Source organism: Hemibagrus wyckioides, unplaced genomic scaffold (genome assembly GCF_019097595.1).
Source record: "Hemibagrus wyckioides isolate EC202008001 unplaced genomic scaffold, SWU_Hwy_1.0 Contig1, whole genome shotgun sequence".
Taxonomy (NCBI): domain Eukaryota; kingdom Metazoa; phylum Chordata; class Actinopteri; order Siluriformes; family Bagridae; genus Hemibagrus; species Hemibagrus wyckioides.
The window spans coordinates 658,658-719,605 of record NW_026690769.1 but is presented as its reverse complement, the minus strand read 5'-3'; the positions used below and the strand labels follow the sequence as shown (position 1 = coordinate 719,605).

At 35.8% G+C, this 60,948-nt stretch overlaps 2 non-coding genes and 2 gene segments (V, D, J or C); all 4 read right to left on the bottom strand.

The window, feature by feature from the left end:
• Positions 1-11,099: 11,099 nt before the first annotated feature.
• On the bottom strand, positions 11,100-11,171 carry trnap-ugg (transfer RNA proline (anticodon UGG)). Its single transcript has one exon. It is a non-coding gene; the product is annotated as a tRNA-Pro (tRNA).
• Positions 11,172-21,005: 9,834 nt separating this feature from the next.
• On the bottom strand, positions 21,006-21,473 carry LOC131349636 (T cell receptor alpha variable 19-like; the record flags this gene model as incomplete). The annotated part of the segment is given in 2 exon segments: positions 21,006-21,301; positions 21,434-21,473. Coding segments are annotated over 2 exon segments (336 nt in total), but the record flags the coding sequence as incomplete, so codon positions are not given.
• A 17,583-nt stretch (positions 21,474-39,056) lies between these two features.
• LOC131349620 (T cell receptor alpha variable 12-2-like) lies at positions 39,057-39,644 on the bottom strand. The segment is given in 2 exon segments: positions 39,057-39,355; positions 39,605-39,644. Coding segments are annotated over 2 exon segments (339 nt in total).
• A 3,683-nt stretch (positions 39,645-43,327) lies between these two features.
• trnap-agg (transfer RNA proline (anticodon AGG)) lies at positions 43,328-43,399 on the bottom strand. The gene has a single exon. It is a non-coding gene; the product is annotated as a tRNA-Pro (tRNA).
• Positions 43,400-60,948: the final 17,549 nt, after the last annotated feature.

Sequence of the window (60,948 nt, the reverse complement as noted above, 5' to 3'; positions counted from 1 at the left end):
GTATCTTTGATATTTAACGTTGAACTTCAAATGAATTATTTCATAGGTTTTTGTACAGTCTCTCAGTGACTCTGTATCACTGTGCTGCTACTAGAAGAGCACAGTGATAGAGTGCAGAATCTGAGATCTGCAGATCTTTGATAGTAAGTTCAGTAGAGTCTGGGGATGTTACTGAATTGAATCGAGAGCCAGAGGGGTTGTAATCATCATCATCTCTTGACCTCGCGCCTTTATACAGTAAAAACTGTGGTGCGCTGTTGGGATATTGTCTGTACCAGTAAAGCCAAATGTCATCACTGCTTGATTGATATGAACAGTTCAGAGTAACAGTGTCTGTTTCCTTCATGACAATGTTGGCATCTTCATCTTTCGGCCAAATTTTATCTGCAAAACTGCCTGTTATACAGGAGAATATTGATAAAGATATAATACAGATATCAAAACATTCTAAAAATATTTTTGTGTAATACCCAACATACCCCAAAAATAATGTAAAACATTAAATTACATTAATTCTATAGATCATGAATTTAGTTAATTCCAATAGTAAATTGATGAAAATTACCTGTAACTAGAGTGAGAATCAGTGGTATGTATCTCACTATGTACAGTAAGTTGTATAGTTGATCCATTTCTGAACACAGCTCTGTGAGGATTCTGTATAATAGTGCTGTATGTGCTGAACTTTACACGTCTCTAGAAGGACACACCCAGGAAGTGATGCAGTTGGAGCATAACTTTATACAGATCATCACAACACTGGTGAACTGAGTCACCAACACAATACAACATTATTCCACTATAGCTGAATAATCACAGTTATTTTTGTTCTTTTCTCACTCATTTGCCGTCAGATAATACAATGTGAATGTACACAACAGCCATGACTGAATACATTTTCTCTATTACACACAATTCCTTGTGCTCATATATTCTGTAGTATGCTTCCTCAGAGCTTCTCTTATTAAACTGTTTAAACACATAAATACATTTCAGATGTATTGGTCTGTATCTTGTTTACATATGAATATACACATACGATATGAATCACTTAAAAACATTCAAATGGAAATTAGTATGTCATGTTAATATGGACTTATTGATATTAATAACAGCTGTTATAACAGGGTGGATAAGTAGCATTGTTTTGTCAGTTCAGAGCTCTCTTATATAAATGACAGATTTATATCTACATTCACTGTTGCAAAGAAACATTTTATTTAATATGAAAATAAAGTAATGAATAATATAAATGACCTACTAACATCAGTTATAGCTATGTATGTATAATCATGTATAAGTACATACAAACCCTCTCTACCCCATAAACAATATAAGAAGCTGCTTAGTGTCCTCCAACTGCAGCCTAAAAAATGTTGGCTGATGAAAATATGTTGTCAATAAAGCACGAGTACTAGTATTATAATCAGGTCAAATATGATCATAAAACAAACGGAAAGCAAATTCCACTGAGAGTTTTCTTTTTCATCCATTTCATCTATTTATACAATCATACTCAATCATGACTCAGTGTTTTGTAAAAGGACATTGTCTTAGCTCACATGCAGCAAAGTAACATGCAGTTGTGTTTACATGCATAATGACTGTCTAAATAGATAAATAAACATTTGTTACAATAAATCATATAAACTGTAAAGAAATTACATCCCTTTATATATTCATATGTATAAATGTATATACACTTGACATGGTTCATTATTTTCTAGACATCCACACAGATGTTCTGTATTAATTGTTTTATATTAGATCTAATATTTACAGTAGTGTGTGATGGATTTATAATTCCCAATGTATTTCTATCTGAAATGCTGCACAGTTGTTTTTGTATTTTTTATATAAAAACAATAACATTTCTAAATGAAAAGCAATAATTTATTCAATAGTAACTGTAAAAAAAGTAAAACCAAACAGGAAACAATTGTTGAAAACAGCCATAAATCTCAACATTTAAACTGTATTGGATTTAAAAAATCTATCAATTCACATGATATACTTTCTGTCATATCTGGGGATTAAATAAAGAAAACTGAATTGAATTGAACTTTCTCCCACTGAACACTGTGCACAAGAGCAGAAAACAAATGATGCACTGATAAATAAGGCAGTTCTAGTGACTGGTCTGTAGTGGTTATACCATCTGTAGAGATAATGTTATGTGGAGAGCAGGTTTCCTGTGTAAAGCTTTAATACAAACAAATGAAAGTGTACATGGCATATAAAATGAAGCGACAAAACAATGCAGTGTTAAATTACACAGATATACTCCATCACAACAGAAGTGACAAAGCATGTGAGTCTAATTCTTATATACTGCAAAGCCTAAAAGTCAATCCTTAGTTCTGGAGATTTCCTCATTGTTACTGAGCCCTCAGTAGTCTTTTTATTGCAATATACACTGAAGATGGCATGTACCAACATGACATTGAAATTCAGCCTGGTTCGCCTGTGAAACAGCAACTGCGTCGAATGGCATTTGAAAAACAGCAAAGTGAAGATGAGCAGATCCAACAGAGTCTAGATGCTGGTTTAGCCTCCCAAAGTAATAGCTGCTGGGCTTCACCCATTGTAATGGTACGAAAGAAAGATCAAACATACCAACTATGTGTAGACTACAGGGCACTAAACGAGCGCACTGTAAAAGACGCCTATCCGCTCCCAAGAATCCAAGACACACTAGGCACACTGTCCATGGCAAAATGGTTTAGCACATTGGACCTTGCTTCCGGGTACTGGCAAGTGGAGTTGACCCCACAGGTGAGACAGGCAGCTGCGTTCTACAGCAGGGAGGAGCTGTTTGAGTGAAACATCATGCCGTTTGGCCTTTGCAATGCTCCGGCGACGTTCCAGCGATTAATGGACCGTGTCTTTGCCAGAAGGCAGTGGGAAATCTGCCTGGTATACCTAGACGACATCATCGTCCTGGGCAGGATTGTAAAGGAAATGCTCTAGCGGCTGGCACAGGTGTTCAAAAGGCTGTGCCAAGCGAACCTGAAGCTGAAACCCGCCAAATGTTGTCTCTTCTGCTGCCAGGTAGTCTACCTTGGCCACGTCATCTCAGAGCATGGTATAGCCGCCGACCCAGAGAAGGTGCAGAAAATTTGAGAATGGCCACAGCCCGTGAGTGTTCCCGAAGTTCGACAATTTGTGGGTCTCGCATCCTCCTACAGGCGGTTTGTCAAAGATTTTGCTGCAGTTGCAAAGCCCCTTCACAACCTGTTGAGGAAACATGCCCGATTTCACTGGACCCCTGAGAGCCAACAGGCATTTGATGAGTTAAAGAAGCTGCTCACTACCACCCCAATCCTTGGCTACCCTATGGACAGTGGTGATCTTGTTCTGGACACAGATGCTAGCAATTTCGGAATCAGAGCTGTGCTTTCTCAATTACAGCAAGGGGAAGAACGTGTACTAGCATATGGGAGTTGGAGTCTGACGCCAACTGAGCAGAATTACTACACCACATGTAGAGAACTTTTAGCTGTGGTGGAGTTCACAGCACATTTTCATCAGTACATGCTGGGCAGATCCTTCACTGTACACACAGACCATAGTAGCTTACACTGGCTCCTGAGGATGAGAGAACCAGAGGGACAATTGGCCAGATGGCTCGAGAAGCTTGGGTAGTATGACTTCAAAGTTGTTCATCGCCCGGGGCACTGTCACGAAAATGCTGATGTGCTTTCTCTGAGGGCATGCCGTTCAACTTGCCCATGTAACCTTAAGAATCCCACCTTGAGTAGCCCTCAGCTCTGTCACCAAGCGGTCCAGTGTGACCTTGATGGCAAACCTATACATGATGAACCTGCAGCCGTTACCCCAGAGTCTTGTCCAGTGGGGGTAGTACAACCTGCCATTACTGCCAGTACCCTTCCATTCTCTGGGTGGACTACCGACGAACTGCGTTCTGCTCAGACAGCCGATCCGGAAATTGCTCCCATCAAGAGGTGGATGGAGGAAGGCAATGAATGACCTTCCTGGGAGAATGTGTCCCCCTATGGCCCAGCAACAAAAGCCTACTGAAGCCAATGGCAAAGACTGTACCTGAATGAGGGCCCTGAGTTTTGTCCCCAGATAATCCTGCCACGAGTTTTCTGGGAAGATGTAATGCGCCAGATGCACGAGGAGCCAGTGGGTGGACATTTCGGTGTGGAGCGAACACCGTCTTGGTTGCGGACCAGATATTGTTGGTACCAAATGCGAGATAGATGTTTCACTTTGGTGTCGCACATGCACATAGGTCTGCCGTTATGGGGCACCACTTACACTCCATAGTGACCAAGGCACCAATTTTGAATCGGAGGTCTTCCAGAGCATGTTTGAGTTGCTAGACATTGACAAAACCCGCACAACACCTTTCTGACCTCAGTCAGATGGACAGGTTGAGCGATTTAACCCTCTGGGGTCGACAGCATTGTCAACGATGCCAATCACTTTTTTTCTCTTTGAAAGTGTTTTTGTAAATGAAATTATATTGTAGCAACCCAGAAAAAAACATGCACACAAACGGTAGACGGTTGTCTTTCCAAAAAGGTTATTGCCAAATGTTTGTTATTAAATTAATGTTAAAAATAAAAAGCAAAGGTATGTCAAATTCTCGTCTCCACACTCACCGGAGCCCCGCCCCCGCACTTAGCGCTCCATTCACATGCAGGATTTATGTAAACGACTCTATTCAGATGGAAGTAAATGCTAATTGCTGTGTTATTTGTGGGGAGTGATGTGCTAATGCATGCCCGTGTCTAACAGAAAAAAAGGGCTTGAATGAAGAAACAAACCAAAAAAAAATCTTCCACTCTTTGTGATCTGAGAATATAATGACTGAAATAAAACTGTCAGAAAGTCAGAAAGCGTGCACCGATGTGAACAGCTTTATTTCAGTCATAAACAGTGGAAACTTTTGCTAAGCAGACAAAATTTAAAACAAATAATATAATAGTATCCCAGAAAAACAACATAGTTACCTGTGAATGGCTTCAATGTGGTTGTGAATATGGCTTTTAGCAAACGTTCTAAAAGCATTGCATTTCAATGAAAATTTCAGAAACCATGCTTTATTTTTTGTTTCTCTCAACAAAACCTGGCCTCAGTGTGCCCTGTTTTTGTAGGAGGAATCTGAATGTATAGGTGCAAACAGCTGAGACATCAATAGGAGTCCTGGGGAAACCTGGTGTCACCTGAGCCAGGTATCAATAGGTGTTACATATTCATAAATAGTCATTGATTATTCAGGGAAACAGAGGCTCTGTTGAAAAAAGTTAGGCACATCAGTCACTTTACCCCAAATAAAAGGTCTTTCTGAGTGTTATAATTTAGCTGTTTTTCTATGGGCCCACACCCAAGACTTTCATGAACTCAGTCCTGTGTTCAAAACAATCTGCAAGGTTTGTTTATTCTCCATTTTCACTGTTTTTTTCTGCTAGAGTTCAAAATTCTATTTTTGTGTATGTGTACTTTGACATATGCTTAAAAGTCACACATGAATCTAACATACTTACATCAGCCATATTATGAAAGCCCAGTTTGTGCTCTATGTAAAGTTGAAATGTATTAGGTACTACATTGGTAAAGCTTTGAAATTTACAAAAATTTAAGAAGAGCCCCGATTCACTGCAGGTTAAAGGTACTGCAAAGCAAGCCCAGCAGGGGGCACCCCCACAGGTAAATGCTAGCAACTGACAACAGGTGTGTTCTAAATGGATGTCATTTTAATATTGGTCCAAGGATTCATAGATTAAAAGTTTCCTACTGCCATGGGATTATCTACACATGACATCATTTGTAGGCTTGGTCATTTCCAGACGACTTTTAATGTTGTAAACTGTTAACCAGTTAAGGATACCTGAATCAGTGGAGTCAGGCTGGGGTATGCGGATTTGTCCAGGGGACCTTCTGATCCGTAACACAAATCAATCGCCCCTTGAAAGCCAAAGCCTATTTGATCATCTTTGCTATCCAAGAGCATCCCTTCAAGGCCACAATTTACCCATCTTTGTAACCTCACCACGTTGTGTAATCTATTCCACGGATAAATTAGGGTGTCGGAGGACGAAGGTAGGTCTTACCCTGGATTACATTGTTGTCGTTGTTAATACTTTTATTTAGTGAGTCCCTGCAAGTAGAGCTGGTATAATGATCAAGGGAATTTTTTAAATGTGGAGACAGTCCATGTAGATGGTGGAGGTGTTTGGAATATGTTCTTGGCCATCAATGGCACAAATCAATCGTCTCTTGAAAACCAAACCCTATTTGAGCATATTTGCTGACCATCAGCATCCCTTCATGGTCACAATTTACCCATCTTCGTGAATTCCCCATTTTTTAATCCATTCTAAGAATAAGTGAGTTTGTCGGAGAGCGATGGAAAGGCTTACCCTGGATTACGATGGTGTTGGAAAGAACACCTTCATTGAGTAGTGCGGAACAATGTGCTCAGAAGTGTGTGCGCGATCGCGGTTCATCTAGTTTGGAAAGCAGAGAAATAAAAGCTTATTTGCTATTTATTTTAGAGTTCATGTAAGTTATTCCATCCGGGAGTAAATTCTGAGGGAAGTTAAATGGCATGCATCGGCTAACTTTGTCCGTCTCATCCGTTTTTTCGAACACTGAACTAACGAACTGCTACCCTGCCACTGTGAGTTATCAGAGCAGAGGAAGTAACACAGGGTTCTTAAAAGTGTCCTACTACTGGGGTAAATATTACATTGTATTGTATATTATGTTATATTATATTGTATATTTATTGTTTATTGTATATTTATTGTAAAATCAGTGTGACATTAACGGATAAAGATCGTCCTACCGTGAGGGGCTGAGTGTTGTCAGAAGGAGCTCTTTCTCCCCGCAGGACGCGGTAACCATAGTAACCAGTGATTTCCGGATTGGACCTAAGATTTCCAGCCCAGCTACAGCTTAAAACCCGTCCATTTAAAAATGAAATAAAATAAAATAGCAGCCCCAAATGCATACTGTGATAACTAATACATTAACAAACAGAAAACCCAAAACAAATGGGTAAGTGCAAAGGGCACTATTTAGACACACACACACACACACTGACAGACCCGCAGCACAGGCGATCTCACCCAGTGTCCAGCTCTTCAAGTCCTGCAGAAATCCGCGGAAGTTTTGATATTTTTATGATCATTCCTAAATATCATACAACATTACATTAGTAATATTGACTGTCAGATACTGAGTCAGGAAGTGGTTATGCCCAAGGCATAAGCGAACTAAGCGGCTGCTTAGGGCCCCGTAGCCACCAGGGGGCCCCCAAGAGTACATGAAATGACATCGTCTTTTTTTTGATATCTGTCAATGGACAATGGTTATTATACAAAATGACAATAATTAGTTATAATTAGTGATATTGGTGGCACAGAGGGGCCCCCGAAATAAAATGTTAGGATATTGTTTGTACAATTAAAGCCAAACATAATGACTGCTTCACTCATAAGAAAGTGTCTGTTTCCTTACTGACAATGTTATCATCTTCATCCTACGGACCGATTTTATCAGATTAACATCATCACCTTCATCTACAACTTTATGAGGGAAAAGTGGCTTTATTGAATCTGCCATGGAGAAGAAAATGTAATGTATTTAAATTATTCTATTATTGTATTTATTCAATTTTATACAAATTTACTAACAATTAAAATGAGTAAATATTTTAGTTTTTATATTTTATAAGTAGTATCTTGACTTGTGGCATTTATTTGTTTGTTGTGATAAAGCATGTTTATTAGAGTTCATATTATTCTGCAAAGAAGTATTTATAACAGAGTCTACATCTTTGGAGGATGTGAGCAGAGTCCTAGCACCTGACCCACAATAAGATAACTCACTACACCATCTTGTGGAGAAATAAGAAAGACTTGGTTTTTAAGGTAATTGAAAGTAATTTATTTATTAATGACATTAATAAATAAACTTCTGAACTATAATTAATATTATATAATGTATATATTTAGCATTTTTTGCATTTCTTTGTATAGACTTCCCAAACAGAGTTCCATAGAGTTCCTGGACTAAATCGCTGTTCCAGTTCACTTCAAATATTTTTCCATCTGATTTTATTCAGTAGGGTTAATTAAGTGTAGTGACCAAAGAACAAAACTGGAGCTATGATTGCACTGGTGTTAATTACAATCATACAGGTCTCACAAACAGAATATTGTCTATAGAGAAAAAGAGCTGCAGAGGAACAGAAACTTTTCCTCCAACAATTTTCTTCATCTATTGATCAAGAGGAGAATAAACTGTGCACCTGAGCCTTTCCTCATTAATGTTCAAGAACACGTCTGTTATAAACAATCAGCTAAAAGAACATTCTCACTCTAACTACATTTCACTGGCAATCAGAAACTGATATGTATTTATTTTATAGTTATGTTTGGTTACTTAAAGATGATTGTGATTACATTAAACAGTGTATTCTGGGTGGATGAATTGTTGTCAACAGCCTTTAATATAAATACACCAATTTATTAGAATTTATTGACAACAATTTATTATTAAGCAACTTAATTAAAATACTTGTTCTTTTGGTTTGTAACTTGCGAACTAAAGGACTTAGCAATATCAGCAATAGTGAAGAAAACCAAGTGGGCATAATAACATTGTTTTCCTGAGTGTTTAGTTAGTTTGTGTTTATCTTTTGAAATAAACATCATATTTATTCATATTCATGATAACTCTGCTTTACCTCACACAGCAACTCTTTCTCATCTACTAGACAATTAGCAAATCTTAGTATGCTAAAACTACAGTAAAACCAAGCCCCAGATCCATAAGCTGCAGCTGCAACCTAATGAATGGTCATTCAATCAGAGTTTATTTTTAGTAACTACTTTATCCTGGTCACACTTCCACAACTGTCTATATACATTATATATACACACCTTCATTCATTCATTCATGCTTTGTCCTGGGCAGGTGAATCTGGAGCTTCTCCCAGCAACACTAGGGATGATGCAGGAATACACCCTGGATGATACAGCAGTCTAATGCAGGACAAAATGCACAGACACATTCACACACTCATTCAGACTTAGGGGAAATTTAGTGTCAGCAGTCCACCTTAAGTTGGAACGTTTACATCACAGTACAAATAAGAAAACAGAGGACAAGCTCAAAAGGCTAGAGTCATCATCCCTCCATCAAATAATTATTTTTAAGATTATAGACATTTCCCTTATGTGCAATCAAATATTGTCACTAATTTTTTATTTATTTATTTTTTTTATCTGTATGATCAAACTCACATCTGTTCAAATGAACATGCAGAATAAACATTTAATAAATGAATGTAGATGTAGATTTTTTTATTTATAGTTGTGTTAATCCCTCATTTTCTTTTTAGGCTATTAGCTCCAGCTGCAAATGTTTTCACAAATGTTGTTTGTATCTGTGGTTAACTGATAAGTTGGTAAAGTGAGTCTCTTTCATCTTCTGTGGTTTTAGAAACTTAATATACCATGTTGATGTTTTTGTAAAGCCTTTCAGTGACTCTGTATCACTGTGTTCCAACTCTTAGAGCACAATGATAGAGTGCAGAATCTGAGAGCTTTAGACCTCTGATAGTAAGTTCAGTAGAGTCTCTGCTTGTTTTCGGCTCTAGTCGACGATCATCAGGAGTGCTCCCAGCACCTGCAATTGACCTTGCACCTTTATACAGTAAAAACTGTGGTGCACTGTTAGGATATTGTTTGTACCAGTAAAGATAAATACGATCACTGCTTGCCTCATATGAACATTTCAGAATAACAGTCTCTGTTTCTTTCCTGACAATGTTTGCATCTGTTGGCCAAATTTTATCTGCAAAGCTACCTGGTGTGACAAAAATATAAAGAAACATGTCAGTGAAGTATTTTTTGTAATTCCAATATTGACTTAAGGAATCAAGAAATTACTAGATTAATACAAACATGCTTATTAATTAATGCAATTATTTAACTGATTAAATATCACTGTAATAATTAATAACTGATTCAAAATGACCTGTAACTACAGTGAGAATCAGTGGTATGTATCTCACTATGTACGGTAAGTTGTATAGTTGATCCATTTCTGAACACAGCTCTGTGAGGATTCTGTATAAAAGTGCTGTATGTGCTGAACTTTACACGTCTCTAGAAGGACACACCCAGGAAGTGATGCTGTTGTAGTGCAGAGTCATTAATATGTCTGTGTTGTATTTTAAGATTCATCATCTATACCATACTATAAGCCTTTATCTGTTTGTGTGTTTTTTTAATTATTTGTACATTTATAAATAATTATGATAATTTGCTGTGGAAAATCATAGGAAACTGGATCCAATCTCTCATAAGTAAATTTGCTGTGTCTGTTCCCAAAAGGTAATTAAATTCAGTTCACTTCATTTTCATTCATATCACTTTTAACAATAGACACTGTCTCAATGCAGCTTTACAGAAATACAGAAATTCAGAATAGAAATTACAAAGTTGAAAATTAACTTTACCCCTAATGAGCAACTCTGAGGCAACAGCGGCAAGAAAAAACTCCCTGAGACGATATGAGGAAAACTCAAATGTGAACCCATCCTCATCTGGGTGATACCAGAGAGTGTGATTATGAATTAATTACCTTCTAATTGTATATTATCAAACATTAAAAGCAGAAGAGGAGATGATCAGATCCACTTGTTTAGTTTTATCATCAACTTTAGCAGACAGACGTGGTGGCATAGGGATTTACCTTTTACCCTCCTTTCTGAAAAGGTCAATGTTAACTTACCTAATGAAAGCCACAGACACATGAATATAACAGTGAACATGATGAATGGTGTTAGTAAAATGACAATATTCTGAGGTCTTTCTGTACTCTATTATATTAATATTTCAGAGGTTCATGTCTCCACAAAGTGTGACATTCTCCATCCCGCTCCCTGTATTCCAGAGATAGGCTCCAGGTTGGAGCTTTAATTTTCAGAGGTAATTACAGTGGGATTTGAACCTTCTTGGACCTCTGGAGAAACAAACTTCCAAGCGAGAACCAAGCCGGCAGTGCAAGTTTCCATTAGTTTTATCCCAACCACTCTATTCCATTTAAAACCAGGGCTCGTCCGGGATTTGAACCCGGGACCTCTCGCACCCAAAGCGAGAATCATGCCCCTGGACCAACGAGCCAGGTCCTCCCAGTCAGCTTGATGTGCGCCAATGAAGGTTCACTGTACTCTGTAACTGTATGACCTTCTTGTTCATATGGACTGGGGTCCGAGTAAAAGGAACTCGGTTACACAAAGTCAAGTTAACAATAAAGCGAGGCTCCTGTGGGATTCAAACCTTTTTGGAATCCAGACGCTAAGTGTGAACCAAGTAAGCAGCTCTTGCCATTGGGCCAAATTATGTCATTTACAGGGTTGTTACTGTAGTCTTAGATTTCTGTTCTTGGTGAACAGGAATGAAACCCGATGTGGTCTTTAGCTGTTGTAGCTCATCTACCTCAAGAATTGATTATGGGGCACTATTTCAGTAGAGCTTATTTATTTCCTGATTGTGTGATGGAAACTGTGTTTTTATTTTCCACAATTCTTATTCTTAGTTATACATACTTTCAGGTATCCTGTAATTCTCAAAAATATATTAAAGACCCTGCAAAGACACACATGATGAACACATTAAATCTCATTCTCAGTAAAATAAACAAACAAACAAACATAAAATAAAAATAAATCAGATCAGCTGCTTGTCAAAAGAGTTGTACAATATGCACATTTTTATTCCTAGAACAGAATCAAATTCCAGCATGTGATCTTTACACTGTCTTTAAGTAAATAAACCATCAAACCTGCCACTATTGTTTATGAGAACTGCACTTAATACTGCAGAGGGAGTGAACATGTGGCTTCTTCAAACACATACCTAACTTTTCTATCTGTATTTGGATTCACTTAGAATGTTTTGTCTATTCACTTCAAATAAAGTATTCATATATGGTTATATACATACATTTCTATTGGATCAATAATCAGAATGCTGATGTTATGCAGAGCTTCCAGTCTTTTCTTCTTATTGTGATTCTTTAACACTTTCATGTTTGAGGTCTCTGTAGGTTTTTGGACAGTGAAGTTGACTTTCCTGTCACTGTGGGCTGCAAGGCGCAGTAGTACAGTGCAGAGTCTGATACTGAAGCAGGCGAGATCTCCAAATCCACACGCTTCAGACTCTTATGAACTTTAGCAGACAAATGAGGATGAGGAGTATCACCTGTCTGATTCCCTCCCGATTCCGTCAATAGAACGAGGAATTCTGGTGCTGCATTGGAATATTGTCGATACCACTGTAGATTGTTCATAGAAACAGTGTATTTATAATCACAGGAGAGTGTAACTGCTTGCTCCTCTTTACCATAGACAGCAGAAGATGTTGGAGTAATGCTGTCCTGTGTGCTCTCACCTGAAGAGGACATTTATTTCAGAATATTATAATTCTATATTATACAGTATACATACAGTACATGCTTACAATCTAAAACACTCACACATGGAAACATTTCTTTACTAGTTATAAAACATTTAAACATGATATATGGGGATAAATAAAATATAAGCTTACCTATGAACATGGTAAAAAACAGAAACATACAGAAAACCATCATGTTTTAATTTCCTCTGTTCTTCTGAAAGTTTCCTTTTTATGTTATTGTAAATGTCAAGTTTCCTTCTACTCTGTCTTCAGTGAAGCATCTAAGCATTTCTTGTGTACAAAGCCTCAACTGTAGCTTCCCTCTGTTTTAACCAATCAGAGTGCAGGATTTGCCACTTTATGTAAAATACACACACATGTTCTAAAAGAATTTAATGAGCAAAAGATTCATATATTTAGTTCCTGTATTTCCTATTTCTATGAACTTAAACCTTTTCTAATCTACAAAATATATTGTTGCAATTACAAACAATTCTTATTGTGAAATTAAATTCTTCAGCAGATTTATAGTACACCCTTAAAGTCTAAACAAAACACCAGAGGTACTGTAGTGATTGATAGGATTTTAAAAAATTCCCCATAAAATTATAACAATATAAAACCCCTAACAAGGTGGTGTTTGAGAGCATGTGCACAAATACATATGCATCTTGTATTAAGCTCAAGATTCTGCAGTAATTCAAGTGTTTCAGTCGGACTGCACACCACACACCATGTATCTGTGCTGAAGCTTTGTTCAGGTTTAATGTTCATGGCTACTTTAACACTCCACGTGGTTCTGTTGTGTCCAGGTCCTGTTTCATTTGGAATCATTACAGCATTTCAGCATATCAGAACACAAGAATAACCCGTCTTTTTCTTTTTTATCTGTATTTCTGACATTAACCTAGACAAAAACAAGTCCTCAGATTCAGCATCCTTAAAGAGACAAATTTGCTGGTCTGCTTGTGATTATTGTCCTTTAATATGACCCAGTTTCAGCACAACATAAGCTCATGGACAAATAGTCTTACATTTGTCTCAAGAATATTCTAATATAAAGTGGAGATCATCAATGTCCAAATGATTAAAAGTTTTCTAGAGCCTGTGGCTGCAAAACAACCGAATCCTCACCCCTCCACCAACATGACACTTGGTATGAGGTGTTTGTTGTGATAAACTCTGTTTGACCTTCACCAAACATGAAACTATGAATAATGATTAACCATCAGTCCAAAAAAATATTGTTCCCGAATTTGTTAAGATGCTGCCATTTTTTTTGGAGAGAAAGGGCTTCTTCCTCTCACCTCCTCCATGAAAGCCATATGTGGAGGCAGGACTGAGGTGGAGCACAGGTTTGTGAATGGAAGGTGGTGCAGGGAAGAGTAAGTGCTGTTTCCACAGGTCAGGGTCGTAACACTTAAGACCTGGGAAATGCAACTGTGAATGGATTTTTGCTGATCCATTTAAAATTTGGCAGACATTGTACATCCATTTAACTCAAAATACAAATGTTAATACACAATTTCCATTTTCATTTCATTTTCACTCAATCTTGATGAATTTCATTATGATCAATAAAAGGAAAGCAAATTTGACTAACACTTTCCTTATTCATCCATTTTAACTTCTTGTAACTATACAATGGAATTATGGTCTGGAGTGCTCACATTTTGTTCTGGATCTTAGTTCACATTTGGTAAAGTAACATACATTTATACACACAGGAATAATAAACACATGAAAGAATAAATAAATGTATGAATGGAAAATAAATTACAGGATATATAATTATAGGATATTGTTTGTACCAATAAAGCAGAATGTTATCTCTGCTTCACTTATATGAATATTTCAGAGTAACAGTGTACTGAATAAACAAAAAGTAACCATGTGCCTATATCATGAATTAAAGTTTAAACCTAATGTCATGTATTGGAGTTGAGTTGAAAATCAACATTTTATATATATACACATATCTTGATGTATAGAAATGATCTGACCGAGGCTGTAATAGATGCAAATGAAATACTTTATTAGAGTTAGGATAGGAGGATGATGAGAGGAGGGTTAATATTGGTTGAAATGACAAACACAGAAAATTCATTAACACTAAACCTGGAAATGTAACGAGAAAGCAATTATTTCTAGTGAGAATGATAAAATGCTACACAGGCTACAACTGACAGTGCAATTCTGGTCCTAAAGTCCTGGGATCGTTGTGCAGACCTGTCAAGGGGAAAAAGAAGAGAGATATTTTAAAACGTGACAATTGAAATGTTACAAAATCAATTAATACTCATCTGTGGAGCGCTTGAGCAATGTAGGGACAAAATATGAACTGTAACAAAGTATGGAATGGGAACTTGTGCAATAAATTGTGTGTTTGTGTGTGTGTGTTGTGTTGGTGGGTACTGGGAAGGTGTAGAAGTAAGGGAAGGACATTGCCAAGAGCCTCTCCAAAGTCTTCACCATCTTCTTCTCGACATGCTGCCCGAGGAGATGCCTAACCGTGCTGGCTAAAGCTGGCGGGTCGGTGTAGAGCTCCAGGGGCTGAGAGAACAGTACCACAAAAAGGCCTGTAAGCTGATCCTATCAACAAATTACACAAACACAAATCCAGTGTAATGTCACTGTCTTAGAGATACAATGCTGACCATTTGTGTAACGTGGCATCAGAAGATATTTGAACACTTACAATAAGCACTGTGAAGTAGATCTTTGCTCCAGGCTCCCAAACGTCTACAACCCACTTGATGAGCGCAAGCAGGCGCTCCGAGAGTCCTCCCTGAAGCTTTAGGAAAGGGAGACGACAAGCTCCGTTAATGTCAGGGTTTAAAATATGGGAAAACAAAATGAAATAAAATAGATCCTGTTCTCAAACTACATTCAAGCATCGCTTTTAAATCTCCCGATAAGACGCTTACTGGCTGAGGCGTTAAGCCCTTCATGAAGTATCCGCAGAGAAGCAGCTCGTAAAACACGTCCACGAGGTTGTAGTGGTAGGCCTGCAGAGAGCAGAAAAGTTACAAAAAGAAATTAACTTTACATAATGGAGTCCTAATGGAGTTCTCTATTATCAAAGTCTTTCAGATTTAAACAGCTGTCATGTTACACAGGCATTCATAAGCTTACACAGGACCCGGAGAGCTCTGCTTTGATGGAGTCCCGATGAGAAGGAGTCCTCAGGAACCGAATCGGAGCCACGGAGGCCAGCTGTACGCCAACTGCATCCTGTTAAAACGTAAAAAACAAAAACATCTCTGTAATTCACTTATGGTGTTCTAGATGTCTACTTAATTTACATCTTAACACGAAGCAGGATGTAAGCCTAAACATGTCCTGTTCTCCAAAAAAGATGATGTACTGTACATTTCCTCCCGCCGCCCCATCATAAGTGCTTCTTCTCATCACAGTTTCATAATAACACATCTAACATTCTGTCACGTTCCTTACAGTAAAAATAGCTTGTGTAAAATAAAGGAAAGGTTTGTTGACCGGTTAAAAGGTTTGCATTACTCATTACGATATTTATCTTAATGATGCTACCAAGTTAATTATCCAGGCTTGCTAACAGTGTAGATAAACCAGTGTTTTTTTCACCCACACCCAGAAATAGAGGATTTTGATATTTAAAAAAAAGGGAGACGGAAAAATGCAAAAATTTCTTTTTTAACGCCGAAACGTTAATGAACTTGTGAGTTTGTAAACTAGTTAAGCTGAGAATAAACAGACAAATATTAGCATTAGTTAGCAGTATCTAGCATTAGCATTAGCTTGTGTAAATTCACCGTACACGGTGACTGATTAAAGTCTCAAAAACCTCCTGTCCCAGTCCATCATCCGAAATCTATCTAAATATTATACGGAATAATTATTAAAACCTTCACCCGAGTTCAGCAAGCTTTACACTCTATATGATATTGTGTAAATGAAATGATTAGCTAGGTTCGCTAGCTAGATAACATACATCTGTAACCAAGTCCTGTAATTCGCAGCAAACCTTTTACATTTCCCTGGACAAGCACACTCTACAACTCCTGACACTTTTCCGAGCTAAGGCATCGAAGGATGGTACCATTGGCAACCAGATGGCTAAAATATTAAAAGACTATCATGAACAAGTAAGTGGAATTCCCATTGAACATACTCAAGGGCTGTACAGGTTAAAAACATTATCAATAAATAAAATCAGTTAAATATAATAATGATGAATGTTTTCAGTTGCCAGAAAAGACAAAAACATGAAGGCATTCTAAAACAGTAGTCTATACAAACAAATTAAATAAATTACACAATGTAGTGTAGAATAACATGCAAGTAAGTGAATGATGACAATTTTTGTGTGTGGATGAACTAATCCTTAAAATGTGCTTGTGCTGTTATTAAACTGCCTAAAGGAATTTGCCTGTTATGTGGATTAGTAAGAAAGTGCCAGGTAATAACTAGTGCTGTTACATGTTGTAGCTAGGTTTGCAGTGTTAGAATGTTGTCTCATCATTAATCATGTTAATAAATTCAAAATGTTGCTTAGTTGGGAATTAAAAGTATGGTCATTTTTTGTTTTGTCTTTAAGGATCAGGATGACATCAGTGTCATTGGAACTCTTGTCCTGGCTGGACTGCCGCTTTACTTGAAGGAAGACTCGTCAGATGTTTTCAAGACACACACGGTAAGGCTCATCAGGACTACTTTCTGAAACATTTTGATCTTTTTGTTCACATCGAAAAAAATACAGCTAGAGTAGCTGTACAGTTGATCATTTCAGTAATCTTAAAGGAAAGGTTTACTCAAATGATGATTATATAATTCATTTACTCACCCTCGTGTAATTCCATTAGATTTTTGTTAAAGGTACGTTTAAATCTTTTTCTCTCCTTTTGTCTGTCCAATTAAAGGCAATCTGTATTTTCAAGCTTCAAAAATTACTTTGATTTAGACTTTACTAAAATATTAACATGGTTCAACACACACATTAAACACATTATCTAAATATAATATCTAAATTTGATGTGCATTGTTTTCTGTATGTTTATATCATTGTCATATGTAAAGCTCATACTCCAAAGTCATGAACATGATCTGCACTATTTGCAGAGGCTCGTTATGTTGTAATTATAAGGTTTAGTTCATTCTAATGGGAACCACTGGTATTAATTTTGTTTTGCCTCTTTATTTTTTTGTTTGTATGTCTTGATTGTCCTTGAAGATGACGTGGTGATGTCTTCAAAATCCTGGGTCAGTGCTCTGATGCTGCTTTTTGGGCTGCTTTTTTTTGGTTTGAGGAAACCGATTGCCTTAAATGGTTTGAGTTGACTGAACTCAAATTAATCAAGACTAACTTTATCAGTTTGTGTTCTGTCAACTCAAACTATTTAAGGCCATCGATTTCCTCAAACCATTTAAGTAACTATATATATATATATACTTTACTACTTTTTTATTTATTGATTTATACCACAGAATTACCACAAACATTGTTTGTGTCTGTGGTTTTCTGATAACAGGTTGGTAAAGGAAGGATCTTTGATGTGGTTTTAGAATCTTCATTTATACTGGTTTATACGTTTTATTAATATTGACTTAAGAAATAAAGAAATGACTGGATGAATAATAAAAAACATGGTTATTAATTAATGCAACTAATTAACTCATTAAATATGATTGTAAGAATTAAAACTTTTGGTAAACTGATTAAAATGAATTACCTGTAACTAGAGTGAGAATCAGTGCATCTGACTTCACCTCTTAAACATATCTTTTGGAGTTAGAGGTCAGGGCTGTGTCTCAAAAGACACAATAACTTACAATACTTTAACCTTTCATACTAACTTTTTAAACTTTTTAACTGTGAAGTTATGACATTGAAAACTCACAGCTGAAAATGTTAAATATGAATTCCACACGTTTACTTTCTTTGTTGCTTGTTTTAATCTGCTTCTGAGAGAAATTCCGTTTCCAAGCACGTCATTTAATGTGTTTGACTTCATGCAACAGTATTAAACTCATGCAATATACTGTAGGGATTAAGTTGTAATGTTTTATTTATAAGGCCATATACATCAACGTGTTTGGAGTAATGTTCAAAGCAGATAAGTTATACCTACCTTATTATTAAAACAGATGGATGTGCATGCAATGAGTCACGTTTCATTTTTATGCACTTTTATGCATATGTATAAGTCGTTTTATTAATACCTTAATTTCACTATACACAAATAGGCCTAATATATTATTCATCACTCTAAACATGTTAATGTAAATAATGACATAATTCTCAAAATATCACGAATTTAATCCCGTATTGCTACGAATCTCGTGATTTTTACGTTATTCTCATAGTGTTAACTTTGTTCGCGAAATATTACTACTTTGTCACAATTTTATTTAGTTTGACTTTTTTTCAGGAATAACTACCAGTTAAATTGTGCATTATAATGACTTTAATCTGAAGAGGTTTTCCATTTTAATTTTTATCTTTGCACAGGCATCTTTAAAGTTGAACAAAAACAAGTTATGTGCAAATGGCAGGACAACACCAGCGCAATTAAGTATTTACAAAGCACATAAAATACTTCGCAGCTTTACACTCACACAGTCACGGGTAAATTTATATATATTCATTTAAAATGTAAATATTATTATATATGTATTAAAGTATTAAAATATATACTTTAGAAACTGTGTTTATGTCTTTCAGAATTTATTGTGGATGTTTTCTCACAATCACTACATTACATGTGCAGTTAACAAATTTACTGGACACTTTTTAATGTAACGTGATAAATTACAAGCGTATTTAACAAGAGTATGAAGACTACATAGCAAACTTTGAGTGATTATACTGTATAATGTGCTCAGGCCAGAGGTGTACCATGTGCCACCTGGTGGACATTCTGTGAAGTACAACACATGCATTTAAATACCAAAGCGCCGACATCTCTATACATCAATTTAATTCAATTTTCAATTCAATTTTATTTCTAAAGCACATTTCAATTCAACCTTAGTTTGCCAAAGTGCTGTACAAAAATGAAGGGAATAAAAATAAAAAAGGATGAAAGCAGGAAAACACATACACATTACAAACAATTAACAGCAGAAGAAAAGAGATGCGTTTTTAACATAGATTTGAATTCAGCTAACGTGGAAGCAGTTCTAATGGGTGATGGCAGGCTGTTCCACAGCTTAGGACCAGCTACTGCGAAGGCTCTGTCTCCCCTGCGTTACAGGCGAGACCATGGTATTCACAAAAGATGACCATCTTGGGATCTAAGTGACCGAGCAGGATTGTAAGTGGTGAGTAAATCGGAGAGATATCTTGGAGCTAAGTTGTTAAGAGCTTTATAGACAAATAACAGAATTTTGTAATCAATTCGATATCAGACTGGCAGCCAGTGCAGGGAGCGTAACATTGGTGTGATATGGTCTCGTTTGCAGCTACCCGTGTTTGCAGACACCAGAGCATGCAATGCATACCAGTTACTCTGATTTGGAATAAATTAGCCTGCATTAAGCTTTCAGTAAATGAACAATTATGCAGTGTCATGTGAGTTTAAATTGGGAGTGAGCAGAAACAAAGTAGCTTGAAGACAACTGTCATGTAACAAAGACTCTTTTTCACTGACTTTTTTCTTCTATAAGAATCCGTCATTGTTGTGATATGCTAATTAGGACATGAAGTGTCACGTGACTTTCTGCGCTCCTCCTGTCTCATTAGCACACGAAAAACTTTTTTAAGAATTCAGTTTTATTTTATTGTACAATAACAGTTTGGTGATTTGATGTTATTATTCTTTCTTTCTGCTTTGTGTAGGTCTATTTTGAGAACTTATATTACTTTAAACCATGCAAAACATTTAAAAGATAATTCTGTCTTTACTCCACACTTTTTACCAGAGTCTCTGCTTGCACTCCATTACATGACAAGAGCATATCTGATAATCTGTGGTCTCTGTGTTTGGAACAGTGTTCAGAGTTCAGATTGAATTGAATTGATGTTTCTCACACTGAACACTGTGCAAAAGATCAGAAAACTAATGATGCACTAATAAATAAGGCAGTTCTAGTCACTTGTGTAAAAATACCAGGAATTGTTCTGTAGTGGTTATACCATCTGTAGAGATAATGCTATGTGGAGAGCAGGTTTCCTGTGTAATGCTTTAACACAAACAGATTAAAGTACACACATAAAATGAAGCAACAAAACTTTAAATCACACACATTGCAGTGTTAAATTTCAGATATACTCCATCACAGCAGAAGCGACAAAGCATGTGAGGTCTAATTCTTATTTCCTGTGAAGCCTAAAACTCATTCCTTAGTTCTGGAGGTTTTTCTCATTACCTTGTTGCTGGTCTGTGTGATTGGTGTTAGATGATATATACAGTTCAAGGTGATAAATGTGGAGCCATGGAGTCTTTAGTGCACTTCTAATTTAATTACAAATTGCACTCAAGAATAAAGGATTGTCACCAGGAGAAACTGCCTTCAGTATAACAAAACTGTGTGAAAGTTTTTGTACAGTGCAGCTGGATTTCCTGTCACTGTGGGCTGCAGAGCACAGTAATATAGTGCAGAGTCTGATACAGCAGCAGAGGAGATGATCATAGCCACTTTTTTAGTTTTATCATTAACTTCAGCAGACAGACGTGGTGGCATAGGGTCAGTTTTAAATCCACTTGGACTAATGAAAAAAAGGAACTCAGGTTTAGATTTTGGATATTGTCTGTACCAGTGCAGAGAGAATCCTGTATCACTTGTTTCATATTCACAGGACAGAGTAACATCATCACCTTCATCTACAACTTTATGAGTGGAAAGTAGCTTTATTGAATCTGCCATGGAGTCACCTGTCATAGAGAAGAGAACATAAAGTTTTACACAATCAAGCCAGAATTACACACAGAAATCATGCTTTCTATAACACCAGACAATTAATAAACAATACATAATATCTAAACTAACAAAAGGTGTTAACTCACCTAGTGAAAGCCACAGACACATGAATATAACAGTGAACATGATGACTGGTTTTAGCTGAATGAAAAAGCTCTTTCTGTACTCTAATATATTACCATGATAAATGTTCAGGAAGCTCCACCCCCCAGCATCACATAACAGTGTCTCCAGTATTGATGACAGTGAAACAGCCTTGTTTGGGAAACTGTGCTGAAACTGTTTACATAGTAAACAAACAAAAACTGACAGCAGGAAAAAATTACTATTAATTAAAATGAGTAAATATTTGATTTTATTATTTTTTATATTTTATAAATGGTGTCTGGACAAAAAGGTATTTGAAAGCATGTTTATTAAATAGGATTACATTTTCATGAGGTGGTATTTTATTATGTGAGGAACAAACCAGGCTCTTTTCTTTCTGTTATCTATTATTCTTTATTGTGGATTAAACAACAGATAGAGTCGATATTATTTTGCAAAGAAGTATTTATAATCACAGAAGTCTACATTCTTGGGGATGTGAGCAGGGTTCTTGTATTTGGGCCACAATAAGATAACTCACTACGCCATCTTCTGGAGAAAAGAGAAAAACTTTAACAAACAAGTCTTTTTTCTTTAAATTCACAAATTAGAACAACAAATAGTCATTTCTGAACTTCTGTACAGAGCCTCAGCTGCTTTCATTAAATTCAGAATTGGCTCTGTGGACTTTTCTGAAAAACTTTCTATCTAATGTAACTGAGTAAACTAGGGAAATACAGTATCTTTTAAAACAACAATATTTTTCCCAAATCAACAAACTGTTGTTTAGAGAGAAAAGCAATTATTATTATTATTATTATTATTATTATTATTATTATTATTATTATTATTATTATATTTTTAATTCTTCAATTACAAACAAACAAAACAAGATACATACTCAAGTTACACAATATGACGATATATAGCCAGCAATAGGTTAAGCAAACCATTAACAAAGCTGATTAAATATCATAATATCATCAAAAATGAATAAACAGATAAAAATGAATGACCTGTAACTAGAGTGAGAATCAGTGGTATGTATCTCACTATGTACAGTAAGTAAATCAATTCAATAGCATACATCAGGTAATTGGTGTGAATATGTAATATAAACAGAAAGAGACTAATGTCTAGGATCCTGCATTCTCCCCACTGTGGCCTAAGCACAGAACCAACCCAGCCACTGGTGGTTGCACAAGTCAGTGCATTTTCAAGCTGAGATTAATTGGGAGGTGTGGGAGTAATTTTTGAATGGTTTAAAGTGGTTTAGAGCGTTTAAAGTGGTTTTGAATGTTTTAGAGTGTTTAGAGTGTATATGAATGCATTCTTGTTTGTGTTTGTATAAAATAATCAGAGGACAGCATGGTTGGGTTGTCAGGCACCACCTTAATTTATTGGTCACCTCTATTTACAGTTTTAACAATGAAGGGTTTAACACTATGAAGTTTGGGTGCGAGACTTTGTTGACAGTAGATGAGACTTGGACGGAGTTTCAATCTTGGTATGGCTGGGGTTGGAGCTGTGCCCAAGGTCCTGAGCAGAAGCGCAGCACGTCGTAGGAAGTCAAGGGTAGCAGGAGATAGAGCTAGGAATAATTGGAAGGAAACTGTGATTAAAACTACAGCAGGTGTAGAAGTGAAAGAAAACATTGTTTGCAATGAATTAAAACTAAGCAATCAAAGACAGAGCAGTGGCCCTGAAACTTACCCATGCTGTCCTCGGAGGTCAAAATGAACTGTTTGATGAAAACAAGCTGGAAAAGTCCTATTGATAAGTGCACAGATGTCCACTATTTTTATAACTGACCTCGGAAGTCCGATTATAATGGAATGTGAAAGAGTTAAAAAGTAAGAGATAATGGTGTCCAAAAAAGAACCTGATATTTCAGGAAGAAAATAGGAGTGACTTTCTCAGCAAAGAGGGTTTGGTTTGAATATTATGAAAAGATAAGAGAAAAGAATAAAAAGACTATGTTTTGTGATGATTATTTCGGAGGTTGTTGGGATGTTCATTCGTGAGCAGCTCAATTCTTGTAACCAGCGCTGATTGCAAATAAAACCTTGTATCTGCATTCATCCAGTCTGGGCAGTTTGGCTTTTTTTAGTTAGAGCCTTGCTTGACTGAGCTGTCAGGTCAATGTGGAGCTGGAGACAGATAATAGCAAAGGATTAATTGAGTAGTATTAAATAGAGTGTTATAGTATTGGATAAAAATATCTTCCACAGAGGGTTGCATCAAGAAGGTCATCCACTGTAAAACCTGCATCAAATCAAAATATGCAGATCAATGATCCACTGTGGCAAACCCTAACAGGATCAGCCGAAAGAAGAAAAAACAGTAGTATGTTTGCCTTCAGTGTAGTTAAACTGTGTGAAAGTTTTTGTACAGTGCAGCTGGATTTCCTGTCACTGTGGACCTCAGAGCACAGTAGTATAGAGCAGAGTCTGATACAGCAGCAGAGGAGATGATCAGATCCACTCGTTGTATGTTTTTATCAACATGAGCGTTCAGACGTGGTGGGATTGGGTCACTTTTATACCCAATTGTATCAATATAAAGAAGGAACTCAGGGTTAGATGTTGGATATTGTCTGTACCAGTGCAGTGTTACTGAAACTCCGCTGAATTTGTATTTGCAAGACAGAGTAACATTTTCACCTTCATGTACAACATTATGAGTTGAAACTGGCTCTATTGAATCTGCCATGGAGTCACCTGTCATAGAGGAAAGAACATGATGTCAGTAACCTATCTGTGGATCAAGCCAGTGTTACATAAATCTCACATTCTGCTTTTTCACATCACCACACAGACTATTTAACCATTAATTCAACTTTTAATATTTATGCAATAAACAAGGCAATTTACTCACCTAGTGAAAGCCACAGAGACACGAATATAACAGTATACATGATGAATGGTTTTAGCTGAATGTAAATATTCTGAGGTCTTTATGTACTCTGATATGATCATAAATGTTCATGAAGCTCCACCCCACAGCATCACATGACACTAATGTTACTGACAGATTGTTGATTCTTACTGAAGCGTCGCTGTTTGTGGAGAATATTTCCACATTGTATTCAAGTTCAAGCAGGACATTTATTTAATTAATTTCACAAAAGGCAGATGCAAGTGCAAATTGCAAACTACCAGAAAAGGCTATGGTTGAAGCTGTGCTACACACAACAACCACAACGAGAAGTCATTTTCCTTCACAAAGTATAACAACAAATACTACTTTCCAGAACATTACATAACATTACTCTCCTGAACTCCTGAATTTGTAAAGCTTCAGCTGCTTAACTTGAGCTTGCTTCAGCTTCTAACTGTCCTCACAGTCAGGCATTTCAGAAGTGAATGTAAACATGTAAATAGCTCCATCTTGTGAGAAAAGCATGGCTCTGCTCCAGTCATGTGTAGTGCTTTTTGTACAGTGTGGTTGGGCAGCAACAGTAAAGAAAAGCAAGAAGAGGAGTAACATTGTTATCCTGAGTGTTTAGTTCAGGTCTCTAGCTTTAGAAATAATTGCCAGTGTTGTGTATTTGAAATGTGTCTCTGAGGTCTAGGAGAACTACTACTATAATTGGGATTACATTTTTTTTCTTTTCATTTTATTTCTTTTGTCTGCAGTATATAACATATAACAGTATTTAATATATTCCATCAACAGTAAAATGCACTATTCTGAAAAGACCATTAATTCACATGTTTTATTGAATCTTTTCTTGTGATAATGAATTCATTGATTTTTAATCATCTTTAATTATTTCTATAATTATCACACATTGCAAATTATACACGAGCCCACATCTACATTATAAACAATATAAGCATGAAGAAAGGAAGGAAAGAATGAGAGTAAACTGGTTACAATGAATCATCAGGAGAACTGGACAGAAAAGGTCAATTCTATTTTAATTCTATATCAAAGTAACAACTGACACTAAATGTTCTGTTAGCATCAGGAAAAATATACTTGAAAATGTACAAATTTACTGCAGTGTTTAGTTTGTGTATTCATTGTGTGCATTTTGTACCTCATTTTCTTTTCAGTTGCATATGTTACCACCACTGTTTCTTGTCTGTTATTAGCTGATAAGTTGGGAAAGGGAAAAGGAGAGTAAAGCTCAGTGTAATTGCTACCTGTCTGTTTCTTTCCTAACAATGTGGACATCTTCATTGGTCAGCCCAATTTAATCTGCAAAACTGCCTGCTATAAAGAAGAATATAAATAAAATAAATAAATCTGTCAAGTATTTATGTTCACTCTTTGGACTTTTTGGCAATATTTGTGTCTAACCATAACAGAAACGTTTATATATACACACTACTCACAAAAAGTTAAGGATATTTGGCTTTTGGGTGAAATTTATGGAAAATGTAAAAAGTTCACGCTACAGTGATATTATATCATGAAAGTAGGGCATTTAAGTAGAAGCATGCAATGGTGATTTCCTCATCTCAAACAATTTATTGAAACAAAAGCCAACAACAGTGGTGGGTATACCACAACAAAAAATGTCAGTGTCTCAATAATTTGTCATGTGCCCTTGACCATCAATTACAGCTTGACAATGATGTCTCATGCTGTTCACGAGTCAACTTATTGTCTGCTGAGGCATGGCATTCCACTCTTCTTTAAGGGCAGTCCTCAGGTCATTGAGGTTCTGGGGTGCAGGGTTATGAGCCTCTACATGGCGTCTCGGTTTTACTAGGTTTTAACTAGTTTTTCTTTGGGATTCAGGTCTGGAGAAAGTGCAGGCCACTCCATTTGAGGTACCCCAGCCTCCAGCAGCCGTTCCCTAATGATGCAAGCTCAATAAGCTGGAGCATTGTCGTCCATGAAGATGAAAGTAGGCCTGTGTTGTTCATGCAGGGGCACAATGACTGGATTAATGATGTTATTCAGATGTAGTGCAGTTCTGTATTGAGTAGACACACCTGCCCAGACTTGTGGCTGATGCATAGTGCTCTCCTTTACATCTCCAACATCGTTGGCGGCCATCATTTATGCTCAATGTGAATCGACTTTAATCAGAGAACAGCACTGAGGGCCACTGGTCCCTCGTCCAGCGTAAATGCTCCCTGGCCCGACACCTGTGCCTGGTGGTGTGGTCAGGTACCCTTGCAGGTCGTCTAGCACGCAGACCACACTGATGTAAACGGTATCGAATGGTCTGACGTGACACTTGGGTGCCTCTCACCTCCCTTAAATGTGCCTGGAGTTGGGTGGCATTCATCATCTGGTTCCGCAGGGCACTGTTCACAATGAAGTGGTCATCAACATGGGATGTGGCCAAAGGATGTCCACTGCTATGCCTCTCTGTGACTCTTCCAGTCTCTCTGTATCTCTGTCACAACCTGTTGATGACACTCTGTGACACTCTAAGCTCAGTGGCCACTTCCCTCTGAGAACATCCTGTCTGAAGCCTCACACAACATAATGAAGAGGACTGTTTAAATACCAATTCTAATTGAACCAGAAAATTTATTGGTCGATTCATGGATCAAACACCAGTTGTGAATTTGGCCATTAAGCACCTTGTTAGAGAACAGCAAGTTATGCAAAAAGTACTGAAATACTGAACAGTTGGACATGTGCATTCAAAAGTGTAGAGAAGGTCAAATGAAGTTCACATGTAAAGATTATAGTGCATTTAGGTGCACTAAAATGGTGTATATATATATATATATATATATATATATATATATATATATATATATATATATATATATTGCCTCTAGTAGGCTAGGTAAAAACAGAAATACTTATGAAACACTACAATTCAAATTCCAATCCAAAATTACAAAGCTCAGAGTGTCTATTTTCATATGAGCCATTAACCATGATTGTGGAGTGTAACCCAACAAATAAATAAAATACTGAACACAACAAAACAGGTGGAAATTCCCTTTCATGCTGATGATTATTGTTTATTGACCAGTTGATTGCCCAACAAAGATTAGCAGTCCAATTTCTCCTAACATCTAATATCTAAATGTTATCTAAATGACTACAACACTTGATTTATCAGTATTAACAAATAAAACAGTTGAGTATTGGAATAGTGTAGTTTAGTTTCTGTGGTTCTACAAAACCTACACAGAATCCTGCACTTCAACAGAGGACCTGTTAAGCTGATTAGATATTGTTTAACTGATTTTAGTTCAGCTTCTTAGCTTGATAATCTGTTCCAGTTTAATGTGTTAGGATGACTGAGCGATCTAAGATGCTGCGGTCAGGTTGCAGCCTCCCCTGGAGGCCTAGGTTTGGATCCCACTTCTGACTTTGGTTTCTTTCCTTTGTGTTGTTGCTTTGTTTATCAGCAGAATGGGGTTCAAGCCACATGTTGGGTCCCTGAGCGAGGCTCTTAACCCTCACTGCTCCAGGAGTGCTGTATCATGACTCACCCCAATTTCAGTTGGATGTGTGAAAAAAGAATTTCACTGTGCTGTAATTTATACATGACAAATAAAGGCTTCTTCTCAATATATGTATGAACACAGATGTGAGAAAAGTTCTCTTTTATTTTTAAAGAGGTAAGAAGAAGGTGAAGGGTGCTGTTGTCAGCAGTGTGCTCTGTAGCTGTGAATTCCAGGCAGTGCTGAGCAGTTATAAGGCAAAACCCAAGGCCAAAACAGCAGGATTGGGGAACGTCATCCTTAATTAGCCGAACAAACTCCATTATCTTTCTGTGTCTGCTGCAATGGTTAATATAAGAACATATTCCCTCTTCCTGCACCTCTTCCTCACCTCGTCACTCCTGAGTGATTGGGTGACCCCTTGTGCATCTATATAGGAAAACCAGCTTAGCTGTATGCACTCTAGCTTACACAGAGCACCCGCTTAGATACAGAACGTCTCCAAACAGCACCTGATCATCTTATTTCTCCACCATCATCACTAATGCCAGCTGTAAACCCTAAACACTTTTCACCACAGTGCACAAACTCACCCATCCATCATCACATAATATCTCTGGTAGTGATGCTCTCTGTCATCACATGACGTGTCTGTTTAATCCAAATAATGTATTTATGTTTAGTTACAACCCTAGCAGCCAGACAGGCAAAACAAGGTTTATTTATCTACCATGCTTAAATGTGATTGATAGATGTAAAAGTTTCCCACAAAAGAGTGTTGGAATATTGTAAAATTCTGCTATAAGAATTGAAGACTTTATTCTTTATTTACATGTTATCAAGGAATATGGAATAGTATCCTCAGTGTATTAAAATGTATACGGTAAAGTGTAAAGGGTAGAAGGGTGGGAGGCATCAACTACAAAGTTGTTGGCTTTATACCTGTATATTTTCTGGTAAAGATCCTTAAAAGTGTTAGATAAAACCTGTTGATGTTTCCAGTCATTTTCATTATCTTCCATAGAGTCTTCTGCTCTGACACTGAGTGCAATTTCATATTAAACAGCAGTAAAGTTACACATGATGCCATCAATATTTCCCTGAATGTAGTGATGAGGATGGGAGAGAGGTGTTTGCTCTCCTGTCTCTACATGAAATTAATTCTGAAATTTTCTGACCCAGATGAGATCCTATGTGATGCAACACAAAACTGTCATCACTGTGGGCCAACAGCTATCTATTTTTATATCCATGGGTTATTGGTTCTACACAGATTTATAAATATCATGGTATTATAAATACCAAATATCATACCATTAATGAATATCAAATATTCACCTAATTTCTACTTTTCAGGGATTGTTGAACTGTCAGACCAAGACATCAGGTAGTATTGCTGCCTCACAGTTCCATTATCTGACATTGAAGGTGGTTGGTCCAACACCTCTTCTAAAAATGCTAATCTATCGACCTCCTTAGTGAACTACTTACTCTTGCTTGTACAACATCTTCACCTGTAATATGACTTGATGACTTTAGTATCCATGTAGACACGGATTGTGCTATGAACAGGGAACTTATGTCAGTCCTGGAAAACTTTATTCTAATGCAACATGTAAACTTTCCCACCCACTTTCATGATCACACACTTGACCTGATCTGTTCCCCTGGGCTAAACCAGGTATCTCTGACCGCAAGCTTATTGATTTCAGTTTCACTATTCCACTACAAAAATCAAAACAAAAAACCTTGATATCATCCTAATCTCAAAGGGCTTGATCTAATATCTTTCTCTCCCTCTATTTATGCTTTTTCTGTTCTTGACTCTGCTTAATTTTCTCGCCCCTCTGAGATTCTGTGCAGCTATAACCTTGTCATTTCCCAAGCTTTAGAAGAACATGTTCCCACCAGTATAAATCTGGTTCCCTCTTCCTGCACCTCTCCCTGGTTCACTCCTGAGCTTCGGAAAATGAGTGATTGGGTGACACCTTGAGAGTCTATATAGGAAAATCAGCCTAACTGTACACTCTATAGCGTACCATAGCATACCGGAGCACCTGCTTAGGTACAGAACTGCTCTAAACAGCACATGGTCAGCTTATTTCTCTACTATCATCCCTAATGCCAGCTGTAAACCCTAAATAATTTTTTTCCACAGTGCACAAACTCACCCAGTCATTGTCACATAATATCTCTGGTAGTGATGCTCTCTGTCATCACATGATGTGTCTGTTTAATCCAAATAATGTTCAGTTACATCCCTAGCAGCCAGACAGAAAAAAACAAGATTTATTTATCTATTATAAAATATTTAAATGTGATGGATAGATGTAAAAGTTTCCCACAAGGGAAAAATAAGATATCTGTACATATATGCATAACAGACATAAGGTGGAACAAATAAATGTATAGCATTTATTTATTTATTTATTTATTTATTTATTTATTTATTTATTTATTTCCAGTCAATAATTAACAAAACTGGCAAAAAAAGGTCAATGAACTTAATTTCATGTCATTTGCACCTGTAACACATTGGATCCGTTAGTGTTTATAAAATACTTTTTTATCATAACAATGTAGATGTGTGACTTTATTGTGGTATTGTGGTATTTTTAAACACATTTTACTTTTATTTATTAGTTTGCTTGCTTACTTTTTTATTTATTCATTTATACCACAGAATTACTACAAACATTGTTTGTGTCTGTGGTTATCTGATAACAGGTTGGTAAAGGAAGGATCTTTGATGTGGTTTTAGAATCTTCATTTATACTGGTTTATACGTTTTTGTAAAGCCTTTCAGTGACTCTGTATCACTGTGCTGCTACTCTTAGAGCACAATGATAGAGTGCAGAATCTGAGAGCTTTAGTCTTCTGATAGTAAGTTCAGTAGAGTCTCTGCTTGTTTGTGTCTCTAATCGAGTATCAGTGGGATTGCTCTTGTAAGCACTTAATGATCTTTCACCTTTATACAGTAAAAACTGTGGTGCGCTGTTAGGATATTGTTTGTACCAGTAAAGCAGAATTCTATCACTGCTTGATTCATATGAACATCTCAGAGTAACAGGGTCTGTTTCCTTCCCCACAATGTTGATATCTTTGTCCTTCGGCCAAATTTTATCAGCAAAACTGCCTGTTATATTGAAAAATTATTAATAAAGATATAAGATAAATATCGAAACATTCTAAAAATGTTTTTTGTGTAACACCAAAAACACTGACATTAAAAATAAATGAATTAATTCTATGAATATTAGTTAATTCCATTAATTAATTGATAAACTGATGAAAATTACCTGTAACTAGAGTGAGAATCAGTGGTATGTATCTCACTATGTACAGTAAGTTGTATAGTTGATCCATTTCTGAACACAGCTCTGTGAGGATTCTGTATAATAGTGCTGTATGTGCTGAACTTTACACGTCTCTAGAAGGACACACCCAGGAAGTGACACTGTTGTGCTGTAACTGTATACAGATCACCACTTCACACAGTATCACTGAACTGTCACCAACACAATACAACATTATTCCACTACAGCTGAATAACTACAGTCGGGAATTATTGTTCTTTTCTCTTTCATTTGCAGTCAGATAATACAATAAGAATATAAACAGCAGTTAATAAAGCTATGACTGAATACATTTTCTCTATTAAACACAATTCTTTGCTCATATATTCTGTAGTATGCTTCTTCAGAGCTTCTTTTATTAAACTATTTGTCTGAATCTTGTTTACACATGAATATACACATACAATATAAATCACTTCAAAACATTCAAATGGAAATTAGTACGTCATGTTAATATAGATTTATTGATATTAATAACAGCTGTTATAACAGGGTGGATAAGTAACATTTGAGAGTGACAAGGTGGGAAGACAGAACAATAGGAAGGGTGTGACACAAAGTGCAAGGGAATACAAACAGAAAAGCAGGCTCTGCCGATCCACCTGTCAGCACCTCTCCAGTGGAACTGTCCCAGTGATTCCTGACACTACCAACAGCAGTTATAGTTATGTAGGTGTAATCATGTATACATACATGATAAGTGCATACAAACCCTCTCTACCTCATAAACAATATAAGCAGCTGCTTACTGTCCTGCAACTGCAGCTTAAAAATGTTAGTGGATGAAAATATGTTGTCAGTAAAGCATGAGTACTAGTATTATAATCAGGTCAAATATTATCAGGACATTGTCTTAGCTTAAATGCAGCAAAGTAACATGCAGTTGTGTGTACATGCATAATGACTGTCTGAATAGATGAATAAACATTTGTTACAATGAATCGTATAAACTGTAAAGAAACTACATCCTTATACATATTTATATATGTATGTATGTTTATATGACATGCTTGACATGGTTCATTTTTTTCTGGTCATCCACGTCATCCAGATCTTCTCTGTTAATAATTTTATATTAGATCATATATTTAAATTGCATTTACAGCACTGGGTAGTGTGATGGATTTATAATTCCCAATGTATTTCTATCTGAAATGTTGCTGAGTTTGTATTTGGGCATGTTATTGTTTTAAAGAGTTGTTGAAAACAGTGATAAACCTCAATAACTAAACTGTATTGGTTGTTTCAGAAATCTATCAATTCACATGATATACTTTCTGTCCTATCAGGGGATTAAACACACAAAATTCCCTTTAGATGAATTCGCTTAAACGCCTGATTATAAATCACAGCAGGATATTTTAAACCATTCAGAAGATTTAAGAGATAATTCTGTCTTTGCTTCACACTTTCTTCTTTTTCCAAACTTTTGCTAGAGTCTTTGCTTGCAGTCCATTACATGACAAGAGCATACCTAATAATCTGTGGTCTCTGGGTTTGTAACAGTGTTCAGAGTTAAAACTGAATTGAATTGAACTGAACTCAAACAGGACACTGTGCACAAGAGAAAAAAAAACAATGGACTAATAAATAAAGGCAGCTCTAGTCACTTGTGTAAAAATACCAGGAATTGGTCTGTAGTGGTTATACCATCTGAAGAGATAATTCTATGTGAAGTGCAGGTTTCCTGTGTAATGCTTTAACACAAACAGATTAAAGTACACACAACATATAAAATGAATTGACAAAACACTGCAGTGTTAAATTACACAGATATACTCCATCCCAACAGAAGCAGCAAAGCATGAGAGGTCTAATTCTTATATCCTGCAAAGCCTCAAACTCATTCCTTAGTTCTGGATATTTCCTCATTACCTCATCACTGGTCTGAGTGAATTATCCTAGATGCTATATATAGTTCAATGTTATATATCTGGAGCCATAGCTTGTCTTTAGTGCACTTCTAATTTAATTAGAAATTGCTCCTAAGAGTGAAGGAGAGTGTGAATGTGTGTGCATGATGCACTGTGAAAGACTGGCATCCCATCAAGAAAGGAGCTGTCTCTAAATAATACAACATTTACCAGTAATATAAACTAAATTAAAAATATACATTTTGAGAGAGAAAGAAAACAGTGTCAATGTTTTTGTACAGTGCAGCTGGATTTCCTGTCACTGTGGGCGCCAGAGCACAGTAATATAGAGCAGAGTCTGATACAGCAGCAGAGGAGATGATCAGATCCACTTTCTTATCTTTAAGTGTAGCATTCATTCTTGGGGGAATGTTAGCACTTAGATCTCCATATTGGTGAATATAAAGAAGGAACTCAGGTTTAGATTTTGGATATTGTCTGTACCAGTGCAGAGAGAATCCTGTAGAACTTGTTTCATATTCACAGGACAGAGTAACATCATCACCTTCATCTACAACACTCTGAGTGAAAAGTGGCTTTATTGAATCTGCCATGGAGTCACCTGTCATAGAGAAGAGAACATAAAGTTTAACACAATCAAGCCAGAATTACACACAGAAATCATGCTTTCTATAACACCAGACAATTAATAAACAATACATAATATCTAAACTAACAAAAGGTGTTAACTCACCTAGTGAAAGCCACAGACACATGAATATAACAGTGAACATGATGACTGGTTTTAGCTGAATGAAAAAGCTCTTTCTGTACTCTAATATATTACCATGATAAATGTTCAGGAAGCTCCACCCCCCAGCATCACATGACAGTGTCTCCAGTGTTGATGACAGTGAAACATCCTGGCTTTACATTAAGCCTTGTTTGGGAAACTGTGCTGAAACTCTTTACATAGTAAACAAAAAACAAAACAAAACTGACAGCAGGAAAAAATAATACTAATAATTAAAACGAGTAAATATTTTATTTTATTATTTTTTATATTTTATAAGTGGTGTCTGGACAATAAGGTATTTGAAAGCATGTTTATTAAATAGGATTACATTTTCATGAGGTGGTATTTTATTATGTGAGGAACAAACCAGGCTCATTTCATTCTGTTATCTATTATTCTTTATTGTCATTTAACTCATTGCTTAATAAAACCGCTGTGTAAAACTAGTTGACTTGATCTCATATCTGCTGATTGGTCATTTAAACATGAAACTGTGTTTATAAAGAAAGGGTAAAGTTTCTTATCCTATGACAAGAGAATCTGTCCAGAGCCCATTTTATTCAATGCAGCTGTAATGTGCTTGTCCTTGCTGGAGACAAATATATTACAAATATAAGTCAAACATTTTTAATGAAATTGTTCGTAATAACTGCAAATTCTACACATACAGTTGAAGACAAAATTATTAGCCCCCTATAAAATCTTTTATTATGTTTCAAATAATTCCCAAGTGCTGTTTAATGGAGAGAAGATTTTTCAAAACAGCATTTTTAAACATAATAGTTTATTTAGGAAGCTTGGAGTGTTTGTAATACAAACAGAAACAAAATTATAACCAAGAATAAAAAAAGTCTAAAGGTCAAAATTATTAGCCCTCTGATGTTAATCGTCAATACTGAATCTCTCAAGCTCATCCAGATTTGTTGGTCTTCTGGCATGAACTCTGGACTTTAGTGTGCCCCACAGATTTTCTATTGGATTTTCTAAAGTCTGGGCTTTGTGCAGGCCAGTCAAGGACATTCACTTTGCTCCTTTGTAGGTAGTTCTTCACCAGAAGTGAGGTATGCTTTGGGTCGTTATCATGCTGGAAGACAAAACTCAGACCAAGTTTTGTTGCAGACTGTCTGAGGTTGTCTCTCAAAATCTTTTCGTAGTCTTCCTTTTTCATGGTTCCTTCAACCCTGACGAGATTCCCAGTTCCAAACGCACTGAAACATCCCCACAGCATTATACTCCCACCGCCATGTTTCACTGTGGGAACGGTGTTCTTTGTGGTTGAACATTTGTGGCAACATCTCTATGGCCAAAGAGCTCTAGTTTTGTCTCATCTGACCAAAGGACATGTTTCCAGTATGCATCATTTTTCCCCAGGTTGTCCTTAGCAAACTTCAGTCTAGCTTGTAGGTGTCTCTTTTTCAGAAGTGGAGTCTTTCTTGGTTGGCAACCTTGCAGTCCATTCCTGTGCAAGGCTCTAGTGACTGTCTTCGTTGATACATCAATCCCAGACTTTGCTAAGTCATTCACTAGAGTCCTGGCAGTTGTTCTTGGGTCTTTAGAAACCTCTCTCACTAGTTTTCTTTCCAAAGTTTTTGAAATCTTTCGCTTCCTGCCTCTGCCAGTCTTATTCTCCACTGTGTGGGTCTCTTTAAACTTCTTGATAATACTTCTCATGGCAGTTCTTGACACTTGAAAACGCTTTGATAAACGTGTATATCCTTCTCCTCATTTGTGAGCATGAACAATTCTTTTTCTCAAGTCTAAACTAATTTCTTTTGTCTTTGCCATGATGATGGTACATATTATTTTGCTAGTTGTTTTGCAAGATAATAATCCCTAAAGTGCAATTTAAAGGCTTAACTAGGTTAACTGGGTTAATTAGGCAAGTAATTGGACAACAGTGGTTTGTTCTGTAGCCAATCAAACAAATAATTCTTTAAGGGAGCTAATAATTTTCACCTTAGCAGATTTTTCATTTTTAAAAATAATTATTTTATTTCAGACAAACTAAAAGAAATCAGACTTTCTCTAGAAGAAAAATATAATAGGAAATTATGTTAAACATCACTTGGGAAATATTTGAAAAAGAATTACAATTTCACAGGGGGGCTAATAATTTTGTCTTCAGCTGTAGGTCTAGCACTATGTATGTAGGATTGAACAACAGATAGAGTCTATATTATTTTGCAAAGAATTATGTATAATCACAGAAGTCTACATATTTGGGCATGTGAGCAGGGTTCTAGTATTTGGCCAACAATAAGATAACTCACTACACCATCTTCTGGAGAAAAGAGAAAGACATTAACAAACAAGTCTATTTTTATTCACAAATATGTAACAGTCTGCCAGTTAGAGCACCTGAACTTATTTTAATGATATTTATGGCTTTTGTCTGCATTTTGATGACATTTGGAAGTCCAAGACAATGGAGGCACCAGACAGGTGCTTTTTTTTAATCAAAATACATAAGTATCATCATCATCAAGCACATTGCATAAAATTTACCTCAGGTTTGATTCCCTGACTCCCCTGTCCTCCACAAAACCTTTAAGAGAACAATGGGGGGAAAATGCCATTGGGATATTTTCTGCAAGGTTGACAATGTTACTTTGGGACACCTTTGAAAATATTATTCTCCTTCCCTAGATTATACTACACCTCTTAAATTAGACACTTCTGAATGTTGTGAATCCCCAAACAAGTTGTACAATATTGTGCCTCTTAGAATACATGACAAATCCTAATTTGTGTTTGTACATATACATGAATGAAAATTCATTCGAATTAATCATGGGGAAAAACTGCAGCAAAGTACAATGAATTAAATTTTAAACAGTACACACCAGCAACAAGTGACACAGTGCCTCTTTATTTTATTCTCTTTCTTCAGCTGCATATGTTTCCACAAATGTCTTTTGTGTCTGTGGTTAACTGATAAGTTGCTAAAGGAAGTATCTTTGATATTAAATGTTGAACTTCAAATGAATTATTTCATAGGTTTTTGTACAGTCTCTCAGTGACTCTGTATCACTGTGCTACTACTGTAAGAGCACAGTGATAGAGTGCAGAATCTGATACAGCAGCAGAGGAGATGATCAGATCCACTTGTTTATCTTTAAGTTTAACAGACATTCTTGGGGGACGGTTAGGACTTAGATCTCCATATTGGTGAATATAAAGAAGGAACTCAGGTTTAGATTTTGGATATTGCCTGTACCAGTGCAGGTAGAATCCTGTAGTACTTGTTTCGTATCTGCAGGACAGAGTAACATCATCGCCTTCATCTACAACTTTATGGGTGAAAAGTGGCTTTATTGAATCTGCCATGGAGTCACCTGTCATAGAGAAGAGAACATAAAGTTTAACACAATCAAGCCAGAATTACACACAGAAATCATGCTTTCTATAACACCAGACAATTAATAAACAATACATAATATCTAAACTAACAAAAGGTGTTAACTCACCTAGTGAAAGCCACAGACACATGAATATAACAGTGAACATGATGACTGGTTTTAGCTGAATGAAAAAGCTCTTTCTGTACTCTAATATATTAACATGATAAATGTTCAGGAAGCTCCACCCCCCAGCATCACATGACAGTGTCTCCAGTGTTGATGACAGTGAAACATCCTGGCTTTACATTAAGCCTTGTTTGGAAACTGTGCTGAAACTCTTTACATTGTAAACAAACAAAAACTGACAGCAGGAAAAACTTATGAATAATTAAAATGAGTAAATATTTTATTTTATTATTTTTTATATTTTATAAGTGGTGTCTGGACAATAAGGTATTTGAAAGCATGTTTATTAAATAGGATTACATTTTCATGAGGTGGTATTTTATTATGTGAGGAACAAACCAGGCTCTTTTCATTCTGTTATCTATTATTCTTTATTGTCATTTAACTCATTGCTTAATAAAACCGCTGTGTAAAACTAGTTGACTTGATCTCATATCTGCTGATTGGTCATTTAAACATGAAACTGTGTTTATAAAGAAAGGGTAAAGTTTCTTATCCTATGATGAGAGAATCTGTCCAGAGCCCATTTTATTCAATGCAGCTGTAATGTGCTTGTCCTTGCTGGAGACAAATATATTACAAATATAAGACAAACATTTTTAATGATATTGTATGTAATAACTGCAAATTCTACATATAGGTCTAGCACTATGTATGTAGGATTGAACAACAGATAGAGTCTATATTATTTTGCAAAGAATTATGTATAATCACAGAAGTCTACATATTTGGGCATGTGAGCAGGGTTCTAGTATTTGGCCCACAATAAGATAACTCACTACACCATCTTCTAACATCTCTAGTGCATTGGTTTTAACTTAGAGTGTGTGTAGTAAAGTGAGAGTAAACTGAAAGTCTGCACTTTAATCTCAAATCCATTCATTAATTTCAGCTCCAATATTTCACTTCACACAGTTACATTAACCATAATAATATTTGATTTTCTGTCTCAGATGTCTCCAAATGTAGCTCTGCCCACTCATATTTATTCATATTTATTACATACTGCAATGTAATATTTCACTCATCTACTACACCATTAGCACAGCCTAGTATGAAAAAAAACTACAGCTTTAAACCTTGTGGAACCAAGCCCCAGATCCACCCTGAAAAATCCCCAACCTTGCTATGAGGAGGAGGAGGACAGAAAACTGATACAGGACTTCGTTGCATGGTGTGACTGTAACCATCTGCACCTCAACACAACAAAGACCATGGAGATGGTGGTGATGCTTCAGGAGGCCCAGGCCTCAACTGGAGCCTGTGACCATCAACGGTGACTGTGTGGAGTTTGTCAAGACCTAAAGATACCTTGGAGTACAGCTGGATGATCAAATGGACTGGACTGCCAACACAGACACTCTGTGCAGGAGAGGACAGAGCCGCCTGGACTTCCTTAGAAGGCTGGCGTCCTTTAACATCTGCAGATAGATAGATAGATAGATAGATAGATAGATAGATAGATAGATAGATAGATAGATAGATAGATAGATAGATAGATAGATAGATAGATAGATAGATAGATAGATAGATAGATAGATAGATAGATAAAACTTTATTGTCATTGCAAAGTACAGGTACATAGTGACAAAATGCTGTTTAGCATCTACCAGAACAGTTGCAGATAAATATGTAAATATGTACAACAATAAATAAGGTTATGTCAGAGTGTGCATAGAGAGGTATGTGCAGTTTGTATTTACAACAGATAAAGTGTAATCATAAAGCACAGTAGTATAGAGCAGAGTCTGTTACAGCAGCAGAGGAGATGATCAGATCCACTTGTTTATCATCATGAACTTTAACAGACATTCTTGGGGGAGTGTTGGGACTTAGATCTCCATTTTGATAAATATAAAGAAGGAACTCAGGTTTAGATTTTGGATATTGCCTGTACCACTGCAGATTCTCTACAGTACCACTGAAGTCTTTGTAGCTGCAGGACAGAGTAACATCATCACCTTCATCTACAACTTTATGAGGGAAAAGTGGCTTTATTGAATCTGCCATGGAGTCACCTGTCATGGAGAAGAGAACATAATGTTTTTAAACTTTACATAATAAAGCCTAAACTGCAAAAGTCAAACTCATATTTTGCCTTGGACTAATTAATCACGAAATCAACACATATTTTAATAATAAGAAAAATTCAAAACTTTATGCCAGAATCAAGCCAGAATTACATACAGAAATCATGATTTCTAACAGCACACAATTAATAAACAACACATAATATATAAACTAACAAAAGGTCAATGTTAACTCACCTAGTGAAAGCCACAGACACATGAATATAACAGTGAACATGATGAATGATTTTAGCTGAATGAAAGCTAAAAGCTTCTGAAGTCTTTTTGTACTCTGAAATATTACCATGATAAATGTTCACGAAGCTCCACCCCCCAGCATCACATGACAGTGTCTCCAGTGTTACTGACAGATTGTTGATCTTTACTGAAACATTCTGCCTTGTTTGGGAAACTCTACTGAAACTGTTTACATAGTAAACAAAGAAATTATTCTATTATTGTATTTATTCAATTTTATACAAATATAAAATAGTAAATATTTTAGTTTTTTATATTTTATAAGTAGTGTCTTGACTTGTGGCATTTATTTGTTTGTTGTGATAAAGCATGTTTATTAGAGTTCATATTATTCTGCAAAGAAGTATTTATAACAGAGTCTACATCTTTGGAGGATGTGAGCAGAGTCCTAGCACCTGACCCACAATAAGATAACTCACTACACCATCTTGTGGAGAAATAAGAAAGACTTGGTTTTTAAGGTAATTGAAGTTAATTTATTTATTAATGACATTAATAAATAAACTTCTGAACTATAATTAATATTATATAATGTATATATTTAGTATTTTGTGCATTTCTTTGTATAGCCTTCCCATACAAAGTTCCATAGAGTTCCTGGACTAAATCGCTGTTCCAGTTCACTTCAAATATTTTTCCATCTGATTTTATTCAGTAGGGTTAATTAAGTGTAGTGACCAAAGAACAAAACTGGAGCTATGATTGCACTGGTGTTAATTACAATCATACAGGTCTCACAAACAGAATATTGTCTATAGAGAAAAAGAGCTGCAGAGGAACAGAAACTTTTCCTCCAACAATTTTCTTCATCTATTGATCAAGAGGAGAATAAACTGTGCACCTGAGCCTTTCCTCATTAATGTTCAAGAACACGTCTGTTATAAACAATCAGCTAAAAGAACATTCTCACTCTAACTACATTTCACTGGCAATCAGAAACTGATATGTATTTATTTTATAGTTATGTTTGGTTACTTAAAGATGATTGTGATTACATTAAACAGTGTATTCTGGGTGGATGAATTGTTGTCAACAGCCTTTACTATAAATACACCAATTTATTAGAATTTATTGACAACAATTTATTATTAAGCAACTTAATTAAAATACTTGTTCTTTTGGTTTGTAACTTGCAAACTAAAGGACTTAGCAATATCAGCAATAGTGAAGAAAACCAAGTGGGCATAATAACATTGTTATCCTGAGTGTTTAGTTAGTTTGTGTTTATCTTTTGAAATAAACATCATATCTATTCATATTCATGACAACTCTGCTTTACCTCACACAGCAACTCTTTCTCATCTACTAGACAATTAGCAAATCTTAGTATGCTAAAACTACAGTAAAACCAAGCCCCAGATCCATAAGCTGCAGCTGAAACCTAATGAATGGTCATTCAATCAGAGTTTATTTTTAGTACTTTATCCTGGTCACACTTCCACAACTGTCTATATACATTATATATACACACCTTCATTCATTCATTCATGCTTTGTCCTGGGCAGGTGAATCTGGAGCTTCTCCCAGCAACACTAGGGATGATGCAGGAATACACCCTGGATGATACAGCAGTCTAATGCAGGACAAAATGCACAGACACATTCACACACTCATTCAGACTTAGGGGAAATTTAGTGTCAGCAGTCCACCTTAAGTTGGAACGTTTAAATCACAGTACAAATAAGAAAACAGAGGACAAGCTCAAAAGGCTAGAGTCATCATCCCTCCATCAAATAATTATGTTTAAGATTATAGGCATTACCCTTATGTGCAATCAAACCTTGTCACAAATTTTTTATTATTATTTTTTTTTATCTGTATGATCAAACTCACATCTGTTCAAATAAACATGCAGAATAAACATTTAATAAATGAATGTAGATGTAGATTTTTTTATTTATAGTTGTGTTAATCCCTCATTTTCTTTTTAGGCTATTAGCTCCAGCTGCAAATGTTTTCACAAATGTTGTTTGTGTCTGTGGTTAACTGATAAGTTGGTAAAGTGAGTCTCTTTCATCTTCTGTGGTTTTAGAAACTTAATATACCATGTTGATGTATTTGTAAAGCCTTTCAGTGACTCTGTATCACTGTGCTACGTCTCTAAGAGCACAATGATAGAGTGCAGAATCTGAGAGCTTTAGACCTCTGATAGTAAGTTCAGTAGAGTCTCTGCTTGTTTGCGACTCTAGTCGATGATCATCAGGAGTGCTCCCAGCACCTGCATTTGACCTTGCGCCTTTATACAGTAAAAACTGTGGTGCGCTGTTAGGATATTGTTTGTACCAGTAAAGATAAATGTATTCACTGCTTGCCTCATATGAACATTTCAGAATAACAGTCTCTGCTTCTTTCCTGACAATGTTTGCATCTGTTGGCCAAATTTTATCTGCAAAGCTACCTGGTGTGACAAAAATATAAAGAAACATGTCAGTGAAGTATTTTTTGTAATTCCAATATTGACTTAAGGAATCAAGAAATTACTAGATTAATACAAACATGCTTATTAATTAATGCAATTATTTAACTGATTAAATATCATTGTAATAATTAATAACTGAAAATTACCTGTAACTAGAGTGAGAATCAGTGGTATGTATCTCACTATGTACAGTAAGTTGTATAGTTGATCCATTTCTGAACACAGCTCTGTGAGGATTCTGTATAAAAGTGCTGTATGTGCTGAACTTTACACGTCTCTAGAAGGACACACCCAGGAAGTGATGCTGTTGTAGTGTAGAGTCATTAATATGTCTGTGTTGTATTTTAAGATTCATCATCTATACCATACTATAAGCCTTTATCTGTTTGTGTGTTTTTTTAATTATTTGTACATTTATAAATAATTATGATAATTTCCTATGATAAAAATCATAGGAAACTGGATCCATGAGTAAACTGGATCCAATCTCTCATAAGTAAATTTGCTGTGTCTGTTCCCAAAAGGTAATTAAATTCAGTTCACTTCATTTTCATTCATATCACTTTTAACAATAGACACTGTCTCAATGCAGCTTTACAGAAATACAGAAATTCAGAATAGAAATTACAAAGTTGAAAATTAACTTTACCCCTAATGAGCAACTCTGAGGCAACAGCGGCAAGAAAAAACTCTGTGAGACGATATGAGGAAGACTCAAATGTGAACCCATCCTCATCTGGGTGATACCAGAGAGTGTGATTATGAATAAATTACCTTCTAATTGTATATTATCAAACATTAAAAGCAGCAGAGGAGATGATCAGATCCACTTGTTTAGTTTTATCATCAACTTTAGCAGACAGACGTGGTGGCATAGGGATTTACCTTTTACCCTCCTTTCTGAAAAGATCAATGATAACTTACCTAATGAAAGCCACAGACACATGAATATAACAGTGAACATGATGAATGGTGTTAGTAAAATGACAATATTCTGAGGTCTTTCTGTACTCTATTATATTAATATTTCAGAGGTTCATGTCTCCACAAAGTGTGACATTCTCCATCCTGCTCCCTGTATTCCAGAGATAGGCTCCAGGTTGGAGCTTTAATTTTCAGAGGTAATTACAGTGGGATTTGAACCTTCTTGGACCTCTGGAGAAACAAGCTTCCAAGCGAGAACCAAGCCGGCAGTGCAAGTTTCCATTAGTTTTATCCCAACCACTCTATTCCATTTAAAACCAGGGCTCGTCCGGGATTTGAACCCGGGACCTCTCGCACCCTAAGCGAGAATCATACCCCTAGACCAACGAGCCAGGTCATCCCTGTTATCTTGATGTGCACCAATGAAGGTTCACTGTACTCTGTAACTGTATGACCTTCTTGCTCATATGGCCTGGGGTCCGAGTAAAAGGAACTCGGTTACACAAAGTCAAGTTAACAATAAAGCGAGGCTCCTGTGGGATTTGAACCTTTTTGGAATCCAGACGCTAAGTGTGAACCAAGCAAGCAGCTCTTGCCATTGGGCCAAATTATGTCATTTACAGGGTTGTTACTGTAGTCTTAGATTTCTGTTCTTGGTGAACAGGAATGAAACCCGATGTGGTCTTTAGCTGTTGTAGCTCATCTACCTCAAGAATTGATTATGGAGCACTATTTCAGTAGAGCTTATTTATTTCCTGATTGTGTGATGGAAACTGTGTTTTTATTTTCCACAATTCTTATTCTTAGTTATACATACTTTCAGGTATCCTGTAATTCTCAAAAATATATTAAAGATCCTGCAAAGACACACATGATGAACACATTAAATAGCATGCTCAGTAAAATAAACAAACAAACAAACATAAAATAAAAATAAATCAAATCAGCTGCTTGTCAAAAGAGTTTACAATATGCACATTTTTATTCCTAGAACAGAATCAAATTCCAGCATGTGATCTTTACACTGTCATTAAGTAAATAAACCATCAAACCTGCCACTATTGTTTATGAGAACTGCACTTAATACTGCAGAGGGAGTGAACATGTGGCTTCTTCAAACACACACCTAACTTTTCTATCTGTATTTGGATTCACTTAGAATGTTTTGTCTATTCAATTCAAATAAAGTATTCATATATGGTTATATACATACATTTCAATTGGATCAATAATCAGAATGCTGATGTTATGCATAGCTTCCAGTCTTTTCTTCTTATTGTGATTCTTTAACACTTTCATGTTTGAGGTCTCTGTAGGTTTTTGGACAGTGAAGTTGACTTTCCTGTCACTGTGGGCTGCAAGGCGCAGTAGTACAGTGCAGAGTCTGATACTGAAGCAGGCGAGATCTCCAAATCCACACACTTCAGACTCTTATGAACTTTAGCAGGCAAATGAGGATGAGGAGTATCACCTGTCTGATTCCCTCCCGATTCCGTCAACAGAACGAGGAATTCTGGTGCTGCATTGGAATATTGTCGATACCACTGTAGATTGTTCATAGAAACAGTGTATTTATAATCACAGGAGAGTGTAACTGCTTGCTCCTCTTTACCATAGACAGCAGAAGATGTTGGAGTAATGCTGTCCTGTGTGCTCTCACCTGAAGAGGACATTTATTTCAGAATATTATCATTTTATATTATACAGTATAAATACAGTACATGCTTACAATCTAAAACACTCACACATGGAAACATTTCTTTACTAGTTATAAAACATTTAAACATGATATATGGGGATAAATAAAATATAAGCTTACCTATGAACATGGTAAAAAACAGAAACATACAGAAAACCATCATGTTTTAATTTCCTCTGATCTTCTGAAAGTTTCCTTTTTATGTTATTGTAAATGTCAAGTTTCCTTCTACTCTGTCTTCAGTGAAGCATCTAAGCATTTCTTGTGTACAAAGCCTCAACTGTAGCTTCCCTCTGCAAATTTGACTAACACTTTCCTTATTCATCCATTTTAACTTCTTGTAACTATACAATGGAATTATGGTCTGGAGTGCTCACATTTTGTTCTGGATCTTAGTTCACATTTGGTAAAGTAACATACATTTATACACACAGGTATAATAAACACATGAAAGAATAAATAAATGTATGAATGGAAAATAAATTACAGGATATATAATTATAGGATATTGTTTGTACCAATAAAGCAGAATGTTATCTCTGCTTCACTTATATGAACATTTCAGAGTAACAGTGTACTGAATAAACAAAAAGTAACCATGTGCCTTCATCATGAATTAAAGTTTAAACCTAATGTCATGTATTGGAGTTGAGTTGAAAATCAACATTTTATATATAAACACATATCTTGATGTATAGAAATGATCTGACCGAGGCTGTAATAGATGCAAATGAAATACTTTATTAGAGTTAGGATAGGAGGATGATGAGAGGAGGGTTAATAATGGTTGAAATGATATTAGATGAAAGACAAACACAGATAATTCATTAACACTAAACCTGGAAATGTAACGAGAAAGCAATTATTTCTAGTGAGAATGATAAAATGCTACACAGGCTACAACTGACTGTGCAATTCTGGTCCTAAAGTCCTGGGATCGTTGTGCAGACCTGTCAAGGGGAAAAAGAAGAGAGATATTTTAAAATGTGACAATTGAAATGTTACAAAATCAATTTATACTCATCTGTGGAGCGCTTGAGCAATGTAGGGACAAAATATGAACTGTAACAAAGTATGGAATGGGAACTTGTGCAATAAATTGTGTGTTTGTGTGTGTGTGTTGTGTTGGTGGGTACTGGGAAGGTGTAGAAGTAAGGGAAGGACATTGCCAAGAGCCTCTCCAAAGTCTTCACCATCTTCTTCTCGACATGCTGCCCGAGGAGATGCCTAACCGTGCTGGCTAAAGCTGGCAGGTCGGTGTAGAGCTCCAGGGGCTGAGAGAACAGTACCACAAAAAGGCCTGTAAGCTGATCCTATCAACAAATGACACAAACACAAATCCAGTGTAATGTCACTGTCTTAGAGATACAATGCTGACCATTTGTGTAACGTGGCATCAGAAGATATTTGAACACTTACAATAAGCACTGTGAAGTAGATCTTTGCTCCAGGCTCCCGAACGTCTACATCCCACTTGATGAGCGCAAGCAGGCGCTCCGAGAGTCCTCCCTGAAGCTTTAGGAAAGGGAGACGACAAGCTCTGTTAATGCCAGGGTTTAAAATATGGGAAAACAAAATGAAATAAAATAGATCCTGTTCTCAAACTACATTCAAGCATTGCTTTTAAATCTCCCGATAAGACGCTTACTGGCTGAGGCGTTAAGCCCTTCGTGAAGTATCCGCAGAGAAGCAGCTCGTAAAACACGTCCACGAGGTTGTACTGGTAGGCCTGCAGAGAGCAGAAAAGTTACAAAAAGAAATTAACTTTACATAATGGAGTCCTAATGGAGTTCTCTATTATCAAAGTCTTTCAGATTTAAACAGCTGTCATGTTACACAGGTATTCATAAGCTTACATAGGACCCGGAGAGCTCTGCTTTGATGGAGTCCCGATGAGAAGGAGTCCTCAGGAACCGAATCGGAGCCACGGAGGCCAGCTGTACGCCAACTGCATCCTGTTAAAACGTAAATAACAAAAAAATCTCTGTAATTCACTTATGGTGTTCTAGATGGCGACTTAATTTACACCTTAACACGAAGCAGGATGTAAGTCTAAACATGTCCTGTTCTCCAAAAAAGATGATGTACTGTACATTTCCTCCCGCCGCCCCATCATAAGTGCTTCTTCTCATCGCAGTTTCATAATAACACATCTAACATTCTGTCACGTTCCTTACAGTAAAAACAGCTTGAGTAAAATAAAGGAAAGGTTTGTTTACCGGTTAAAAGGTTTGCATTACTCATTACGATATTTATCTTCATGATGCTACCAAGTTAATTATCCAGGCTTGCTAACAGTGTAGATAAACCAGTGTTTTTTTCACCCACACCCAGAAATAGAGGATTTTGATTTTTTATTTTTTTTTTAAAAAGGGAGAAGTAAAAAAACAAAAATTTCCTTTTTAACGCTGAAATGTTAATAAACCTGTGAGTTTGTAAGCTAGTTAAGCTGAGAATAAACAGACAAATATTAGCATTAATTAGCATTAGCTTGTGTAAATTCACCGTACATGGTGACTGATTAAAGTCTCAAAAACCTCCTGTCCCAGTCCATCATCCGAAATCTATCTAAATATTATACGGAATAATTATTAAAACCTTCACCCGAGTTCAGCAATCTTTACACTCTATATGATATTGTGTAAATGAAATGATTAGCGAGGTTCGCTAGCTAGATAACATAGCTTGGTTCAGGAGTTTAGCATTAGCACCAGTAGGCAAGTTTGCTAGCAGGCTAACTAAATATTATATTTACATCAACTGACCCAAACAATTGTGTAATAATTACAACAAACAGACAAGCTCTCTCAGTAGATAACATTAATCTATAATTTATTATTTACACTAGCTAGCAAGCTGCCCAATCACAAGACTTAGCATGTTTAAGTTTTAAACAGTAGCCAGGGTTCTTAAAGGTGTCCTACTACTGGGGTAAATATTACATTGTATTGTATATTATGTTATATTATATTGTATATTTATTGTTTATTGTATATTTATTGTAAAATCAGTGTGACATTAAAGGATAAAGATCGTCCTACCGTGAGGGGCTGAGTGTTGTCAGAAGGAGCTCTTTCTCCCCGCAGGACGCGGTAACCATAGTAACCAGTGATTTCCGGATTGGACCTAAGATTTCCAGCCCAGCTACAGCTTAAAACCCGTCCATTTAAAAATGAAATAAAATAAAATAGCAGCCCCAAATGCATACTGTGATAACTAATACATTAACAAACAGAAAACCCAAAACAAATGGGTAAGTGCAAAGTGCACTATTTACACACACACACACACACACACACTGACAGACCCGCAGCACAGGCGATCTCACCCAGTGTCCAGCTCTTCAAGTCCTGCAGAAGGCTATTGAATCTGTCACCTGTCATAGAGAAGAGAACATAATGTTTTTAACCTTTAAATAATCAACAGGAAATACTTTAGTCTGACCTCCTCTGCATTTTCACACTGCATCACCACACAGACATGATGACTGGTCTTAGCTCAGTGAAAATAGTGGAGATCTTTCTGTAATCTAATATGTTAACACCATAAAGCTTCAAAATTGCTCCACCCCACAGCATCACATGACAGTGTCACCAATGTTGTTGTCAGATTGTTGATTCTTACTGAAACATCCTGGCTTTACATTCAGCCTCATATGGGAAACCTGTCCAGAGGACATTTAAGCAAACACATACTGAAAGCAGGTTACTGTCAGTTTGTGTGCAGTTTTACATCACCTCCAAAAACATGACAGTAGGACATTTTTCTAGGAGAAATGATGCTTTTGTGTGAATGAGTGTGTGAAATGGTAACTATATGGTTTGTATATGGAGCTCTGCAAAGGGTGTTTTCCTACCTCATGTGAACAAAGTTCATACCATATCAACCATGACCCTGACAGAATCCCCCAAAAGGACAAGTAACTTTCACTAAAGCATTGGAAGAGCTGCTTTCAATATAACAAAACTGTGTGAAAGTTTTTGTACAGTGCAGCTGGATTTCCTGTCACTGTGGGCCTCAGAGCACAGTAGTATAGAGCAGAGTCTGATACAGCAGCAGAGGAGATGATCAGATCCACTTTCTCATTCGTTTTATCTTGCTCTTTTTTAAGTTTTATGGACAATCGTGGATGAGGTGGTTGAGCCTCAGTGACATGTTCACTGCTTTCATCAATCAGCAGCAGAAACTCGGGTCTTGATCCAGGTTTTTGTCGATACCAGTGGAGACTGTTAACTGATCCAGTATATGTGCAGGACAGTGAGATGTTGCTGCCTTCCATTGAAAATACATTGGTTTGATCTGGTTTAATGTTATTGTCAGCAGCCTCTGCTATAAAAACATTACAACAATATTGTGATATTTTAATCATAAATGACACATTTCACATGGAAAATTGTGTCTTCTTATTTAGAAAAAATAATATTTTGTGTGCAGTGTATATGACTTACCAACATCAGCAAGAGTGAAAAACACCACGAAGAGGAACAACATTGTTTTCCTGAGTGTTTAGTTCAAACCTCTAGCTTTAGAAATGAATGTCAGTGTTACTATTTGATGTACATCTCCACCTCTAGCTCCACCTACTTGTATTTATGCATATTCATGATAACTGTTCTATACTGTATACTGTTTATATAAATCTGTAGAAATGTTTTTGTATTAATAAAACAATGTGGTCCTAAGCCATGGATTCACTCGTACCATTTACCTGTGATATTTTGACATTGTTAGTTACATCACTTGTTTTTGGGTCTCTCTCTCTCTCTCTCTCTCTCTCTCTCTCATTAATAAAATAAGAATCTTTTAATGGATGGACATTCAGGAATTGTTATAATATGTAATGAAGTCCTTTCTTTAGTAGTTGGTGTTTGTGACTGCACTGTGTGACACTGGTTTTGGTGGTGTGTAAACTAAACCCATCACTGGGTCACACGGTTATCACAGTGTCATTTATATTGTGTTACTTTCCATTAGTAATTTTACAGATTGTTCTATTGCCTCATTGTTCTGTGAAATTCTATCTAAGACAGTTTTACTGGATTAAATGTACTTAGCAGTGGTATTTATTGGTTTTGTTTGTAGAAATTTGTTTTGTTTATTTACCTTCCTCTGTGTGTCATTTGTACAGCAGAAGGTGGCTTATTGTTAGAACCATTAAAAGAATAAGGTTTATTTGAGAATACAGAAGAAATATTCACACAAAAGTATGTCTTCATAACCCCCATATATTTCTCTTTAAATACTGCTGAATTTTTCATTTTCATGTTTGAAAGCAGCTATAAAACTCAACTCCACTGAATTGGCCATTAAGAAAGTCCTGTCCTACATCTTGTCCTAACAGGGAAGTAAAGACACAAAATTACCTTAAATTTACTTAAATACTTGATTATTAATCACAAGATAATATTTGAAACCAAAATACATGGATATAAATATATATTGAGCTTATTTGTTTGTTGTGATAAACCTGTTATACTGTATTTCACTGAGGTAATGAACAAACCAGCCTCTTTTCTTTCTTTGTCTATTTTATGTTGTCATTTGACTCTGATCTGACTTTGATTTTAATGTAATTGATATAGACATCTGCTTAATAAAGCCACTGTGAAAAAATTAGTTTAGCTGATGGATCCAGGCACAGCAGCTGCACTTTGCAGTTCACAGAAAAGTATTGATTCACCCCTAATTATTAACAGTAGTACAGATTTATTATCAAATATAATTAGGATCATCTGTGACTTGGGGCCTGAAACAAAAATCTGACTGAGTTTCCTAAACAGACAGGTTTTTCTTTTACAGGTTCCACAGATGCAGGGTCTCAGAGGGTAACAGACATATTCCCAAAACCCACAGCAATTAAGTGCTGAAGTATTTCAATCAATGTCAAAAACACACTGGGAAATCAAACTAGTGGACATTCTTATTATTCAAGACTCAAGACCAAAGTAAACCTGCACAGAAACATATGTTGAACACATCAGATCTCAAGCACAATAAACAAAGAAATAACTGTTCATCAAAGAATTCATATTTTAGAATTAATATTAATAAAGCTGCCACCACTGGCTATGAGAACTGCACTTAGTGCTGTGGAGACTGAGTGAACATGTGGCAGCACAGTGAGAGTCTGGAGTGGAGCAACCATTTCCATTTCAACCACAACTTGTGATTTCAAGTGCTATTTTATAATCTGCCAAATAATGAAGAGTGAAGTCTTCAGTTCACTAGTGTTACATTAAAAATCAGCACCTTAAAATACTTAAATACATATTGTTAGTAAACCTTGTGTTATATTTTATTACATCAGGAGAATAACAAAATAACACCATGAGCATTAGCAAAAATATTTTTTTTTATTAAAGATTAACATTTATTTTTAAAGGATTTCTTCTCTGGTTATTCAACCAATAAGCATTAGCAACATATGCAAGAGGATCATTGTTGATATTCAAAGCAAATATACATCAACATCTGAGAAATAAGAAAGAAACCTGTACATAAATGAAACAGGTAAACATCTCCCCCTGCTGAGAAAAAACATGCAGCTTGACTTTTTGTACAGTCTGTTTGAGTTTTGTGTCACTGTGGGCTCCATGGTGCAGTAGTACAGTGCAGAGTCTGATACTGCAGCAGGAAAGATCTCCAGATCTACTTTCTTCTCATTTTTACGAACTTTGATGGATAGTCGTGGGTCATGATGTTCAGCTTTATTGACAATGTCTGTGGATTTCTGAATCAGCAGCAGAAACTCTGGTTCTGTTTGAGGTTTTTGTCGATACCAGTGGAGATAGTAAGCTGAATCATCATATGTGCAGGTCAGTGTGATGTTGCTGCCTTCACTTGAAGATATGATGGTTTGTTCTGGTGTAATGCTGCTGTCAACAGCACCTGCTGTAAAACATTACAACAACATAAACATTTCTACTTTCATTTTGTAAGTTAATTAATCATGTTTAGGTATCAGCTCATTTCCAGCATTCATCTAAAGTTTGTGTATAATATAAATGACTTACCAATGTTTTTAACAACTATGAAAATAAAGAAGAGTAACATGACTGTTGTGTCTCTCTTGCAGTAGGTATAAATGGCAGGATCTCTGTGAAACTTTCTAAACTGTATCTTACCACATCTAGCTCCACCCACTTTTACTCATAGTCATGTCAGTTCTGGTATCATATGTGATAAATCTATTGTTTAAGTTAATTGACTGAAACAAGCAATGAATGTTCATAATATATTTTATGTCATGTTTAAATCTGTTAAGGCTGATTTTTGCTAAATTTAATGATAATATTAAGCAGTTCATTAGAATAAGACACCCTTTATTAATTGCATATTGTGTCTGTAGTTTAATAACTGCATTCAACCATATATTTAAATTAATTTAAGTTATTCTGTAGTGCTACATGCTACACAATGTAATTAATGCTATGAGCCTCCCCTTGATAAAGCACTCCCTAAATAAAATGTTTCACTATGCTGGAGTAAACAAATACTTGACTAAATGAGTCCCATTTGTCTCAGAAGGTATGAACACCATCTAAATTTGAAAAAGTCTTACAATATGTACAAATTCAGCTAACAAATAACTGAAAAAAGTTTCTTTTCATCATTAATGCTATAGACTAGCACTGGTTCCAGTAGCCAGCATAAAAAATAGGCGTATACAAAGAGTAACAATGTACAAGGCTTCATGATGTGTGTTAGTGTCCATGTGCTTGATTCTCAGTACTTTTTCCACTCCTGTGATATGGTGTTTCCTCCTTGTGCCTAGTGTGTCCATGATAGATTCTGGAGCCACCGTGACCCTGATCAGGATAAAATCTTGCATTTACTGCTAGATTTGTTAATATGGGTCTTTATCAAGCACAATCTTTTTCATAATGTTTGAGTGTTTTCCAGAGTTTAGTACATATACTACACCATAACTCATGCATTGGTAAACTGCAGTTTTCTTTTATTCAACTTTCCTTTAATTTTATCCAAAGTAAGGTATTATTTACACAATTCCACAGCTGCCTGGCATACATCGGCATAAAAGTGAGTTTACATTCTTTACACTGAATAACAAAATTAAAATACAGAATATGTTTACAAGTACGTTATTTATTTGAAAAATATCAATGTCAAAAAAAAAAATCACAATCTCTCAGCTTTGACAGACTGCTTTCCAGAATCAAATACATGGAGACACAAAACTCTGGTATATAATCACCTGCAGTAGCAGTGAAATTGCAGGACAGAATGACATAATTATCTTCCAAGACATGCTCTTCTGCTATAAGATGCTCAGTCATTTACATTGATGTGTTCCCTGTGGAAAAAAGAGAAAAGAAAAATGTACAAACTGAATGAAATATTAAAAAATGTAATTATTCTATTAAAACGAACATACCTAGTAGAAGCATTAAGAGAATAAGATTAAAGAGCAGCATGATAGAGATGGTAATCTGCTGAAAGATAAAGCTGAAGGAGTTTACTGTCATAGCCTGTGGAGCTCCACACTTCCTGCAGCTGACACTGTTGATCAGAATACGTGTCACCAGGGGGCAGAGGGACACCAGGGTTTATTAACTGTAATTACTGCACCACACAACCAGTCTTAAGCATTTTCTAAACACAAAGAAAAATGGGGTGGGTTTTATCATTTATAAATTTGACGGCCCCAAGTCCACTGAGTGTGACAAGGCAGTCACTGGTATTTTGAGTGGGGTGATAGCTTTGCTCACCACAGCTGACCTGAAAGCAGTAGCAGGCTTTGTTCATTATTTTACCCTGAAAACACCTAATGTGACCAACAGGCTCACTCACCACTCCATCTGAGGTTTTATATGAAAAATAAATGATCAATACAGGACACTTGAAGCATATTTTTACAAATATTTTTATTTCACTTTAAACTCAAAATATCACTTTAAACCACTGTGTCCAAAGGATTACATGGTGGACAAGATAACTTTGTTCACTCAGGAGAAAAGAAGGACTGGAATTGATTATAGGTGTATGATATAAAATTATGGGTGTCCATATCATCATTTTCTATTCATTCTGTCGCACATAATGGAAAATAGTTTTACTTGATGAATACAATTCAACATGTACTGAGCAATAATATAGTTTCACCTTTGAATGGATGCAGTTACCAGAGCAATACAGATATCCCACTACACCAGAGCCACAATGTATCAGTACAGAACACTGTCCTTTCAGCTGTTTCATAAAGTCACCCTTAACATCATACTATTGTCTGACTTCTGTTAAACCATAAGACTTTATTCATTGCTGGCTATAAGCGGTCAGTTAGTGGTACTGTTTGTTGGAAATTGACAAATGTACATAACTGTGTCGAGTATTTCCTCAAAAGTAAGTTATTTTATCTTAAACATATTAGATGTGTAGCTTAATTTCTATCAGTGTGTCTCTGACATTAATAAAACTACATAAACATATTATATAATCACATATAAACCCACTTTACCTTCTAAACATCATAAACAGGTGCTTAGTGTCCTGCAGCTGCAACATAACAAATACTGGCTGATAAGAATCTGTTCAGGAAATCCTGAATGTCACAGTTCTAGTGGGAACAGAATAGAGTTAACTCAAATGTCAGAGACATCCATAATCCCACAGTCATGTTTTAGTATATATACAGTAAAAGACACATTAAGCTTTATTAATCAAACGTACATGCAGTTAATGTGACAATGAACTTTCTACTGAACTTTCTATTCTCTATAGGAGTTTCTTTATTTATCCATTTCATTTGTACAACTGTATCTGTACAATGAATCTCATTGTTCTACAATCAAACTCACATCTGTTCTGAGGGGTTTGTAAAAGGTCATTGCTCTAGCTCACATCCAACAAAGTAACAGTGATCTGTACAAACATAAAACACACAAGACTGAAGGAATAAATGAATCTACCATTTTATTTATTTATTTGTTTGTTTGTTTGATGATTTCAAATGACTATTAATTACAGTGAATCATGGACAAAACTGGCAAGAAAAGATCAATAAACTTAATTTCATGTCATATGCACCCAAACATCCAAAACAATGGATCTGTGTCTATAAAATATTGTTTATTCATAACAATGTAGATTTGTGACTTTAATGTGATGAATGTGCGGCTTATGTGGTTTTTAAACACATTTTATTTTTTATTTATTAGTTTGCTTGCTTACATTTTTATTTATTCAGTTATTCCACAGAATTACTACAAACATTGTTTGTGTCTGTGGTTATCTGATAACAGGTTGGTAAAGGAAGGATCTTTGATGTGGTTTTAGAATCTTCATTTATACTGGTTTATACGTTTTTGTAAAGTCTTTCAGTGACTCTGTATCACTGTGTTCCAACTCTTAGAGCACAATGATAGAGTGCAGAATCTGAGAGCTTTAATCCTCTGATAGTAAGTTCAGTAGAGTCTCTGCTTGTTTGTGTCTCTAATCGAGTGTCAGTAGGAGTGCTTGTATAACTGTTTGACCTTGCGCCTTTATACAATAAAAACTGTGGTGCTCTGTTAGGATATTGTTTGTACCAGAAAAGCCAAATATATTCATTGCTTGACTCATATGAACATTTCATAGTAACAGTCTCTGTTTCATTCCTAACAATGTTATCTTCATTTGTTGGCCAAATTTTATCTGCAAAACTACCTGTTGTAAAGAACATTAAGAAAAAAACTGTAAGGCATTTTAAAAACCAGATATTGACCTGAAAATTAGAAAATTACTATATACTCTAAAAACAAAAATATTACTTAATACAATTAAATAAGTGATGAAATAAATTACCTGTAACTAGAGTGAGAATCAGTGGTATGTATCTCACTATGTACAGTAAGTTGTATAGTTGATCCATTTCTGAACACAGCTCTGTGAGGATTCTGTATAATAGTGCTGTATGTGCTGAACTTTACACGTCGCTAGAAGGCCACACCCAGGAAGTGATGCTGTAGTAGTGTAACTTTGTACATATCATCACTTCACACAGTTTCTGTGACAGAAAACTCATTAGAGTCATTAATATGGCTGGTGTTGTATTTCAAGATTCATCATCTATACGATACTATTAGCCTTTACCTATTTGTTTGGTGTTTATATTATTTGTATATGTATAAATAATTATGATATTTTGCTGTGGAACTGCAAATGTCATGAATAGGCTCAATGACTCAAATATCCATAGTGATCATGATAGGAAACTGGATCCAGATTGAAACAAAATTTCTGTGTCTGTTCCCAAAAGGTAATTAAATTCACTTCAGTTCATTTCAGTTCACTTCATTTTTATTTGTACATCACTTTTAACAATAGACATTGTCTCAAAGCAGCTTTACAGAAATACAGAAATTCAGAATAGAAATAACAAAGGTGAAAATTAACTTTATCCCTAATGAGTAAGTCTGAGGCAACAGTGGCAAGAAAAAAGTCCATTAGATGATTTGAGGAAGACTCAAAAGGAAACTCATCCTTATCTGGGTGACACCAGAGAGTGTGATTAAAAACTTCTACCGGGGTATATATAGTCAAATATTAAAAATAAAATAAAATTAATTGCATATATCAGTTAATTGATGTGGATATGTAAGATACACAGAGAAAGTCCAACATCTAGGATCTAGCATTCTCTCACTGTGGCCTTAATATGGAACCAACCCAGCCACTGGATCAGCCATAAGAGATGAATTGTTGCAGCACGACAAATCTTTAGTAAGTACAGCGACAAAACACATTCAGTTTGTTGGCTCTGTCCAAGCTGCCCCCTGCTGATGGTCCTTCATACTGGAGCCTGTGATCTGCTTCATGCCCATCCAGATGTACTTGATGTTGTTTTGATGAAGTTTACTCTCCTGCTTCTGCTGTCCATCATTTCTTTTTCAACGTCAAACTACTTTTCACGTAAATAAGAAATGACTGTATAGGCACAACATATAGCAAAAACTTGTCCTATTTTATGTTATTTTAGTTTATTTTTTATACAATTCATAGTAAAATGAGCAATGTGAACAGCAATATAATTAATTAACTAACAAAATAACTAACCCAGTATCAGTGATGCACTGCCTAATTGGCTATTTCCAGAGGCAGGCAATAGGTGTGTGAGAGGACTAGTGTTAGACTAGTGTAACCTCCACTGGTTGTAATCATCAGAAGCTTTCCACTTTGCACCTTTATACAGTAAAAACTGTGGTGCGCTGTTAGGATATTGTTTGTACCAGTAAAGATAAATGTATTCACTGCTTGACTCATATGAACATTTCACAGTGTTCGTTTCTTTCCTGATAACGTTTGCATCTTCATCCGTCGGTCCAATTTTATCTGCAAAACTGCCTGGTGTGAAAAGTAACAGAAAAAATATATCAGTGTGTAGTATGTTTTATAAACCAAGTATTGATTTAAGAATCAATTATGGTCATATAATAATAAGAATAATTAGGTCAATAAAAACATGGAAATTAATTAATATAATTAAGTAAGTGATTACAAATCCATTGTAATTATTAATACAGTTGATTAACAAATGAAAAGTAATTACCTGTAGCTAGAGTGAGAATCAGTGGTATGTATCTCACTATGTACAGAAAGTTGTATTATTTCAAGTAGAAATTGGAATAGAAAAGCTATACTTATATTCAGGCTCAATAGGTAACAAGAGGTTTTGTGTTTTGTTAGCTGATATTTCTGAACTACTGTATAAGTACAGCATTTGAGTCTACATGCTACTGTTATAAACAGACATATGTTAGATTGCTGGCTAGCTATTCTCACAGTTATATTAGAGAACAAACACCTGAAATAACTTAATACATAAACTTTACTGGTACATATGAGATATTAAAAGGCAGTGGCAAGATGTGCCTTGAGGAATACAAGCTAGCTAAAAATAACCTGAAATCACCCATAAATTACCAGTGTTACGGTAACCAGACGGGATACAGTCTTTATTTCCAAACCCAAATGGGTATGTTTATTAATGTCCATAAAATGGGTGGAGAAGCGAAAGAAGTGGTAAGTACTTTGTAGCTTATGGAGAGGTGACTGGAGGGCAGACGGAGAGAATAGATAACAGGAAATACCTCGATTCGGAGAATGGAGGACCAGGCGAACGATAGTGGAGAAGGTAGGAGCTGGAACAAAAACCTGGAGCAAAGTGATCATAAGGTAGCACAGCTAGTAGCGGAGAATCGTGGAGTTTTCAATGTGAATCTTGTATGAGACCAGACAGTGACTGAGTGGAAAGGGTGTACTTAAATAGAGGAGTGGAAGTGATTATGAAACTAGGTGCAGGTGTGCTAGGTTAATATTCGGGTGATTGGGTGCGTTGGTTGGTGAGGGAGTCTGGTATACCCGTGACAACCAGCTGCATGCACAGCAGATTTTCATTTGATGATACCCCCAAAGGGCACAGATGTTTTTTGTAAACAGTCATGAAAGATCAGTGCCTCATCGTGCAACTTTAGAAGAAGAATTTCTTTGCTGGAAAGAAAAAGGTGACAGATGTACATTTGACACACCTCTATTAGAATCCAAAAATATTATAGCAGCATAACCAGTGGAGTCACAGCACTGAAAAGGTCAAGTAAGGAAATCTTCAATCTCAGAGAGCAAGATATGATTATTAAAAGAAAAAAAATAATAAATAGAAACAACAGAGAACAGTGATTATTATTAAAATTGAAACCTAATAACAGAAACAAAGCCTGAGAGACCGGAGGCTATATTCTCTTAGATAATTCAAGATGGGCATTTAATGTACAGTGGAGTAAATTATGAGCAAATTAGGAGGATTTTCTTTCAGGGGCAGAGTAATTTCACATAACACAATTAAACTATTCATACCATTTTTAACAAACATACATCTATAACAAACATGCAAGATCATGCAAAATATTATAAGAAGTAGATGAAAAATTACTTGCTAGTCTCACTAATTTGCTTCAGCATATAGAATTTGGTGCTAAAATCCTACTGGGGTATAGAAATCATGAGGTGACCAAAAGAGAGCAAAATAAAATAAATACATGGAAGTGTGCTCATCTTATGGCAGACTGTTGTAGATACATTTATTTTCTAAATATTGTAATTATTATTATTGTAACAATTACAATACAATACATAAACATAGCAACAAAAAACATTAATTTGGGGTAAACAACATATTTTAAATAATAAGGTTGTTTTTAATTTCCCCTGTTGGAGTAAAAAAAAGAAAACTATAACCGTCTAAATAATAGCAAGTAATTACTTAAATAAAAACTATTAAAATAATTAAACTATTAAAAAAGTATTAAAATAAAAAACTAACAACTTTCAAATTCAATAAGCAATTATTTAATTTACAATTGATTTATTTATAAATTTGGAACTGCAAAAAGACTATCTATAGTGGAGAGATATAAGTTGTCTGTTGTGTGTGTCTGTTCCCCATAGAAATCCTGCATCTTCAGAACCTGTAAAAGAAAGCAAGTCTGTTTAGGAAACTTCTAAGTGATCATTTGTAACCTGTCACATGTAACAGTAAAAGTTATATATTAAGTTATTTCAGGAGTTGTTTGTTCTCTGATATAACTGAGGATAGCTAGCTAGCAAGCTAACATTAGCTATGTCTGTTTATAACAGTAGCTTGCAGAGTCAAATGCTGCACTCATACAGTAGTTCAGAATTATCAGCTAACAAAAACACAAAACCTCTTGTTACCTATACAGCCTGAATACAAGTATAGCTTTTCTATTTAAATGAAGTAAAATACATACTTGGAAATGTACTTATTCCTTTCATGAGTTGATTCTGTTGTGTGAGTTTTATTTCACTTAAAATTTGTGAGAGTCAAAAACTAGCAGAGTTCCTGATTTGAAGGAATGTAAATTATTGAGTTTAAGCTCTTTCAAGGTTTTTTGTACAGTGCAGCTGGATTTCCTGTCACTGTGGGCTCCAGAGCACAGTAGTATAGAGCAGAGTCTGATACAGCAGCAGAGGAGATGTTCAGATCCACTTGTTTAGTTTTATCATAAATTTTAGCAGTTTTAACTCCACTTGGAATGATGTAAAAAAGGAACTCAGGTTTAGATTTTGGATGTTGTTTGTACCATTGCAGGCTTTTTACTGAACCACTGAAGTCTTTGTAGCTGCAGGACAGAGTAACATCATCACCTTCATCTACAACTTTATGAGTGAAAAGTGGCTCTATTGGATCTGCCATGGAGTCACCTGTCATAGAGAAAATATGTACATAATAATTTTTATTTTTGAGGTAAATAACAATAACATTTTTTTCTTAACATCACACAGGGTAATTAATCACTAATTTAACACTTCCTTTCTTTCAGTGTTAACTTACCTAATGAAAGCCACAGACACATGAATATAACAGTGATCATGATGAATGGTGTTAGCAAAATGAAAATATTCTTTCTGTACTTTATTATATTAACATTTCAGAGGTTCATGAAGCTCCACCCCTCAGCATCATATGACAGTGTCACCAGTTTTACTGACAGATTCTTGACTTACTGCATCCTGACATTACATTCAGTCTCACATGTGGAACAAAACATTTATCATTCATCTAATAATTAAGGTTTTACGTATTATACCAGGGGTCTCTAACTCCATATTACAGTTAGTCCAATGTCGAGTGGGTTAGACAATCAATCAATCAGTTCATTTGTTTGTTTATTTCTGTGACCAATAACACAACACTTAAATGTGTTCATTTACTGCCTTTTATCTGAAAGCTTTATCTTCAATGTAAAAATTAATCCAATGGGTAAAAAATAAAAATCCACATCATAGGTACAAAATGTACAATGTTGAGTTTCTTGAACATTTCCTGATAGAGACATGGTTACAGAGTGACAGCAGCACATGTTTATTAGTGGCTGGGTTTATTGTTTTATTCTGCCTCCTTGTGGAACAACAGAAACTGGTGCTGTTTTCTGAATATTTTCATTCAATTACTTTCAACAGATGATTTTAATGTAGAACAAAGTTAATTTCTAAATTTATTCAGTAGGGAAGATTAGCCAGGATACCACTGGATAAATGGATAAAATTTATTACATTCTATCTATTTAATTCTATCTATTTAAAATCAACTTCAAATTCTTTATAAAGTCCTTGTAAAAGTATGCATGTAACATGTACAGGTTTTTTTTGTTGTTGTTTATTTAGACATCACTCTGCTTCAGTAAAGAAATTACATTCAATTATTTTACAGTTGAGGTCATAAAG